This window comes from Tyto alba, unplaced genomic scaffold (assembly GCF_018691265.1).
Source record: "Tyto alba isolate M040663 unplaced genomic scaffold, T.alba_DEE_v4.0 Super-Scaffold_12, whole genome shotgun sequence".
Lineage (NCBI taxonomy): Eukaryota > Metazoa > Chordata > Aves > Strigiformes > Tytonidae > Tyto > Tyto alba.
The window spans coordinates 5016-76233 of NW_024881274.1; the positions used below are offsets into that span (position 1 = coordinate 5016).

The following is a 71218-nucleotide window of genomic DNA, read 5'->3' on the forward strand; positions in this document are numbered from 1 at the left end:
TCTCTTCCACCCAGAATGCCTGTGTTGCCTAGATCTGGGCCGGGCCTTGCAGTTGTTTTTGCCATCCGGGTATAACTGAACTTTCGAGACCCTCCAACAACACATGCGCTTTGGGCTAGGGGCGTGGAAATCTATTTTCCTGCTGCGTATGCGAACCCTGACTCTTGATCCCTACGGACCAGGCGGGTTGACCACTTGCGCTCTCACTTTTGTACCTCCGAAACCACGAGAACAGTGGAGCATGCTTATGTATGGGCAGCAATTTATTATGCAGCCTTAATGTTGGTAGCCCTCGCTTTGTTTGACTTTTTACTACATATCTTTTGCCCTTGTAAATGTTCCTATTTCAAGTGCCCATGTAGTTGCATCTGCTTACTGTAAACCACCATCTCCTTCCCCTCCCCATCCCCAAAGTCCGGGAGCACATCCCTTGGCCCAGCCTGAGACGCATGCTGTTTAAGTAGGTTTGGGTAGAAAAACTGTTGATTGGTAGTGTTATTGTTATTGTTACCTTGTCTATGTTTGGTTGGAATATTAATGCTGTTATGAACAGTGATGTTGTTTTGTTTGATTACCTTTGTTTAGTTTTGGAATAGAAGTTTCTAGGCCCAAATGATGCCTGCGCTTTAGGATAAGGGGGAGTTGAAAGCCATTTTCCCCTCCGCGCATGCTGATCTCAACTCCGGCAGACCAGACCGCGAGAACTGCCAGGGCCTCAGACGCTTTGGGGTATTTTGTTTAAAATGGACCCACTGTTTGGTTTACTTTTAACTCACGTGTTGGCCTCTAGTGTGTTAACTATTCTCTTAATTGTTATTATAATACTTCTTTCTTGCGCCTGCGAATGTCAACCATGTCGACTGCCGTCACGTTCTTCTGGTAATGCGTTGGAGACTTAGAATAGATTTATAAGATGTTTTGGTTTTGTAAAATTAGGTAGTTGTTAAGAATATCGTTAAGGTTGTTGTTATATTGCTCTATTTCTGGCCTTTCTCTCTCTCTCTCTCCTGTTATCTTTCACACCACCACGACAGACAGTAAAGTTGAGCCACAGGGTGGTGTAGGAGACTGTGTAGGACTTTGTCTCAACATTGCTGCTGCACCACTACCACTTCCTGGCCTCCGCATCCTGTTGATGCAACAGAGTACGCCTTGAAGGAGACGGGTAGTCCCCGAAGAAACCACGACGTCTGCCCGAAGAGAAAATAACAAGCACCTGCGCATGAGCCGGGTCGGGAGGAAATCGAGGTGAGGAAGATGTGCAGAGGCTGAAGGCACCGTGGGCTAACCGTCGCCAGTGAGACCACCATGAACACCTGGGCATGCGCGCATGGAGGTCCACAGGGCGGCACATATTACAATGAGCTCCGTGGAAATGGGCGGAATTTCTGGAAAATCGTGGGGACTGAGGCAATAAAAGGACTGCGTACTCTGTACTTGTGTGTGTTGGGTGCGTGCGTCTGTGTGTGCGTGGGGGGTGCGTGCGTGTGTGCTCGTAGGGGCTCCCAAAACATCTCTCTTGTGGACTTCGGCAAAGCTTGGAGCTTGGCCCATCATCAGTTGCACCGAGACTGAGCCAACGGGACATTGCGGGCTCGTGGTGGTGGTGATTAATCTTGCCGCATCTCTACCGCTTTCTAGCTTAGGGATTCTGACTTTCCTCTCCTTTCTCCTTGTCCTATCACTTTTATCAGTCGCTTGTTTAATAAAGATCACAAGGTTGTCCAGAATCTGACCTCGTTTGTGTCTTAATCTCGCTCTTGGGATCGTTTAAGAACCCTCCCTAATATCGGATCGGGACATCCCTGATATCAGATCGGGACAAGGCCACGTTATGAACTGTTAATATCCAGCCCCGGGAAGCCTCACTTAGAATGGGGAAGCAGATAAAGCATTCCAGAAACTGAAAAGGAAGCTCATGGAGGCCCCTGTCTTGGGGCTACCGGATACAACTGAACCATTTTGGCTGTTCTCCCATGAGAAGCAGGGAATAGCCCTGGGAATCCTGGCTCAGAATGTGGGACCATACAGAAGGGCAGTGGCATACTTCTCCAAACAACTTGATGAAGTAAGTAAAGGTTGGACTAGCTGCCTAAGGGCAGTAGCAGCACTAGTGCTAAACATTCAGGAAGCATGCAAATTCACATTAGGCCAAAGGATCACAGTGTTGCTATCCCATACCATATCTACAGTATTAGAGGTGAAAGGGGGGCAAGGGCTCTCACCCCAAAGACTTCTTAAGTACCAGGCCGTTCTAGTGGAACAGGATGAAGTGGAAGTAGTTGTTACTAACATTGTCAACTCAGCATCTTTCCTCAGCAGAAATACGAGGGAACCGGTATCACATGACTGCCTGGAAACGATTGAAGCAGTAGTGGATCCGATCTGAAGGAGGAACCTTTAACAGACGTGGAGGACTTCTGGTACACAGACAGGAGCAGCTTCTTTTGACAAGGCGTCCGCAAAGCATGATATGCTGTAACCACTCCGCAGCCCCTGCCCCAGATACCTTGGCACAAAAAGCAGAATTAATAGCCTTAACCAGAGTGCTGGAACTAGCCAAAGGCAAAAAGATAAACAACTGGACAGACTCTAAATACACCTTTGGGATTGGTCCATGCCCATGGGGACATATGGAAAGAAAGAGGACTCCTGTCCATACAAGGGAAAATTATAAAGCATGCTGAAGAGATTCTTAAGTTCCTGGAAGCCATCTAGCTTCTCGAGAAGGTGGCTATTATGCATTGCAAAGCTCACCAGAAAGGAAACACTGCCCAGGAGTTGGGCAATGCCACGGCGGACCCCGAGGCTAAAAGAGTAACAGAGAAGGGTGATGTAAGGGTACAGCCTTTGGTCCCTGATGGTAAAATACAGATTGATTGTGAACCCAGATATTCAAAAGAAGATCAGAAAATAATTGAGGACTTGGGAGGGAAAGTTGAAACAGGTGGTTGGGCTAAAACTCGGCAAGGAAATTAATCACACCATTCACATTGTTGTAGGCCATTATCTATCAACAATGTAGATGAATCAAGGAGAACAGAGATTGACCTTCAGAAGATTTGGGAACACTCAAAAGTCTTACATCAGGTATCCCTGGATGATACCTCGTATGGGTTTTCTAACCTCTGGGAAAAGCTCACCTCTTGGCTACCTAATGTCGCAAAGCTTAAGCAGCTTTTTGTTGTAGTTATTGTGATTGTTGTATTAGGATTATTAGTCCGTTATGTGTTGCAATGTTTTATGTGGATGGATAAACAACCTGGAAATAACGATGAGGAGTGGAAGAAACACAATTTACAGCAAAACTTTGAAAATGACAAGTATTTTGCTAAAAGGAATGGTGCCATATAGCAAAAGAATTGGCAAGGGTAAAAGAGAAGGGGGGACTTGATATAGAAAATAAGCGCTTAGCAAAATAACTAGCAAGATAATGGGATACTTGGTTGGAAAAGACCTTGAAAGATAATAGGAAACTTCTTTACAAGAGGCCTCCATAGATAACAGGATATCCATCTGTTAATTAAGGCGTCTGCAAAAAGGAGCCATCTGGCTGGAGCCGGTTCTGCAGTTACTGACTGAGGTAACTCAGCATTCTGGGACAAATATTTAGAGTACATGGTGAAGAAGACCACGAGCCTTCCTCCAAAAGATCCCGGCCCATGACCACTGGATGGCAGTATGCATGTGTGTCCTGGTTTGGGCTGGAATAGAGTTCCTGTCTGTTTTAGTAGCTGGAGGAGTGCTGCAGCACAGAGACCCCAGGGGCTCCCCAGGTCCTGGTGCCCTCACCCGTGTGCAGGGGTGGGGGGAGCACAGCTGGAGTGCTGAGCTGGGATTGGCTGATATTCCATGTCATGTGACATTATGCTCACCTTATAAAAGCAGGAATGGGCCAGGAGAGGCTGCTACTTCTGGGAGTGTGGTTGTGGTGCCTTTGTGTTTGGGATCACTGGCTGGGAGCAGGCGGGTGCCGGTCGGCGGGTGGTGAGCAGCTGTATTGTACATTACCCGCTGACACTGCTGTCAGTGTATTATTCTGTTACTATTATTAAACTGTTTTTATCTCAACCCGCGAGTCTCCCTTTGCCCCTCTGATTGCCTCCCCATTCCCAAGTGGGGGGAGGGTGGGCGAGCGACTGTGTGGCATTTAGCTGCAGAGTAGGATCAAACCACAAAAATGTGGCAAGAGGAGGAGACGTAGGATGAGGAGTTCCCAAAAATAATTACAATAATCACACCAATTCTTAGAACTAATTGTAATAACCCAGCCTATACTAATGAATATGCATGTTTTTGTATCATAAATGATGCCTGCTTCATGATATGGTGTACAAGCTTGGAGGAGAGATCGCCCTTGCACCCAGCGCTGCAATAAACATACTTGCTTTATAACTCTTTGTGAGTAGTAAAGATTGTATCCACATGTCAGAAAACAGCATGCGAAAGACATAATAGAACAAAGTACAGCAGGGGAGGTAGAGAATGGAGACAAAGAGAAAGAAATGTCACCCCAAGGGCAGTTCTGTGCTGCAACAAGTCACCCAGAGGGAGTCTGGAAGAGCCCACAGCTTTGTGTTTCAAGGAACAACCAGGAGGATGGATAGATACTCAGCATTGGTGCGGCCTCATCTTCACTACTGTGTGCAGTTCTGTGCCGCACAGTTTGAGAAGGACGTGAAGGTCCTCGAATGCATCCAGAGGAGGGCAACAAAGCTGGTGACAGGGATGGAGGGAATGTGCTATGAGGAGTGACTGAGGAGTTTGGGTTTGGTTTGGAGAGGAGGAGGCTGAGGAGTGACCTCATTGCTCTCTGCAGCTTCCTGAGGGGGGACACAGAGTGGGAGGTGCTGATCTCTTCTCCCTGGTATCCAGTGATAAGATATGTGGGAATGGTTCAACGCTGAGCCAGGGGAGATTTAGACTGGACATGAGGAAGCATTTGTTTTACCGAGTGGGTGACAAACACTGGAACAGGCTTCCCAGAGAGGTGGTCGATGCCCCAGGGTGGTCAGAGTTTAAGAGGCGTTTGGACAATGCCGTTAATACCATGCTGTAACTTGGTCAGCCCTGAATGGGTCAGGCAGTTGGACTAGATGATGGTTGCAGGTCCCTCCCAACAGAAATAGTCTAGTCTATTCTATTCTCTATCAGTGAGGGCAGTGAGATGCTCAGGTGAGAGCAAGGTGGGGAAGAAAGGCTGATGTTGAAAGTCTGCAGGGAAAGAGCTGCAGGTGTGGGACACTGAGGACAGCCTGTGGGAAAGACAACTGAAGGCTCTGGCAAGGATAAGAGCCCCCAAAAGAGCCAAGGTCTTTTCCTCCTTGTCTATGACCTTTGCCTCTGTGACTAAGGCCTACCTGGACAAACATTAACCTTATGGCACCAGGACCTTATCGCCCCTCTGCCCCACCCCAGGGAGACCCATAAGTGTCACCGTAGTCCTGCTCTTGTTACTGCATATTCCCACATGACACTGCCCCAAGAAGGGCCCTGGGCAATGTGTGATGGACAGGATTCCCCTTCCCAGGGGCTGGGGGTCAGGCTTTTGCCCTTTGGCTTAAACACCTGAAGGTTTACTAAGGTACAGTTAAGGTACAGTACTAAGGTACATTAAGGTATAGTAAGCACCAGAAACACCTTAACATTGTGTTTGTTTGCCTCTCATTGACACCTCCAACTTCCTGCTCTAACCAGAACCTGGGGAGGCTTTGGTGCTGATGGCCCTCACTGGGACCCATTCACACTCCTTGAAACCTTAGGGGTTGCCTCTGATGTTGACTTCTTCAACCCTTTGTTTAGGCTCATCTTGGTGTCTGAGGCTCAGGACTCAGCACCAAAGACACCATGGGGCTCATTCAAATGCAAAAAGCCATGTCTCTTCCAATTGTTTTCTGCAGTTATCAAGCCTTGGACAGATAACTAGAGAGGTCTCTGGAGTGTATGTAAAGGGGAACATTTGACTGAGCAGTTAATATAGAAATATTTTTTAGGTTTAAATTTATTGTATTTTTCAGTTTACAGAAGAATTGATTGCAGCCTCTTCTGATCTTGAATCAGAGGGTCTCCTGGTGCTGTCAGGATGGGTAGGGGAGGTCCTTCTGGAGATCAGACACTGCATGGACAGCCTGATTCCTCACCTCCCCAGCCCTGTCACTTCTCTCAGCATCCCCCTGGCACTTGCAGCACTTCTCCTTCCTTCAGACTTCTCCACCCAGGCCCACAGCTGGACATTACAGCTCTGCTGCACCAGCTCCCACTGGCTTTCCTCAGAGACCTGGCTGCAGACGGGCACAGCAGAATTTATCTTCATGGCAAACCAACAGAAGGAAAACATAGTAAAAAGGAAAGGTCTTGGTGGGTTGGAGAGAAGGCAGCCGTGTGCCCTGGCAGCAAGGGAGGCCAGCTGCACCCAGGCCTTTGTGGCCAGCAGGACGGCCAGGAGATCAAGAGAGGGGCTTGTCCAGGTTGCTGTATCCGGATTGCAGATCCCCAGTACAGGAAGGATGTTGGCAAGCTGGAGGGGGTTCAGTGAATGGCCCCCAAGACAGGCCGGGCTGGAACACTTTGCCTGTGAGGAGAGGCTGAGAGAGCTGGGCTTGTGCATCCTGGAGAAGGGAAGGCTGAGGGGCACCTCCCTGCAGCTTCTCCGCACCTATGAGGAGGTCCTCAAGAATACAGAATGGGGTTCTCCACCATGGAGCATGTTAAGAGTCTGAAAGAGGAGGGTTGGGTGAAACAGGGGATGTTCACCCTGGAGATAAGGAGAAGATTTTCCATCAGTCTCAGGGCTAGTCCTGAGCAGGGTGGCCATGAGCCCTGACTGCCCTCCTGTCTGCCATGGCTGCTCAGGTCACAAGAACAGAGGTGCCCCCAGAATCAGAACACAGGTGGGCCTCTTCCACCTGCCTCAGCCCTCCCCTCCTCAAGAGGGTCATCTCTGTTGGGTGGCTTCTCAGATGCACTGGATGACCTCAGAATGCCTGCTGGCCAGCATGTCTCCTGAGGGCCAGTCAGGCTGCTGCAGTGGAAGCCACCTCATCATTATCACCATTCCTGCCATCTGACCTTGGCCTGTCTCTCACCGTCCTCTCTGTCACTAGCTTGTCTCTGATGGGATGAGCGGTTTTGTGATGCACATGTTGTCCCCAAATTGCTGGGGCCAGCTTCTGGCCAGTCAGGCTCCTGTAACAGTCGTGGCCTCACAATCAACACCACCATTGATGTTGCTTTTGCCCATCTCTCCCCATCCACTCCCTTGACTCCTTGTATCTGCTGCAGCCCACGTTCAACAGCCAAACCCAGCCCCTTTCCTGGCCTTTCCCTCTCCCCTGCCCCACAGCTGGACAGAACCATCCTGGGACATGGTGTGTTTTGGTTTTGCATTTATTGTGATATGGTTGTGACTACATGTTCCTCTGTTAGAAACTGAGCAGCTGTTTCAAACTTCTCTATCTCATTTTCTAATATCTTTAGTCCTCTTTCTAAATCTTGCACCTGGCCAGTACCTAACTGCAGTTATTTAATCTGTAACCAGAGTCTGTGTCTGTGGAACATAAGATCATCCTCATTTGTGATTAAGTCTGCTCTCCTATTTTGGGAAATTCCTCCTTCAGTTTCTTCATGTCTTTTTGCATGTTCTTTAGCTTGTCATCAATTCCTCTCAGGAGAAACCTATTTCTGAATGCACCAGATTGGAGCAAGATTCTCTATTGCTGGGGCAATGGGAGAAGCTCGAGGAGCCCCTGGGCCAGGAGTCTTTTCCTGGGAGAGGGGCTGGCACAGAGGGGCTTGCTGGCAGGGGACAATAAGGATGCCTGGGAGACTGGAGCAAGGGACACAGGGAGACACTGGCCTCCGTCTCCTCATGCCATGGCTGGCCCTCAGCCTTGGGGCTGTGGGGGCGGCTGAGACACCTCTCTTTCCTTCATTCATTCCTCACACTTGGATGGGCCTCAGGAAACATCCAGGAGCCTGGAGGATGCACAAACCTCCTGGTCCAAGGGAGTGGGGTTATGTGTGACAGTGTGTGTGTGAAAGACATGAAGAAGTTGTGAGATGTCTGTGTGAAGATTCCTCAGAATCCCCTGAGGGGAAGGATCCCCATTCCCAGGCTATGGGGGTCAGGGCTTGAACAGCCTGCTTGAGGAAACACATCAAGGGCTTTCACAGTCACCTGAACATTTGATTTGCAGCCTGGCAGCAGTGCCTCTGCCTTCCTGCTTTACCACCCCCAGGGACAGGGACCTTGTCTCCTCATTCCCTCCATGGGCTCTTCAGTGATGACCCTCGGTGGCCATCACTGACACCCTCAGAAACTTGGAGGGTTCCTGCTGACTCCTACTTCTCTAGAGGCCAGTTCAATCCCTTTCCAGGATCTGCAGTGCAGCAACTTGGCACCAGAGGGCTCAGTAACATGTAAAACGGCTGCACAAGAGAAGTCTCTGGGTAAAACTGAATTCCTCATTTCCCATCTGGTGAATTTGCGTGGTTTCAGGAGTGTATTCATAGTGTAATCTTTCCGTAGTAAATGTCAAAAGGAAACAATATCTTATTTTTCAATTAGTCCTTACTTTTGTACTTACACACTAAGGGATATCAGCCAACTCCAATTGATAGTGATTTTGACTTTCTCCTGATCAAGTCTGAATATGGAGGGAAGTCAAGACCCTGTATGTCAGACACCCTCTGGACAGGTTCTGTCCCTACCTTCAACCCCGCATTTCTCTCATCACCCCCCTGGGACTTACAGCACCTTTGTTCCAATCTGAGCTTTCTCCACGACAGGCTGTAGCTGCATAATTCATCCCAATGACACCAACTCCCACCTGCCATACTTGGGAATCAAGCTATACACAGACACAGAAGGATGTTTCTTAATTGCCAAAAAAGCAAAACCAAATGAAGGCAGAGTTTAGTAAAACATAAAATACACATCTCTGATGTATATGAAGCCCAACTTCCCTCATCCAAAGTCCAATTTCCATAGCAGAGATGGCCTTATACCAAAGAAAACCACATTTTCTGTCAAGCAGATATCCCAAGAACCTCCAGAGCACTCCCTGACCCAGACTTTGTCCATATTCACTTACAGCTACTCACACCCTCAAGTCATGAGCTCCCTTGATTCACAGAGGGAAGAAAAGAATCAAAAGAAACGAATCACCCCCTTTTGCACAGCCAAATCTGCACTCAGCCCAGTGTATCTGGGTTACAGGTGCATCTTCAGGTAGGGTCTGCAACATCTAGATCCACTCATTTCTCTTTCTCATCCAACATGTGACAGCTTGAGTGCAATTGTCCAGGCTTCCTCTTCTACTCAAGGGAGAGAAATTAGTTCTCTCAACTGCCTGTCCACCAGCTCCCCGTCCACAGTCTCCCATCAGCCCAGGGTCGCATTTCCCTGTCCCATGTCAGGGTTTCATCTACCCTTATGTATCTTGGAGGTGGTGGCCACAGCTTTGTGATCAACTGCATCAATTCTGGAGTGAAGATATTAGGCAAAAGTTTAAACATTTGCAGAAAAGTCCTTGGTGCAATCAGTGTGTAAGAGGAGTTCATTTTCAGAACTTTGACATTTTTCTCTACATTCTCGTAAATATTTTCATAGGCCATGGACAAGGACCAGCAAGCTGATGACACTTTCTCTCCCCTATGTATAGACAGATTGATAAATCTGGTTCTTTTGGACAGGTGACATTTGAGTTTGCTCAAGTAGCCCCTGATTTGATTCCTCTCCACCATTGGCTGTTTTCCTCTAGAGTCCTGCCTTGAGGCACAATGTCTTAGGAGAACTTGGTGAAAGATGAGGCAAAGAGGACATGAAATATCTCAGCTCTCTCACCATCCACGTGTCATAGAAATAGGACTGGGAAGTGCAGTCCTGGATAGATTCAGGTTTATTTTACTGCTGTTTTCTCTGCTAGGGAGGGACATCTTTGGATGTGGAGGTCATCTCCATGAACAACTAGGTTCTGCTGACAGGCCCGGTGTGAAAATTGTTGGTCATTTCCTTGACTGCATCTTCAAGGGGTTGGATAATGTTTGTTGGAGATAAAAAACAACAGTCTGAAAAGGCAAGCACTTGTGTGGAGACCACGGTGTGATGTGCCTTGTGTTCCTGGACTGCTCTCCATCTCCTGGATAGAGAAGGGACAGACCTTGTCACGCTGCAGTGGTGGCAGTCAGTGGCTTGCACAGCAGCCCCAAATCTGTCTGCAGTGCTGTGGGGGGGGTCTGTCACAGCCCCTATCTGGAGGGAGATTACTTGCATGTATAGTACCAGTGCTGTCCCAGCCAACCCCATGGAGCTGAGTGTGAGAGCCTTGGCACCTCATGTAACACTGGAAGCCTCTGTTTGTCATTAAACAGCATAAATGCCCTAAGATTGGTGAAGCAATGTGGAGGTGTTCATGAGACGACTGCTGTGGGGATCAAGTAAATTCAGCTGATGGAAAAGATAGAGAGAAACTGAGGTCTCCCAAATGTACATGACTCCATTTGCTCAGAAGAATACTTGCATAGACTGCCTGGAACATAACAGACAGTGCCAGAGTGACTTGTACTAAATTTGGGCATCTGCTGTCATTCCTGTTGGCCAAAGATGTTCCCCTTCAGACTCCAAGAAGATGACCCCAGATGCTGTCTTGTGTCTCAGCATTGCTCCATTGCAGCTTGCAGTCTTCTGCACATTTCTTGGAACACCTCCTGACCCTCAGAAATCTCTAACTGTGTCTGAACAGCTCACTCCTGATCTCCATCTCTATCATGACCTGAGATCACAAAAGGAGCTCAGCTACAGGTGCCTCCCAATAAGAGCCTGGGTGTCCTATGTAATGACAGGACAGTAAAGACTGATTATAGGAACCAAATCGTAATTTAGAAGCAGAAATGGCAATGCTGGAAATTAGTGCCTATCCCAGCTGAGGGAGGAATTACCAGTGATTGCATCAGGCTGTGTCACAGCAGGTTCCCCTGGAGCCCCAGGGACAGCTAGAGGGAGCCCAGAGGGGCCACAGCAAGTGGCACCTTGTACTGTTGCTGTGGTGCTGAGCTGGGCCGGGCTCCTGGGCCGGAGGGAGCTCCTGGCAAGTGGGCAGCGCTGCAGAGAGACAGCTCTGCCCAGGAGCAGCTCCTCTGCAAAGTGCAGCAGGGCTGAGGGCACTGCTTTCAGGCACCCAGGGCAGAGCAGCGAGGCACACACAGCTTCAAGGCAGCCTGGGCTGGGAGGCTGCTGAGAGCTCCGAGGAGGAGAAAGCGTCAGGGCCCTGGCCACAGTAAGTCTGGGGGTGCAGGGCAATGCAGCTGCAGCTCGGGGAGGGATCTGGGGAAGGCGGCAGAGCCGCCAGGAATCTGCCTCCTGCCTAGAGGAGGAGGAGGAGGAGGAAGAGGAGAAGGTGCTCCTGAGCAGGGCTTCCCTGGTGCCCCCTGCGAGGGCCAGGGCATGAGGGCTGCCTTCTGGCGGGGCTGGCTGCAGGGGTGTGCAGCCGGGTGTGCAGGCAGGGGTGCACAGGGCTGTCCTTGCCAGCAGCATCCCTGCACCCCAGGGGGCTGTGTGCTGGGGCAGGGACTCTGCCGCCTGCCAGGGTCAGCACTCAGCCTGCCCGGGGAGCTCCCCACGGCGCTGTGGGGAGAAGTTGTGGGGGGAAGGAGAGACCCCCACCAGGGCAGGCTCCTTCTGCTCTCCAGAGGCTGCTGCTGAGTGGGTCAGGGATGCTCACAGCTCCAGATCTTCCCCAGCTCATTTCACAGTCAACTTTTCACAAGTACTTTCCTCTCTGGGATTTTCTTGTTGTGTCTGTGCTTTCTGGACTCTCTGCTTCTACTTTTCTGTGGTTTCCACCTTTCTATCAGCTTTGCAGATGAGAGCAGGGGCTGAGATTCTTAAGCTGTCACAGTGACGATTACTGGGAACCTCAGCAAGTGCCTTCACCCCCCACCAGCTAACAAAACATACCATCATCACCTTTCCATTTTCATCAGGGTTTGGGTGAGCTGTTCTTTAAGCCCTGCACACACAGTGAGGCTGCAGGGCAGAGCTGTGTTCACAGGGGCTGGGATGGGGACTGTGAGCACTGGCAGGGAGGAAACATGGGCTTAAACACAGAACTTCCAGCCTGGACAGCTCGAGGTAGTGGAGACGTGGGCAGGGAGGGAGGGAAATGCTAAGGGAAACCCTGCTGCAGGGCAGACTCCTTCCCTGAGCAACACTCCTCTTGTCTCCTCTGCCACCCAGCACAGCCCTTACCCCGTGGCTCCTGGCCGTTAGTCACCTCCTGGCCCAGCAGCCCAGCAGAAGGGATGAAGTGCATCTCTGCTGCCAGGGGCCCAGTTCCCGCTGAGCAGGGCCTGAGGGTGACTGTCCTGCATTGCTGCTGTCTGGGAGGTTCTGTGCAGAGCTGCAGAAGGGAAAGGCTTTCCTGAGAGCCCTTCTGTCCCTCTCCTCGCCTTGCTCAGATGCCCTTGGTGTTGCTGACAGGCTCTCTGGGAAGGGGGGTTTCAGCTGCAGAGTCAGGCACAGAGCTTGGGAGCCCTCCTCTGCAGATGTGCCCCCAGCAATGAGGTGTCCCAGCTTTCCTCTAACCCGTGAAGCTCTGGGCAATGCAGTCTGTGAGGCTGGGCCATGAGCTGGCTCTCCCTTCAGAAGTTGCCATGGTTCGGACCCTTGGCTCTCTCCTTGGGGTGTCCATCCCAGCTGTCTGCTGCTTCCAGGGGACTCTGTGAGCCATGGGTGTCATTGGCTGAAGTGGGGTGCTGAGACTTGGGGAAAGGGTGAGTCATCTGGTGCTCTGCAGTGGATCGCTCTGCTCTCAGCAGTGTCTGGCTGCTTTTCAGGGTAACACGGGAGTGTAATCACCCTTGAACTCAGAAAGGTGCAATTCAGGGAAGCTGGGAACAAGACGAAAGGACAGACCAACTGCCCTCCCTCTGCAGTACGGTACAGCCACAGGACTCACTCTGTTCTCCCTGAGTGCTGCAGGAAACCTGCCAAACCTGCCTTCTGCTTTCCCTGTTCCTTAGCACTGGCAGAGCAGATGCTGACAAGCTCTTCAGAGTTAGGATCAGGATTTTCTGACAAATCACTGAAAGATCTGACTCCCCAGTAGAAAGCAAGCAAAAAACATTCACACCATGGCATGTATGTCCAGCAGTAAACAGAGCTCCAGCTGCAGAGTTGAAGAAAGGTCTCAGGAAGGGAAAACACAGTGCCGTGTAGCAGCAGGGATGTTACTAGGAGAAAGGAGATTGATCTTTCTCAGAGAAGTCTCTCCTGACATGATACTTTTTTTCCTCCTTTAAACAGCCTTCCATGTTCAGAGGAAGCAAATGTCCAACAGCAGCTCCATCACCCAGTTCCTCCTCCTGGCATTTGCAGACAGACGGGAGCTGCAGCTCCTGCACTTCTGGCTCTTCCTGGGCATCTACCTGGCTGCCCTCCTGGGCAACGGCCTCATCATCACCACCATTGCCTGCGACCACCACCTCCACACCCCCATGTACTTCTTCCTCCTCAACCTCTCCCTCCTCGACCTGGGCTCCATCTCCACCACTGTTCCCAAAGCCATGGCCAATGCCCTCTGGGGCACCAGAGACATCTCCTACCTGGGATGTGCTGCACAGGTATTTTTTTTATTTTTCTTTGCTACAGCAGAGTTTTCTCTTCTCACCATCATGGTCTATGACCGCTACGTTGCCATCTGCAAACCCCTGCGCTACGGGACCCTCCTGGGCAGCAGAGCTTGTGTCCACATGGCAGAAGCTGCCTGGGGCACTACGTTGCTTTATTCTCTCCTGCACACAGCCAACACATTTTCCCTACCCCTCTGCGGAGGCAATGCTGTGGACCAGTTCTTCTGTGAAGTTCCCCAGATCCTCAAGCTCTCCTGTTCAAACTCCTACCTCAGGGAAGTTGGACTCCTTGTGGTTAGTATCAGTTTAGCATTTGGGTGTTTTCTTTTAATTGTGCTGTCCTATGTGCAGATCCTCAGGGCTGTCCTGAGGATCTCCTCTGAGCAGGGACAGCACAAAGTCTTTTCCACGTGCCTCCCTCACCTGGCTGTGGTCTCCCTGTTTATCAACACTGCCATGTTTGCCTACCTGAAGCCCCCTTCCAACTCCTCCCCATCCCTAGACCTAGTTGTGTCATTTCTCTACGCAGTGGTTCCTCCAGTTCTAAACCCCCTCATCTACAGCATGAGGAACCAGGAGATCAAGGACGTGCTGAAGAAGCTTATTCAGTCAGCTGACTCTCAGCAGAAATAAGCTGCCCGTGTCTCTTCAGAAGGTATTTCCAATTCATCTCCGAAGCCTTCTGTGCATCGAGCATTTTCTTTGGGACAGTCTTGCTTGTCTATAAATGTCTGCATCCACTCCTCTTCCTCAGAGACATATATCAGCCTCTCTGACCTAGAGGACTTTCTACATGTGTCCAGTAGGACAGTACATCCTGACACCCATGTCACATATCTGTAATAAAAGAGGTTTTTCTCAGTGCTTATGTCTGGATGTTGGGCTCTTTTTCCGTAGCTAAGGTCAGGAACAGGCTGAAGGAATTGTCCCTCTGAGCGTGCTGCTGTGCTGGGGTTCTCCAGGAGTTCAGGGCAGGAGGGCATGGGGGGATGTGTTAGGGAATAGGCCTGTGCTGCCCCTTCACGTGGGGGTCCCCAGTGCAATGGAAATGATGGCTGATCCATGGGGATCTACCTGGGACCATCTCCCCGTGGCTTTCAGCCACCACTGCCCTGCAGAGCATCACCGCCAGCTCAGGGCCATGCCTGAGGTGACATCCCGTGACAAGAGCAGACCTATTTCTGGAGGCACCAGTTTGGGCAGCTTTTCTCTCTCTGGCACAGCAGGAGCTGCCTGGGGAGCCCCTAGTGCAGGAGTCTTGTGCTGGGGAGAGGGACAGGCACAGAGGGGCTGCCAGCACTGGGCAATCAGGATCTCTTGGAGAGAAGAGCAGCAGAGAGAGGGAGACGCTGGCTTGTGTCTGCTCATGCCATGGCTGACCCCAGCCCTGGGGCTGATGGGGAGGCTGAGAGCCCTCTGTGCCCCAGGAGCTGCTGTGACCTTCCGAGGGGCTGGGGCTGTGGGGTGAGTGCCCAGAGCTCTGCAGCACCCTGCGCTGGGCAATGCCATGGGGCCAGCCAAGACTGGGCTGTTGTGCTGGGCTGGGTTGTGCTGGGGAGAGTGTGGTGGAGATGGGGAGTGCTGGGGAGGTGTTGGGCTGGTGTGGAATGTGCTCATGAGAGAAAATGTCATTGCACAGCTTATACTGTGTGAACATGCAGAGAGAGTACTCATGTTAGAAGTTGCAATCACAAAGAGAACGTGTCCACACAAAGCAGGTAAACAGTCACTTCTTTATTCCAGCTCTGGGGAACATGGGGCATAGCTCCACCAAAGACATGTTCACCAAAAGCTACAAAACACAACATTGTTATATAATATTTCATCATTGTCCTTGTTACTGCTTTGATTTGAGCCTGGTCGGCAGCCAACCACCGTGTAGCTGTTCACCCACTCTCCCCACCAGCCTCAGAATGGGGTAGGGAATTGGAATGGTAAAGGGAGACTTGCAGGTTGAGATAGAAAGAGTTTAATAATGCTAATAAAATGAAAACAGTGAAAGAAATAGAAAATATAAACAGGCAATGCACAATGCAATTGCTCATCACCTGCTGACCAATACCCAGCCTGTTCCTGGCTAGTGATCCTGAAATACCAAGTTGCTGCAATCACAATCACGGAAGTGAGAGGGAAAGTGCCCCTTCCTGACCAGCCTTCCTTTATATAGTGTGCATGACGTCCCATGAAATGGAATATTTCACTGGCCAATTTGGGTCTGGTGCTCTGGCCGTGCTCCCTCCCTGCTTCTTGTGCACTTGTGCACGGGCAGGACATGGGGAGTTGGAGAGTCCTTGAAATCTCAGCAGCAGCTGAAAACATCAGTGTGCTATCAGCTTCCTTCTCATATCAAACCCCATGCTGAATATAAAACACAGCACTATTCTAGTTACCAAAAAGGAACATTAACTCTATTCCAGCCCAAACCAGGACAGTTGCATAAGATCAACAATATTAATAAAGTTTAATTTGACCTTAATAATGATTGGTTTTCAGTTACCTCACCTTACCTCTATTCCTATTCTACAGAAATCATTGGTCATCTTTACTGATTGACCGGAATAGAATGAGGGGAGGGTAATGATTAGCATATTTATGTTATTTACTGGAAAACATTATCATAAGCTAATGTCTCTAACACATGCGTGGTTATGTTGGACGGGGCTCCTTTGGTGGTCGTCGATAGTCTTCCTCACTTTGGCTGCTGATTGAACTCCATCCCTGTGCATGCTCATTTCTTCTTTGGCATATCTTCCCAACCAAAACCAGCATCTTCTGGTACTTATTGTTCTGATTCAAGGTCCATAACTAGTAACTATTGTTTTAATTCACATTCCATAACGATTCTCACAGTGATCAAGGCACACACCATACTAGCTACCTATTCCTAAGGGCCTTAACTTGCTTTATGTTCTCATAGCTGCTATAACTCCATTTTAAAATCAAAATCATATTCTAAACTAAAATCAAAATACTAATCTAGATTCAAACTATTTTATTAGGGTAACTGCAACATTTCCCCCCTTTGAAAGGATTGATAATCATACTCAATATTTTCACATATTCAAATTGTGGTCTCACTGAATACCAAATTGTCATATGATGGTGGATCTTTTAATGACTGGTCTCGTTGCCTTGCCGCTGCTTGTAAAATCATCTGATTAAACTCTGCTTTATGGGTCAATTCCTGTTTCACAATTGCATGTCAGACCAAGGCCTTCGAACACCATTGGTCACCTGTGTCAGGCCTGATAACGATTTTTTTTCCTTCATCCATATGTCCACCATCATAGACTATAAAAATTACAGAAAAACAAAATTCAAATATTTAATCATGCTTCAAAAATCAATTGTTAAGTTTTCCAGGTCTCCAGTCACTCTCCAGTTTGTAGATGATGGCTTCTTCATTCTGGTATAATGGATCCAGGCATCTGATTCAGCAACCTTGATTGTGGTGAATGTAGTTAGCAGCACTTGGCAAAGTCCCTTCCACTTCTCTTGTAAGGGCTCCGTTGTCCAGGTCTTTATGTAGACATAGTCCCCAGGTTGGAAGTCTTGTACTGGATTCCACACCACCACACTCCAGAATTTAACTAAAGTTTTTCCAAGGGAAAGCAAGTAATTATACACTTTTTTTTTTTTTTTTTTTTTTTTTTTTGTTACATGCATATTTGGATTGGGTTCCAGCGACTCGTATGGTTTTCCATAAAGTAATTCATAGGGGCTGGCTGACATCTCACTCCTCAGCTGTATTCTAATATGCAGTAATGCCAGTGGGAGTGTTCGAGGCCATATCAAGTTAGCCTCTTGACATCTTTTGCTAATTTGTCTCTTTAAAGTCTAATTCACTCTTTCTACTTTTCCACTGGATTATGGTCTCCAGGGAGCATGCAAACCCCAGGTTATCCCTAGAGCTTTGCTCATGTCCTGAACCACAGTTCCTATAAAATGCAGACTCCTATCTGATGATATTCCAATGGGCACCCCAAATCTTGGGATTATTTCTTATAAAAGCCACTTAACTGTTTCCTTAGCTTGATTTGTGTGACTGGGAAGGGCTTCCGTCCATCCATAAAAAAGTATCAACCCCAACCAGAACATACCGATAAACTTTGCATTAGGGTAATTCTGTAAAATCAATCTGCCAATAGTCACCAGGTTCTACTCCTGTTTTTAATTTACCCATTTGAACCCTTTTTTGTACACCTGGATTATTCCTTAAACATACTTTGCACTTTGCAGCAACTGATTTAGCCATTTCTAACATGCTTACTGTTATTATGTGCCTCTTCAGGAATGTCACCAGGGCTTCTACACCCCAATGGCATTCCTGATGTTTTACCTGTTAGTATTGCCCTCATAATTAATGGGGGCACAACCACCTGACCTTCAGAGGTTGTCCACCATCCCTCTGGATTTTTCTCTGCACTTAGGAATTGAGATAATTTTTCATTTTCTTTTGAATATGTTGGTGGTTCCTTAGGGAGAATTACAGTTCTAGTAGGAATCACTGCCATTTGTAACCCTCATTGTTTAGCTGCATTCTTAGCAGCTGGGTCTGCCAAACTATTTCCTTCTGCTACTTTTGTATTTCCGGAGTGATGCGCTTTACAGTGCATGACTGCTATTTGGAACTGCCAGTAACAATTGTAAGATTTCCTTTTGATGCTTAATATTTGCCCCCTGGGAGGACAATAGTCCTCATTCTTTCCATAGAGCTCCATGGATATGGACTACTCCAAAAGCATATTTTGAATATGTCCAGATGTTCACTTTCTTTCCTTTGTTTAGTTCCAGAGCTCGCATCAAGGCAATCAGTTCTGCCTTCTGTGCTGACATAGTGTTGGGCAGTGCATTTGCCTCTATCACGGTATTTTCAGTTGTTAACGCGTATCCTGCGTAGTGAATTCCATTCTGTACAAAGCTACTGCCATCCCTGAACAGGGTCACTCACATTCAGGGTTTTCAAGAGGGACATCCTTCAGGTCTTCTCAGCTGGAGTACACATGCTCAATAGTCGTTATGCAGTCATGCTCGGGTTGTTCTTCCTTTTGTGAAGCACTTAGGAAAAACTGCAGGGTTTACAAGGTTAATTGTTTTTAGGACCACATCATCTTGTTCTGTAAGGATTACCTGATATTTCATCATTCTGCTGGGGATAACCAATACCCCCCTTTTTGTTCCAGCACTGTAACAGCCATATGTGGAACACAAACCGTAAGGATTCTTCCCAAGGTGAGCTTTCTGGCTTCTTGTATCAGTATTCCTGTTGCCTCTACTGCCCACCGGCAGGAAGGCCATCCTTCACTCACCATGTCCAGTTCTTTAGAAAAGTACCCCACAGGTCTCTTCCAGCTTCCCATCTTCTGGGTCAGGGCTCCCAGGGCAAGGTGCTGTCATTCATGGACAAACTGGAAGTCTTTAGTTAAATCAGGTAATACTAGAGCTGGTGCTGACATTAGAGCTTGTTTAAGTTTTTGAAAGGCCTCTTCTTATTGTCAGCCCCACATGAAAGGAACAGACCTCTGGGCCTCATATAATGGTTTGGCTATCAAGCCAATATTCATAATCCAGAGATGGCACCACCCAGCCATTCTCAAAAATGGTCTTATTTCATGCAGAGTTCAGGGCTAAGGAATGGCACCAATTTTTTCCTTTCGGTTAGTCCCCAACTTCCTCTGTCCCTCTGAAATCTCAAAGCCTAAATATATTACAGTTTGGCTTGCTATTTGGGCTTTCTTCTCAGACACCTTATATCCATTAAGTCCCCAAAATTTTAAGAGTTCAATGGTTACCTGAATATAGGTCGACTTTTCTTCAGTATCTACTAAAATGTCATCCATGTACTGTAAGAGCAAGTGTTCTGCTCACGGGGTCACTGTCTTTTTCCTTTGTCCAGATCTCCAATTCCTTTGCTAGCTGGCTATCGAAGATTATTGGACTGTTCTTAAATCCTTAGGGTAGTCGTGTCCACATCAATTGTATTTTACACCCTGTTTGTGGGCTCTCCCACTCAAAACCAAACAGTTTACAACTTTTCTGTTCCAGGGGTATGCAAAAGAAAGCGTCTTTCAAATCAAGCACTGTAAACCACTGATATGTTTCTTTAAGGGCAGTCAGTAAGGTATACTGGATTTGCCACTACCGGGTGGATGTCTTTCACAATTTGATTTATAGCTCTCAAGTCCTCTATCAATCTATACTCACCCATGGGCTTCTGTACTGGTAAAATAAGGGTATTATATTCTGACTCACACTCTTCTAAAATCTTATATTCAAGAAGTTATCAATCAGCTTCCTAATTCTCTGTTCTTTGATCTTAAAAGGTTCCTGAACCATTTTATCCTTTATCATGAGAGACATCACTGGATTAATCAGCCCACATTCTTTTGACCAACTCCGATGTTGTCTGAGCTGTGTGACCATGCCAGGGGAGGACACGCTCTAGTGGGTGTGTGGGACAGAGCCCAGTCTCCTGGAAGGGAGCCGAGACGTGCAGGTGCAGGAGAGAGGATGACAGTTTGTGCCCATGGGCAGACCGTAAAGGTGTCCCATGGCATTATCACCCACCAGCCTCTCTCATCAGCCATTTCCAGCTCTGGCCAGTTGATCCAGTTTATGGGTGTTTTTGCTCTGTGGCCATCTCCTTCCTCCTGCTGGTCCTGGTGCCTGTGGCGGGGGAAGAGCCAGCCCTGCCCCAGCCTCTCTTCTTGCCCAGACCTTGGCAGACCCCAGAGCAGGGCTGTCTGTGAACCCTTGTGCGGGACACGGTTGGGGCTTGGGAAGGAATGGGAAATGGGTGAGTTGCAAAAGCATGATGGCTGGTAGGGATGGATGATGAGATCTTGGCTAGGGGATCCCGTGGGGGATGTTTCCTCACTCCAAATACACCCTGTCCTGTGCAGTGTCAGTTGAGGGGGGACTGTGGGGGCATGTGTTGAGCAGTGGGGCTGCACTGGTGCAGGGATGGGTCACGGGTGGGAGCCACAGCCCAATGTTCAAGAAGTGGAAGCAAGGACAGGCAATGAAGGATAAATTTAGAAATAAGTCCTGAGCGTGAGGGTATGTTTAGGAAATCCAAAGCTCCCCTGGAGCTGAGGGCGGCTGCAGGCAACATCCAGAGCAAAATGAAGAGCTTCAGTCCCTGCACTTGCAGTAAAAGGCTGAAAAAGGCACATGCCAGTTGCTGATGAATGGGGAGGGGGTTTCATAGCAGCAGAGACAGGTGGGGATGAGCGAGACAACACCTTCCTTGCTTTAGGCTTTACTAACCAGTTCTCCCAAGTCTCTGCTCAGTGACAGGCCTCCCCTTGACAGGCTTCCTCAGCCTGGAGAAGGGATGGCTGAGGGGCACAGCATAGCAAAGGGGGCCTCACCTTCCTCCCCATGAGGCTAGCCAAGCCTTGGAACAAGCAATGGCCACCCTGAGAGGCTGTGAAGTCCTCCATCCCTGCAAGTTTTTGAGACCTGTATTGACCAAGTTCTAGGAAGCCAAGTCTCACCATATACCTGACCCTACTTTGAGCAGAGGGGTTTCCCATACACCTCCCGAGGTCTATGCTGAGCCTCAGTGATCTTATCCTATGATGTCCTGTCTGACATCTGATCAGCTGATGACACAACAGATGTTTATGGGGCCCGGATTCTCCTGTGTTTACGTGACCAGTGAAGGCAAGTCAGGTGAACGTCTCCTCCACTCCACTGACTGCAAGGGGAGCCTGGACCCACTGCCTCAGGCAGCTCTACGTTATCACTGAAGCTCACTGCATCCAACTTTAACACCCTCAAAGGCCATGGTCTGCACCCCGAAGCTCCTACACGTAGGGTTTGGGAATCAGGGAAGCTGAATGACACCTCTGACTTACATACAATCACAGTGTTCATGGACAGCAAGGAGTTTCTGGTGTATTCCCAGTTCATGTGAACTCCAATCGCAAACGGGATTTGTCTCCCTTTGTTTCAGACAACCGCTGTTTAGGTGTCTGTCCACTCTTGCTCATACAGGCTCTTCTTCCAGTTGACAGTGGGACTTCAACCTCCTCCACTGTGATTCACCCTCACAGCACTTTTAAATCACTTGGTTCCTTTGCTGTCTTGGCCTCCGGGAACCTGATCAGCCCTCACACAGCCTGGGTATTGGCTCACTCCTGGGCACTTCTCTCCGGGTGAGCCCCCTCCGAGGTGAAGTCCCAGGTGTGGTTCTGAGGTGACATGCTACTCGGTGCCAGGTCTGCTCCAGAGGAGATAGGGCTGAGCACGGTGTCCCTGAGCATGGCCTGCCCTCCTGCCTGCTGCAGCTGGTTGGGTGGCTGTAACAGAGGGTTCCTCAGAGCCAGCACCCAGACAGGTCCCTGGCACCTGCCCCAGCCCTCCCTTTTCTGGCACAGGCAGTCGATGACTGGCTAGGGCTGGACTCTGACACTCACGCACAATGCAGAACTGAATGAGAATGTGAATGCTGAGGACAGACATGGCTGCAGTGACCATGGCAGGGGAAAAAGACAAGCAGCAGAATCACAGCCTTGCACTGCAGCACAGCACATTCACAGGGTTGAGCATCTGCTTGGTGGGATCCCGGAGAGCCAAGATCCATGGAGCCAAAGATCTTGGATCTTTGTCGACAACAACATCAAAGCCAAGAAACACATCAGTCTGATGTGCTGGGAGCTGAGCAGGGCCTTGTTGGAGCATAGTAGGGTTGGGCAGGGATTTTCTGGCTGAAGAGATCAAACACCAGAAGGCATTGCACAAGGGTGGAAGAGGGAACAGGTTGTCCAAGAGACAGATACAGAGATGGCCTTGGGGCACAGGGGTGGAGGCAGGAATGCCAAAGCTCAGCCAGAGCTGGAATTAGCAAGGAATGGGGATAGCAAGCAGAAGGCTTTCTCTGAATTCACTGGCAGAACAAGGAGTCAGCTTAGGAAAATAGAGTCTCATGGCTCAGTGGGGCAGCATGTGTTGTGGCAAAGACCTAGAAAATGCTGAAGAAATCCTTGTTTTCCCATCTTCTTCTCCCTGTAAGATCTGCCACCATGACCTCCCTGGTCCCAACATCTGTGCTAGCAGGGCTGCCCCCATGGCAGAGGAAGATGTGCCTGGGGAGCACTTACAGTACTTGGGCACACACAGGTTCCATGGGACCAGAGGGAATGTGCCCAAGGGTGCTGGGAGAGCTGGCTGGTGTCATTGCAAGGCTGCTCCTGGTCACTTTTGAAATGTCAGGGTAAACAGGGAGTTCTCTGGTGACTGGGCAAAGGCAGGCAGTGCACCCATTTTCATGCAGGGCAAGAACAAGCATCCATGGAACCACAGGCTGGTCAGACACATCTCAGTCCCTGGGAAGGTGATGGAGCAAATTCATTCAAGTAGTTCCTTTGCCCACATTCATCAGCTGTTGCTCTCTGAGATGCCCTGGGGTAGCTGAAGTACCCATGGGGCACTTGGAAGGGTGACCCAGGACATATGGGATCCCTTCCGGAACATTCTCCAGTCATCAGGAAAAGGATCTCCAGAAACCTCTATTGAGACAACTCCTGTCTCTGCATTGAGTAGAAAGGGAGGTCTAGGAAACTTAATTTGACATAGACATCTGCACGGAGGTGTCTGATGTTGGGGGAGACAAGTTTCCTAATTTTCTTCACTTAAAAAGGAGTCACTCTACAGTTACCCTTGTGGGAAATAAAAAGGGAGTGTTCATGGATGATCCAGAGACCCCTTTGAGTAGACACAGATGTGTTGAGACAAGTGCAAATCTGCCACCCAATCCCAAGGTGTTTCACTGAGGTCTGTCACCCAGCTCCCCTGTATCAGGTGAGAAGACCTGCCACCTTAGTGGGTGACCCTCTATGTGCAGAGAGTGAGTCGTGGCCTGGATGCTTTTGGGTGGGGAGCGGTTTTAGTGTGCTGGGATCTCTGCAAGACAGAAAAATATCTTTATTTTATACTGCAGGCCTGAGTATGACAGAAATATCTAGAAGCTGTCAATAAAATGAATCAAAGAAGAAATTAGAAAACAGTCTCACTCCAAGGGCAGTGCTGCGGTACAACACATCACTCAGAAAGAGTCTGGATCAGCCCAAGGCTTTGTGTTTCAAGCAAGAGCCAGGGAGGATGGCGAGAGATCAGGAAATGAAGGAAGAGGCTCAGGTGGGAGAGAGGTGAGACAGCTGGGAGGATGAGGACAGCCTGCAGGGAAAGAGGCGCAGGGAATGCAACCACATAGGACAGCCTGTGGTGGAGATGACAGAGGGCTGTGGGAAAGCTGAAAACCCCCAAAAAAGTCAACCCCATCAAGATTTTGGCTATGGCTGTTGTCTCTGCCACTGATGCCTGTGAGGAGGCACAGTCCCTTGCAGCACGGGGGCCTCATGGCCCCCTTGTGCATCCTCAGGGCCCTGGGAGGTGCACATCTCCATACCCCCTACCCCAGGAAGAGCCCTGAGGAATGTGGGAGGGACAGGATCTTCCTTCCCAGGGGCTGGGGATCATGGCTTGGCCATTTGGTTAATGGGCACAGGGCCTGGCCCTTTGCCTTAATGCAAGACATTAGGTTTACTCAACATCAGAGACACCTTTCCCTTGCTTTTCCTGACCTGTCATCACTGCCTCCAGATTTCTGCTTTAACGGGACCCTGAGGAGGCTTTGTAAACTGTGTTCCTCAGTGGGACCCATTAAAACCACAAGAAACTTAAGAGTTTCAGTTTGACTTCTTCGGAGGTTTCTTTGGCTTCTCTCTGTGCCTGAGGTTGATGGACTTGGCACCAACCCCTCCTGAGGGGTCATTAAACTGCCTTGTGCTGTTGCTGTGGTGCTGAGCTGGGCCGGGCTCCTGTGCTGGAGGGAGCTCCTGGCAAGTGGGCAGCGCTGCAGAGAGACAGCTCTGCCCAGGAGCAGCTCCTCTGCAAAGCGCAGCAGGGCTGAGGGCACTGCCTGCAGGCACCCAGGGCAGAGCAGCGAGGCACACACAGCTTCAAGGCAGCCTGGGCTGGGAGGCTGCCGAGAGCTCCAAGGAGGAGCAAACGTCAGGGCCCTGGCCACAGTAAGTCTGGGGGTGCAGGGCAATGCAGCTGCAGCTCGGGGAGGGATCTGGGGAAGATGGCAGAGCCGCCAGGAATCTGCCTCCTGCCTAGAGGAGGAGGAGGAGGACGACGACGATGAGGAGGTGCTCCCGAGCAGGGCTTCCCTGGTGCCCCCTGCGAGGGCCAGGGCATGAGGGCTGCCTTCTGGCGGGGCTGGCTGCAGGGGTGTGCAGCTGGGTGTGCAGGCAGGGGTGCCCAGGGCTGTCCTTCCCAGAAGGGTCCCTGCACCCCAGGGGCTGTGTGCGGGGGCAGGGACTCTGCCACCTGCCAATGTCAGCACTCAGCCTGCCCGGGGAGCTCCCCACGGCACTGTGGGGAGAAGCTGTGGGGGGAAGGAGAGACCCCCGCCAGGGAAGGCTCCTTCTGCTCTCCAGAGGCTGCTGCTTCTTGGATCAGGGATGCTCACAGCTCCAGATCAGCACCAAGACACTGAGAGAGGCAGCTTTTTAAAGGGAAATTAAAGGCAGGACCTACCTAAAAGATGGGGACATTTCCAGGGTCTGTGATTTCAGCTTTCTTCTAAGGGAAAGGGGCTGTCAACTTTGAATAAGGCACTGACACTCCAGAACCACTATACTATGTGATCAACAGAACTGCCAGAAACCTCATAAAGTGCCTTCACCCGTTCCTATACCTACAACAGCACCAGTATCTCCTTTGCTTGGAGAATCGATGCTTATCTCATCTACTCCTTAGGACTTGTACACACAGATCTGCCCCTGGGCAGTGTCCTGATGCCAGGAGGGATCTGCAGGGAAGAGCTGAGCACACGGGGGGGGGGGGGGGGGGGGGAGGGGCTGGAAGCACTGACAAGAAAGTGACATCAGGACAGAGAAGTGGCTCTTGGCAGGCACAGCTCCAGGCAGCAGACAGTCAGATAAACCCCCTTCATTCTCCTGACTCTGCACTAGGGAACAGGGACTGTTTTTGTGTGTCAGGGCTGCTCTGTGTTCAGTCTGAGAATGATGTAAAAGATGAGGATTTCTGCACATTCATAGCATGTGCCTTCAGCACCAGCAGAAACCTGAGCTCACCCAAATGGATTGAATGAATTTCCCCTCAAAGAACAAGAAATAAGTTTGAGGGGACTTTTTGGGAAATAGCATAAGATTCAGTAAAAGAAATCTGTCCTAAATTTTCAATGTCTTCTCTTTCAATGCCCTTGCCTGGAGTGAACAAATGTCCAACAGCGGCTCCATCACCAAATTTCTCCTCTTGGCATTCACAGACACACGGGAGCTGCAGCTCTTGCACTTCTGGCTCTTCCTGGGCATCTAACTGGCTGCCCTCCTGGGCAACGGCCTCATCATCACCGCCATCGCCTGTGACCACCACCTCCACACCCCCACGTACTTCTTCCTCCTCAACCTCTCTCTCTTCGACCTGGGCTCCATCTCCACCACTGTTCCCAAAGCCATGGCCAATGCCCTCTGGGGCACCAGAGACATCTCCTACTTGGGATGTGCTTCACAGGTATTTCTGTTTGTCTTTTTCATTTCAGCAGAGTTTTATATTCTTACCGTCATGGCCTATGACCGCTACGTTGCCATATGAAAACCCCTGCACTACGGGACCCTCCGGGGCAGCAGAACTTGTGTCCACATGGCAGCAGCTCCCTGGGGCACTGGGCTGCTCAATTCTCTCCTACACACTGCCACCACATTTTCCCTACCACTCTGCCAAGGTAATGCTGTGGACCAGTTCTTCTGTGAAATCCCCCAGATCCTCAAGCTTTCCTGCTCTTACTCTTACCTCAGGAAGTTGCGATAATTGTGGTTACTGCCTGCTTATTTTTGTATTGTTTTATTTTCATCATGCTGTCCTATGTGCAGATCTTCAGGGCCGTGCTGAGGATCCCCTCTGAGCAGGGACGGCACAAAGCCTTTTCCACGTGCCTCCCTCATGTGTCAGTCATCTCCCTTTATTTCAGCACTGCCATGTTTGCCTACCTGAAGCCCTCCTCCATTTTCTCCTCATCCCTGGTCCTGGTGGTGTCATTTCTGTACTCAGTGGTGCCTCCAGCAGTGAACCCCCTCATCTACAGCATGAGGAACGAGGACATCAAGGATGCCCTGAGGAAAGTATATGAATACATATTATTCCAGCATTAATAATTTGACCACCATCGTCATATAATTCCCAGGAATTCAGTAAAATCTCATCCTATCTTTTGTTCTTCTAAATCATTATTTTCTATTTGTTTGTTAAACATAATATTAACTGTAATTATGTTTTACTCACACAACTTCTTCTTAGGCTTAGAACTGTTTTTTTTTTCTATTAAACCTAATGTACATACGGAAGCAGACTCTTTGCATAGCCAGAACACAATCATATGCCTCCCCTCTCATGTCTCAGCTCTCCTCTGGAGCTTGGGGCCCAGCCCCAGCAGGCAGAAGGGCTTCAGGAGCCCAGGGCCCAGCTGCCCCATGGAGGAGCAGCCCCAGTGGCCCTCGGGGCTGTCCCTTGCTGCCTCAGTGGGCACTGCCTCTCTGCTGCCTGGCAGTTGGGCTGCTGCTTCCCTGGATCCACGGCCAAGGACAGCAGCAGCACGTGGTCTTTGCAGTGCTGGGGTCTCCTCACTTCTACACCATCCCGCTGTGCCCTGGCAGTTGTGTCACCACCAAGCTCCTGTGTAGCTTTTGACAGTCCCCATGTGTCCACAGTGGCATCCCTGTGGCTGCAGGCAGGAGCAGGCCATGGGAAGCACGGTGTCAGAGCTGACCTCCATGCCAGTACCCCCATAACCAAAGGGGCTCCTCAGGGCAGGGCCAGAAGGCTGGAATCCTCTTCCAAATCTGGTGTTGGGAATACACCCAAGGAGCTGCTCCTTCAAAAGGACTTCTCCTCTTCTGAGGTGCTTGATGACTTCCGGGAGATAAACTCAGTGTCCCAAGGTTACCTGTTAGGGACCAAGTGGTGGACAAAACCTCCCTCCTTGATTACATATGTCCATGCATACAGGAACTGGTCTTTGATTTTTTGACAACAACCTTCCTGTTGCTATCCCAGCTACAAGGGCTAATGGCTGATGCCATCCTGGAGAGGTACTAGGAGTTTCCAGGAAAGCTTAAGTGATCTCCAGGAACGATGTGTGAGTGTGCATGGGCAGTGAGTGGTACCTTCTCCAGTGAGTAACCATCCAAGGAGGAGTCTCCTGGAGGAAAATGTGAACCTGTGGACACCATGGGCTAACAAGGGCCTTGCAATTCCAGGAGAATTTGTGAGGAGCCGGGAGGCAAAGGGACACCAGACTGGAGAGTGGTTCAAGATACCCTCTTGGAAATCCCTTGGGCTGGATTGAGTGCAGCCCTCCCTTGACTTTTGTGCCATTGGGCACATGTCATGGTCCTGCCCAGTCCCGTCCTTGGCCCTTGAGCCATCAAGGGAAGATGGAAAGGGCCTCAGCAGGAGTGAATAGTGTCTGTCTGGGTCTGTTTTGCACTGCCAACTGCACAGCCAGTGGAGGGTCACCCGGTGTCCCCAGGGCACCATAGTCCTCTTGCTCTGCAGAGCAGCACCGCCATCTTGGGGCCCTGCAGGGAGCACAGGGAGGGAGCCAGGAATGGCTGGGCAGGACAGCATGGACATGGTCATGTGGAGGAAGGCTCTGTCCCAATCCGATATCGGGGATGTCCCGATTTGATATCAGGGAGGGTTCTTAAACGATCCCAAGAGCGAGATTAAGACACAAACGAGGTCAGATGCCGGGCAACCTTGTGATCTTTATTAAACAAACGGCTGGTAAGAGCGATAGGACAGGGAGAAAGAGGAAGAGGAAGTCAGAATCCCTAAACTAGAAAACGGTAGAGATGCGGCAAGATTAATCACCACCACCACGAGCCCGCGATGTCCCGTTGGCTCAGTCTCGGTGCAATCGATGATGGTCCAAGCTCCAAGCTCCGCCGAAGTCCACAAGAGAGACGTTTTGGGAGCCCACACATGCACACACATACACACGCGCACACAAAACGCCCGCACGCAAAACGCCCGCACACAAAAAACGCCCCTCAGTACAGAGTACGCAGTCCTTTTATCGCCTTAGTCCCCACGATTTCCTGGAAAAGTCTGCCCATTTCCACAGAGCTCGTTGTAATATGTGCCGCCCCGTGGACCTCCATGCGCGCATGCCCAGGTGGTCATGGTGGTCTCGCTGGCGAGGGTCGGCCCACGGTGCCTTCAGCCTCTGCACATCTTCCTCGCCTCAATTTCCTCCCGACCCGGCTCACGCGCAGGTACAGTCTGGCTGGTACTGCCAGGGATGTTGTTATTTGCGCTTCGGGCAGACGTCGTGGTTTCTTCGGGGACTACCCGTCTCCTTCAAGGCGTACTCTGTTGCATCAACAGGATGCGGAGGCCAGGAAGTGGTAGTGGTGCAGCAGCGATGTTGAGACAAACAAAGTCCTACACAGTCTCCTACAGGCTCTCTAGGGAGCTGGGATGGCTCTGGAGAAGAGCAAGGGAGCATTTCTTTGCCTGCAGGGAGGCATCCATGAAAAAAAGAAACCTTTTTAAGCATGTACCTTCTTGCAGCAGGATGATCTGACACTTCCTGTCACTGTTCCTGGACATTTGTGCTGGCCTGGGAGCAGAGAAGCTGGCTCTGAGAGGACAGAGTCAGTCTGTGGGGCCATATCCTGGACCTGAGACCAGGGGTTCTGCACTTTCAATGACCTCCATTGCCTTGTGCCATGATAAGTCTCCATCCCTGGGGTTGATGGGGAGGCTGAGAGCCCTCTCTGCTCCCCAGCAGCTGCTCTGCCCTTCAGAGGGGCTGGGGCTGTGGGGTGAGTTCCCAGAGCTCTACAGCACCCTGCATCCCAGACTGGGCTTCTCTGTGGGGCTGAGCTGGGGAGCAGGCAGGGGAGATGGGGAGAGCTGGGGAGGGGCTGGTCTGCACTGTAAATTTGCCTAGGAGAGGAGAACAACAATGTTCAGTGAGCTGTGTGACCACGCAGCGTGAGGACACAATCCAGTGGGTGTGTGGGACAGAGCCCAGTCTCCTGGAAGGGAGCTGAGACCTGCAGGTGCAAGAGAGAGGAGGCTGGTCTGTGCCCTTGGTGGCACAGACAGACAGACAAGGTGTCTCGGGGCAGTTATCACCCCCCAGCCTCTCCCATCAGCCATTTCCAGCTCTGGCCAGTTGATCCAGTTTATGGGTGTTTTTGCTCTGTGGCCATCTCCTTCCTCCTGCTGGTCCTGGTGCCTGTGGCGGGGGAAGAGCCAGCCCTGCCCCAGCCTCTCTTCTTGCCCAGACCTTGGCAGACCCCAGAGCAGGGCTGTCTGTGAACCCTTGTGCGGGACACGGTTGGGGCTTGGGAAGGAATGGGAAATGGGTGAGTTGCAAAAGCATGATGGCTGGTAGGGATGGATGATGAGATCTTGGCTAGGGGATCCCGTGGGGGATGTTTCCTCACTCCAAATACACCCTGTCCTGTGCAGTGTCAGTTGAGGGGGGACTGTGGGGGCATGTGTTGAGCAGTGGGGCTGCACTGGTGCAGGGATGGGTCACGGGTGGGAGCCACAGCCCAATGTTCAAGAAGTGGAAGCAAGGACAGGCAATGAAGGATGAATTTAGAAATAAGTCCTGAGTGTGAGGGTATGTGTTTAGGAAATCCAAAGCTCCCCTGGAGCTGAGGGCGGCTGCAGGCAACATCCAGAGCAAAATGAAGAGCTTCAGTCCCTGCGTTTGCAGTAAAAGACTGAACAAGGCACATGCCAGTTGCTGATGAATGGGGAGGGGGTTTCATAGCAGCAGAGACAGGTGGGGATGAGCGAGTCAACACCTTCCTTGCTTTAGGCTTTACTAACCAGTTCTCCCAAGCGTCTGTTCAGTGACAGGGTTCCTCTTGACAGGCTTCCTCAGCCTGGAGAAGGGATAGCTGAGGGGCACAGCATAGCAAGGGGGGCTTCACCTTCCTCCCCATGAGGCTAGCCAAGCCTTGGAACAAGCACTGGCCACCCTGAGAGGCTGTGAAGTCCTCCATCCTTACAGGTTTTCTAGACCCGGATGGACCAAGGTCTAGGAAGCCAAGTCTCACCATATACCTGACCCTGCTTTGAGCAGAGGGGTTTCCCATTGCTGTGGTTTGGGCCTGATCGGCAACCAACCACCGCAGCTAATCACCCTCCCTTCCCTCTCCCCACCTGGGAATGGGGGAGAGTATTAGAGGGATGAAGGGAGACTCGCTGGCTGAGATAAGAACAGTTTAATAATGGCAATAAAATGAGAACAATAACGATGATAGGGGGAAAACAAAAAAGAAATATATAAACAGGCAATGTACAGCGTAATTGCTCACCACCCGCTAACCAATATCCATCCCATTCCCGGCCATCGACCCCGAGATACCAAGATCCCACAATCGCAATCCCGGAAGCGAGAGCCCTCCTTCCCAACCACCCCTCATTATATAGTGAGCATGAAGTTCCATGATATGGAATATTTCACTGGCCAGTTAGGGTCAGGTGCTCCGGCTGTGCTCCCTCCCTGCTCCCTGTGCCCTTGCGCACGGGCAGGACATGGAGAGTGGGAGAGTCCTTGAAGTCTCAGCAGCAGCTGAAAACATCAGTGTGCTATCAGCATTCTTCTCATACCAAACCCAAAGCTAAATCCAAAACACAGCACTCATCTAGTCCCTGAAAAGGAATATTAACTCTATTTCAGCCCAAACTAAGACACCCATACACCTCCCGAGGTCTATGCTGAGCCTCAGTGATCTTATCCTATGATGTCCTGTCTGATACCTGATCAGCTGATGACACAACAGATGTTTATGGGGCCCGGATTCTCCTGTGTTTACGTGACCAGTGAAGGCAAGTCAGGTGAACGTCTCCTCCACTCCACTGACTGCAAGGGGAGCCTGGACCCACTGCCTCAGGCAGCTCTACGTTACCACTGAAGCTCCCTGCATCCAGCTTTAACACCCTCAAAGGCCATGGTCTGCACCCCGAAGCTCCTACACGTAGGGTTTGGGAATCAAGGAAGCTGAATGACACCTCTGACTTGCATACAATCCCAGTGTTCGTGGACAGCAAGGAGTTTCTGGTGTATTCCCAGTTCATGTGAACTCCAATCGCAAATGGGATTTGTCTCCCTTTGTTTCAGACAACCGCTGTTTGGGTGTCTGTCCACTCTTGCTCATACAGGCTCTTCTTCCAGTTGACAGTGGGACTTCAACCTCCTCCACTGTGATTCACCCTCACAGCACTTTTAAATCACTTGGTTCCTTTGCTGTCTTGGCCTCCGGGAACCTGATCAGCCCTCACACAGCCTGGGTATTGGCTCACTCCTGGGCACTTCTCTCCGGGTGAGCCCCCTCCGAGGTGAAGTCCCAGGTGTGGTTCTGAGGTGACATGCTGCTCGGTGCCAGGTCTGCTCCAGAGGAGATAGGGCTGAGCACGGTGTCCCTGAGCATGGCCTGCCCTCCTGCCTGCTGCAGCTGGTTGGGTGGCTGTAACAGAGGGTTCCTCAGAGCCAGCACCCAGACAGGTCCCTGGCACCTGCCCCAGCCCTCCCTTTTCTGGCACAGGCAGTCGATGACTGGCTAGGGCTGGACTCTGACACTCACGCACAATGCAGAACTGGATGAGGACGTGAATGCTGAGGACAGACATGGCTGCAGTGACCATGGCAGGGGAAAAAGACAAACAGCAGAATCACAGCCTTGCTCTGCAGCACAGCACATTCACAGGGTTGAGCATCTGCTTGGTGGGATCCCGGAGAGCCAAGATTCATGGAGCCAAAGATCTTGGAACTTTGTGGACAACAACATCAAAGCCAACAAACACATCAGTCTGATGTGCTGGGATTTGAGCGGAGCCTAGCTGGAGCATAGTAGGGTTGGGCAGGGATTTTCTGGCTGAAGAGATCAAACACCAGAAGGCATTGCACAAGGGTGGAAGAGGGAACAGGTTGTCCAAGAGACAGATACAGAGATGGCCTTGGGGTACAGGGGTGGAGGCAGGAATGCCAAAGCTCAGCCAGAGCTGGAATTAGCAAGGAATGGGGATAGCAAGCAGAAGGCTTTCTCTGAATTCACTGGCAGAACAAGGAGTCAGCTTAGGAAAATAGAGTCTCATGGCTCAGTGGGGCAGCATGTGTTGTGGCAAAGACCTAGAAAATGCTGAAGAAATCCTTGTTTTCCCATCTTCTTCTCCCTGTAAGATCTGCCACCATGACCTCCCTGGTCCCAACATCTGTGCTAGCAGGGCTGCCCCCATGGCAGAGGAAGATGTGCCTGGGGAGCACTTACAGTACTTGGGCACACACAGGTTCCATGGGACCAGAGGGAATGTGCCCAAGGGTGCTGGGAGAGCTGGCTGGTGTCATTGCAAGGCTGCTCCTGGTCACTTTTGAAATGTCAGGGTAAACAGGGAGTTCTCTGGTGACTGGGCAAAGGCAGGCAGTGCACCCATTTTCATGCAGGGCAAGAACAAGCATCCATGGAACCACAGGCTGGTCAGACACATCTCAGTCCCTGGGAAGGTGATGGAGCAAATTCATTCAAGTAGTTCCTTTGCCCACATTCATCAGCTGTTGCTCTCTGAGATGCCCTGGGGTAGCTGAAGTACCCATGGGGCACTTGGAAGGGTGACCCAGGACATATGGGATCCCTTCCGGAACATTCTCCGGTCATCAGGAAAAGGATCTCCAGAAACCTCTATTGAGACAACTCCTGTCTCTGCATTGAGTAGAAAGGGAGGTCTAGGAAACTTAATTTGACATAGACATCTGCACGGAGGTGTCTGATGTTGGGGGAGACAAGTTTCCTAATTTTCTTCACTTAAAAAGGAGTCACTCTACAGTTACCCTTGTGGGAAATAAAAAGGGAGTGTTCATGGATGATCCAGAGACCCCTTTGAGTAGACACAGATGTGTTGAGACAAGTGCAAATCTGCCACCCAATCCCAAGGTGTTTCACTGAGGTCTGTCACCCAGCTCCCCTGTATCAGGTGAGAAGACCTGCCACCTTAGTGGGTGACCCTCTATGTGCAGAGAGTGAGTCGTGGCCTGGATGCTTTTGGGTGGGGAGCGGTTTTAGTGTGCTGGGATCTCTGCAAGACAGAAAAATATCTTTCTTTTATACTGCAGGCCTGTGTATGACAGAAATATTTAGAAGCTGTCAATAAAATGAATCAAAGAGGGAATTAGGAAATATGGAAAGCAAAGGATATGTTTTAATAAAATTTCAAATGTTTAAATTCTCTGTGCTCGTTTCCTCCAAGTTTGTCTTTGTTTAGCTCCTTTCTTGTTTAACAGCAGCCAGTCCCAGGGAAATACATCAGATACATTGGGGTGTCTGCAAGGGACACTCGATGTTCATGGTCAGACAGATGAACTCCACAGAAGTGGGAAGAGCTGCCTGACACTTTTAAAAAAAAAAAAAAAAAAAAAAACAAAACAAAAAAAAAAAAAAAAAAACAAACAAAAAAAAAAAAAAAAAACAAAAAAAAACCCCACCTGAGCACTTTCTCATCCTCTGAGATGATATAAAAATTTAATAAAGTGGTGATGTTTTTCCACCATGACTTCATGGGAAATTCTAGGAAGTGTATTAATTGCAGGAAAAGAAGACATATGCTCCTTCCCCTGTGCTACCATTGCCAGGACTCTGTCCAGGATACTGTGCCTTTAACCTCCCTAATTTTACCCCCTGTCCAGCTCTAAAGCCATCTTCTCAGCACACTCACTGGATTATATGGTTTCCAATGTTCTCTAGTTTTCCTTTCCTGTTATTCCTTGCTCACCCAGATATCTTTCAACACCCCAGGTTGAAGCTCTGAGCTTCAGGGACTTAGAAGCCTGCCCTTGTCTTTCATAAGTCTCATTCTCTCTTAAGCCACCTCCTTCATTGTTGTTGGAACTCTCATTTCCCTTGGATCTGTCTGAGACATTGCTCATGAGGTTACCTCCTGTGGATGGTGAAGCTCATTGAAGGCAGCTTCACCTTAACATCACTTGAGGAGTGTGGGTTATTGTTTCTTAAAATTTACCACGTTTTCCTTCTGTTGGTTTGTAATGAAGAGAAATTCTGCTGTGCATGTGTGCAGCCAGGTCTCTGAGGAAAGCCAGTGGGAGCTGGTGCAGCGGAGCTGTAATGTCCAGCTGCGGGCCTGGGTGCAGAAGTCTGAAGGAAGGAGAAGTGCTGCAAGTGCCAGGGGGACGATGAGAGAAGTGGCAGGGCTGGGGAGGTGAGGAATCAGGCTGTCCATGCAGTGTCTGACCTTCAGGAGGAGCTGGCCCTACCCATCCTGACAGCACTAGGAGACCCTCTGCATCAAGATCAGAGGAGGATACAATCACTTATTCTGTAAACTGAAAAAGTAATATAGTAAACTTAAAACTAAAAAATACTTCTGTATTAAATGCTCAGTCAAATGTTCCCCTTTACATACACTCCAGAGACCTCTTCTGTCCAAGGCTTGATAACTGAAGAAAACAATTGAAAGACATTTTGCATTTGAATGAGCCCCATGGTGTCTTCAGTGCTGAGACCATGAGCTTCAGATGCTGAGAGGAGCTTGAAGAAACATCCAAAGAAGTAAACATCAGAGGCAACCCCTAAGGTTTCAAGGAGTGTTAATGGGTCCCAGTGAGGGCCATCAGCACCAAAACCTCCCCAGGGGCTGGTTAGAGCAGGAAGTTGGAGGTGTCAATGAGAGGCAAACAAACACAATGTTAAGGTGGTTCTGGTGCTTAGTAAACCTTCAGGTGTTTAAGCCAAAGTGACAAAGCCTGACCCCCAGCCCCTGGGAAGGGAGATCCTGTCCCTCACACATTGGCCAGAGTTCTTCTTGGGGCAGTGTCATGTGGGAATGTGCGATGACAAGGGCAGGACTATGGTATGACACCTGTGGGTGTCTCCTGGGTGGGTCAAGGAGGCCATGAGATCCTGGTACGCTAAGATTAATGTTTGTCCAGGTAGGCCTTAGTTATGGAGGCAACAGCCATAGGCAAGGGGGAAAAGACTTTGGCTCTGCTGGGGGCTCTTAGCCTTGCCAGAGCCTTCAGTTGTCTTTCCCACAGGCTGTCCTCAGTGTCCCACACCTGCAGCTCTTTCTCTGCAGACTCTCAACATCAGCCTTTCTTCCCCACCTCGCTCTCACCTGAGCATTTCACTGCCCTCACTGGTAGAGAATAGAATAGACGAGACTATTTCTGTTGGGAGGGACCTGCAACGATCATCTAGTCCAACTGCCTGACCCATTCAGGGCTGACCAAGTTACAGCATGGTATTAACGGCATTGTCCAAATGCCTCTTAAACACTGACCACCCTGGGACATCAACCACCTCTCTGGGAAGCCTGTTCCAGTGTTTGTCCACTCACTCGGTAAAACAAATGCTTCCTCATGTCCAGTCTAAATCTCCCCTGGCTCAGCGTTGAACCGTTCCCACGTGTCCTATCACTGGATACCAGGGAGAAGAGATCAGCACCTCCCGCTCCATGTCCCCCCCTCAGGAAGCTGCAGAGAGCAATGAGGTCACTCAGCCTCCTCCTCTCCAAACCAGACAAACCCAAACACCTCAGTCACTCCTCATAACACATTCCTTCTAGCCCTGTCACCAGCTTTGTTGCCCTCCTCTGGATGCATTCGAGGACCTTCACGTCCTTCTCAAACTGTGCAGCACAGAACTGCACACAGTATCGAAGGTGAGGCCGCACCAATGCTGAGTATCTATCCATCCTCCTGGTTGTTCCTTGAAACACAAAGCTGTGGGCTCTTCCAGACTCCCTCTGGGTGACTTGTTGCAGCACAGCACTGCCCTTCAGGTGACTTTTCTTTTTCTTTGTCCTCATTCTCTACCACCCAAGCTGCACTTTTTTCTCTTATGTCTTTCTCATGCTGTTTTCTGACATGCGGATACAAACTTTACAACTCACAGAGTTATAAAGCAGGTATGTTTATTGCAGTGCTGGGGGCAAGGGTGATCTCCCCTCCAAGCTTATACACCGTATCATGAAGCAGGCATCATTTATGATACAAAAACATGCATATTCGTTAGTATAGGCTGGGTTATTACAATTATTTCTAAGAATAGGTGTGATTATTGTAATTATTTCCGGGAATTCATTATCCTAAGTCTCCTCCTCTTGCCACATGCCTACTCCCATCCGGTGGTCGTGGGCTGGGGTCTTTTGGAGGAAGTCTTGTGGTCTTCTTCACCATGTACTCTAAATATTTGTCCCAGAATGCTGAGTTACCTCAGCCAGTAACTGCAGAACCGGCTCCAGCCAGATGACTCCTTTTTGCAGACGCCTTAATTAACAGATGGATATCCTGTTATCTATGGAGGCCTCTTGTAAAGAAGTTTCCTGTTATCTTTCAAGATCTTTTGCAACCAAGTATCCCGTTAACTTGTTAGTTATTTTGCTAAGCGTTTATTTTTTATATCAAGTCCCCCCTTCTCTTTTACCTGTGCAAATTCTTTTGCTATATGACAGCATTCCTTTTAGCAAAATACTTGCCATTTTCAATGTTTTGCTGTAATTTGTGTTTCTTCCACTCCTCATCGTTATTTCCAGTTTGTTTATCCATCCACATAAAACATTGCAACACACAACAGACTAATAATCTTAATACAACAATCATGATAACTACAACAAAAAGCTGCTTAAGCTTTGCGACATTAGGTATCCAAGAGGTGAGCTTTTCCCAGAGGTTAGAAAACCCATACGAGGTATCATCCAGGGATACCTGATGTAAGACTTTTGAGTGTTCCCAAATCTTCTGAAGGTCAATCTCTGTTCTCCTTGATTCATCTACATAAATGCAACAGCTTGTATTGATCAAGGTGCACACCCTTCCCATGTGAGCTGTGATTATATCTAGAGCCATTCTGTTTTGAAAGTGTACTCCCTTCAAGGATTTTACCTCCTGGTCTAAATGTACAAGGGCATCACTAGTTGCGTTTGCTATTATTTCCATTTTTGCCAAAATATTTACTATGGCTTTTTCAATCTCACTAACTCCCAACCAGGGTAAGAACCACTGTGTGAAGCTATGAAACCCTAACGGTTTTTCTATAAGCATGTTATAAGCTCCCCATCTTACCCTTTTCCATGGTGACCTCAAAACACCATTTGGGGCATGGGACTGGTTAAATATTTTGTCCTGGGGTATCCTTCTTTCATATTTTCCTTTTCTAGAGCCAAAACCATTGGGTCTTGTGGGCTCTTTAATCCACAATCAGTTTGATACTCGGAGTGATTTCAGAGTGTCTGCATACAAGACCTCATCCCACTTTCCTTCTCTCCTCAAAAACAACATCAGTTGCAACAAAGTATTATAATTCAAGATTCCGTTAAAGGGCCATTCCCCCCCATCATCTAATTTATACAGGGGCCACCACTGGATACAATATTTAGTTAAGGTCCTTTTATTCACACTTCCACCTTGTGTGCCTCCGATTTCCTTCCAATGGGCTAAGATGCAGCCCAGAGGGCTCTTTTTCACTATACCCCCACTCTGTTTCCCTCCCATATTGTTAGCCTGGAGGGCTTATCCACATTCTGCTTCTATTGCCTCTGTAAGTTTCCTAGGTTCCCATGATACGTTTTTTTAAGCTGACCCAAGCGCTCAATTCTGTCCCAGTCAGACCACTTCCCTTGACATTTACTACACCAGAAATCGTCTCCAAATTCCACCCAGACGTCTTGTCCACAACCAAAGCATTCCAAAACAAAGACTGGATTACAAGAAAAATCCTCGGGTCTGTGTATGGGGCACCAAAAGTTAACCACAGGCTCAAACAATACTGTTTTAAAATCTGACATACACTTCGTTTGCTTCGCTTGCCTCCGGCCGCTCTCCTCGTGGAGGACATGGAACAAGTGAGTGCAGAACTCTGCACTCACTTCGTAGCTGTGCTGCGTGTCACTTCTCTCATGCAGGCATACAGGCACACAGACACGCAGTTACACACAGGGCCCCTGTCCTGGTTGGGGATGGAATAGCGTTCCTGTTGGTTTGGTAGCTGGAGGAGAGGGAGGAGAGCTGAAGCACACTGAGATTCCAGAGGCTCTCCAGGTCCGAGAGCCCTTGCCTGTGTGCGGGGGTGGGGGGAGCACAGCTGGAGAGCTGGGCCCGGATTGGCCGATATTCCATGTCATGTGATGTCACCCTCACTATATAAAAGCAGGAGTGGGCCGGGAGGGGCTCTCACTTCTGGGAGCGTTGCCAAGGTGCCTTTCTGTTCAGGATCACTGGCTGGGAGCAGGCGGGTGTCGGTCGGTGGGTGGTGAGCAGCTGTATTGTACATTTCCCATTCATTATGTCACCATATTATTCTATTACTGTTATTAAACTGTTTTTATCTCAACCCATGAGCCTCCCTTTGCCCCTCCGATTCCCTCCCTATTCCCAAGTAGGGGGAGGGTGGGTGAGCAGCTGCGTGGCGTTTAGCTGCTGACCAGGTTTAAACCACGACAACTGTCACACAGGTTATCCATGAATGTGATACACGTGCTGCAATCAGGCAAGCCAAGAGGTTAAAACCTCTTTGGTATCAAGGGCTATGGTTAAAATATAGATATGGGGAGGCCTGGCAGAGTGATTACATTGCGCTTCCACAATGCTTGGCTTGACAAATTTTATGCGCTCACAATGGTGAAAGCAACTACTGGGTGGGTGGAAGCATAGGCCATGCCCCATGCCACTGCCCAGAACACTATTCTGGGCCTTGAAAAACAAGTCTTGTGGCAACATGGTACCCCAGAAAGAATTGAGTCAGATAATGGCACTCATTTTCGAAATAATCTCATAAACACCTGGGCAAAAGAACATGGTATTGAGGGGGTATATCACATCCCCTACCATGCACCAGCCTCGGGGAAAATTGAGCAGTACAATGGGCTACTAAATACCATGCTGAGAGCAATGGGAGGAGGAACTTTTAAACACTGGGACAGACATTTAGCAAAGGCCACCTGGTTGGTCAGTACTAGAGGATCTACCAACCAGGATGGCTCTACCCAGTCAAACATTCTACATACTGCAGATGGAGGTAGAGTCCCGGTAGCGCACCTTAAGAACATGCTGGGGAAGACTATTTGGGTTATTCCTACTTCAGGTAAAAGTAAGCCCATATGTGGAATTTCCTTTGCCCAAGGACCTGGGTGCCCTTGGTGGGCAATGCAGAAAGACGAGGAAGTCCGATGTGTGCCTCAAGGGGACTTAATGTTAGGTGAAAATAGCCAATAAACTGTATTACATTAATCACCAAACAACCCTATAAATGCATTGCTATGGTTGACACGTATTATGTTAATGGCATCATATTCATGAAGGAAAACATGAACTTGGATAAAGTCAAGATTGGTTTCAGCAACTGATACCCAGCGACTGCTGCAGACTGAATACAGACAGCGTCAGATACATCAACCACCAGCTCCAAGTGCAACAGAGACTGCATGCCATCCTCCTGCCAGGCCCAAGGACACCTCTGCCCTACCAACTGAGCATCCCTCCTCCTGCATTAAGAGGCTGTTGTGACAGATGGAACCTGAAGCTATGGACCAAATGAACTCACGATACATTCTGCAGTATATAGACTGCAAGGACCGAGTGTACCCAGGTCCTTGGGCAAAGGTAATTCCACGTATGGGCTTACCATGGCCCATGGGCTAAGGGAATTATATCTGTGTGCACATGCCTAAGACCAGGGAAGAGGACAGTAATTAATTAGACTGTATTAGGAAATATGGAACCCGAGGATAATGCAAAGCATATGGAACAAGGGGTGGACACAGTCCTGGTTCAGACTGGAATAGAGTTCATGTTCCTTTTTGGTAGCTGTAGGAGTGCTGATGCACACGGAGATTTCAGGGACTCTCCAGCTCCCCGTGTCCTGCCTGTGCACAGGCTCACAAGAAGCAGAGAGGGAACACAGCTGGAGCACCGGGCCTGGACTGGCCAATATTCCATGACATGTGACGTTACGTTCACCATATAAAGGAGGGGTGGGCAGGAAGGGGCACGCTCTCACTTTTGGTATTGTGGTCGAGGCATCTTTGTGTTTCAGGATCGCTGGCTGGGAGCCGGCTGGGTGTCAGTCGGCAGGCGGTGAGCAATTGCACTGTACATTACCCGTTCATACTGCCACCATATTATTTTATTACCATTATTCAGCTGTTTCTATCTCAACCCACGAGTCTCCCTTTGCCCCTCTGATTCCTTCCCCATTCCCAGGTGGGAGCTGTGTGGTGTTTGGCTGCTGACCAGGCTCAAACCATGAGTTACACCCACTGACATACACACCAACATGACATGCACACACACCCGTCTTGCCTGTTGCTGACCTCACCAAAGAACAGTTGGAAGAGCAACTGACATCATCTACGTGGACTTGTGCAAAGCACTTGACACGGTCTCACATGACATCCTTGTCTGTAAGTTGGAGAGACAGTGATTTAGTGGATAGAACACTTGGTGGATAAAGAATTGGTTGGATGGTCACACTCAAAGAGCTGAGGCCTTAGGCTCAACATCCAATTAGAGAACAGAGATGAGTGTCATTCCTCAGGGTTTGGAGTTGGGGCTGGTATTGACTGACATCTTTGTCGCTGTCATGGACAGTGGGATCGAGTGCATCCTCAGCAAGTTCACAGATGACACCAAACTGTGTGGTGTGGTGACATGCTGGAGGGGGAACCTGGACAGACTGGAGAAGTGGAGGTTCCCCAGAAACCTGGACAGACTGGAGAAGTGGGCCCATACAAACCTCATTAAGTTCGACAAGTCCAAGCTCAAGGTCCTACCCATGGCTTGGGACAACCTCACATACAAATAGATGCTGGGCAAGGAGTGGATTGAGAGCAGCCCTGCGGAGAAGGACTTGGGGGTGGTAGTTCATGGAAAACTAGCTGTGAACCAACAATGTGCACTCGTAGGCCAGAAAACCAACCGTGTCCTGGGCTGCATCAAGAGAAGTGTGGCCAGCCGGTCAAGGTGGGGATTCTCCCATTCTGCTCTGCTCTCATGAGACCGGCCCTGTAGTCTGGTTTCCAGATCTTGTGATCCAAACATAAAAAGGACATGGATATGCTCAAGCAGGTCCAGAAGAGGCCGTGAAGATGACGGGAGGGTGGGAGCACCTCCCTTGTGAGGACAGGCTGAGAGAGTTTGTTTTGTTCAGACTGAAGAAGAGAAGGCTCCAAGTGAGAAATTCTAGTGGCCTTCCAGGACTTAAACAGGGCTATAGGAAAGATGGGGAGGGACTCTTTATCAGGGGTTGCAGGGATAGGACAAAGGGTAATGGGTTTAAACTGAAAGAGGGTAGATTTAGATTAGATAAAAGGAGGAAATTCTTTACTATGAGGATGGTGAAACACTGGAAGGGGTTGCCCCGAGAAGTGGTGAATTGCCCCTCCCTGGAACTTCTCTAGGCAACATGTTACAGTATCTTAGCATCCTCATTGTAAAACATTTCTTCCTTATTTCAAATCTAAATCTACCCTCTTTCACTTTAACACCATTGCCGCTTATCCTTCTAATACAGATCCTGGTGAAAAGTATCACTCCATCTTTCTTGACCTGTAACCACTATGTTTTCATCTCCAAACACCTTTGAGAGTGCCCAAACATCACCCCAAGATGGGGTTTAGAGGACTCAAGCACATGTCCAATGTGCTTAGGTATAAACATTCTGGGCTAAGTGTTGTGGAGACTTGGGACAGTCTGGGAGTAGCCCAAGAAACCTTGAAGGGTGGTTTGAGAGACGGTGGACTTTTTCTTCATAGTGGAAAACAGCATGAGAAAGAAATAACGTCATACTGTGCAGATGGGAAAGTCCAGACTGGACAACAGGATAAATGCTGTGGTGCAACACATGACCTAGGAGGAGTACGGATCAGAACAAGGCTTTGTTTTTCAAGGAAGAGCCAGGGAGGATGGTGAAATGTCAGGAAAGAAAGGAAGGTGCTCAGGGGGAGTGAGGTGAGACAGGTGGGATGAGGACAGCCTGCAGGGAAAGAGGTGCTGGGGAGGCAACCACATAGGACAGCCTGTGGCAGAGATGACAGAGGGCTGTGGGAAAGCTGAAAACCCCCCAAAAAGTCAACCCCATCACGATTTTGTCTATGGCTGTTGTCCCTGCCACTGATGCCTCTGAGGAGGCACAGTCCCTTGCAACATGGGGGCCTCATGGCCTCCTTGTGCATCCTCAGGAGCCTGGGAGGTGCACATCTCCATAGCCCCTACCCCAGGAAGAGCCCTGAGGAATGTGGGAGGGACAGGATCTCCCTTCCCAGGGGCTGGGGATCGTGGCTTGGCCATTTTGTTATTGGACTTAGGACTTGGAACTTTGGCTTATGCAACACATGCAGGTTTACTCAGCATCAGATCCACCTTTCCCTTTTTGTTTCTGACTAGTCATCACTACTTTCAGATTTCTGCTCTAACAGGACCCTGGGGAGGCTTTGTCAACAGTGTCCCTCAGTGGAAACAATTAAAGCCAGAAGAAACTTTGGAGTTTGAATATAACTTTGAATTCTTCAGAGGTTTCTTCAGCTTCTTTGTCTTTGATGTTCATGGAGTTGGCACCAAACCCTCCTGAGGGGTCATTAAACTGCCTTGGGCTGATGCTGTGGTGCTGAGCTGGGCCGGGCTCCTGGGCTGGAGGGAGCTCCTGGCAAGTGGGCAGCGCTGCAGAGAGACAACTCTGCCCAGGAGCAGCTCCTCTGCAAAGTGCAGCAGGGCTGAGGGTACTGCCTGCAGGCACCCAGGGCAGAGCAGCGAGGCACACACAGCTTCAAGGCAGCCTGGGCTGGGAGGCTGCCGAGAGCTCCAAGGAGGAGAAAGCATCAGGGCCCTGGCCACAGTAAGTCTGGGGGTGCAGGGCAATGCAGCTGCAGCTCAGGGAGGGATCTGGGGAAGGTGGCAGAGCCGCCAGGAATCTGCCTCCTGCCTAGAGGAGGAGGAGGAGGAGGAGGAGGAGGAGGAGGAGGAGGAGGAGGAGGAGGAGGAGGAGGAGGAAGAGGTGGAGGAGGAGGAGGAGGACAAGGAGGACGAGGAAGAGGAGGAGGAGGAGGAGGAGGAGGAGGAGGAGGAGGAGGAGGAGGAGGAGGAGGAGGAGGAGGAGGAGGAGGAGGAGGAGGAGGTGGAGGAGGAGGAGGAGGACAAGGAGGACGAGGAAGAGGAGGAGGAAGAGGAGGAGGAGGAGGAGGAGGAAAAGGAGGAGGAAGAGGAAGAGGAAAAGGAGGAGGAAGAGGAGGAGGAAAAGGAGGAGGAAGAGGAGGAGGAAGAGGAGGAGGAAGAGGAGGAGGAAGAGGAGGAGGTGCTCCCGAGCAGGGCTTCCCTGGTGCCCCCTACGAGGGCCAGGGCATGAGGGCTGCCTTCTGGCAGGGCCAGCTGCAGGGGTGTGCAGCCGGGTGTGCAGGCAGGGGTGCCCAGGGCTGTCCTTCCCAGCAGGGTCCCTGCACCCCAGGGGCTGTGTGCTGGGGCAGGGACTCTGCCGCCTGCCAGGGTCAACATTCAGCCTGCTCGGGGAGCTCCCCACAGCGTTGTGGGGAGAAGCTGTGGGGGGAAGGAGAGACCCCGTCCAGGGCAGGCTCCTTCTGCTCTCCAGAGGCTGCTGCTGCATGGATCAGGGATGCTCACAGCTCCAGATCACTCAGAGGGCTTTTGCAGAGGTTCTTTCTGCAGAAGGATATCAAGGCTGCTTTTACTTGAAATGGAAGGACCTTTTCTTTGAGATTTCTTTTCTTGGTTGGCCAGGTGGGCATTGCTAGATTTTTTTCTCCACTCTAGTGGAATAACTCAGATCTCAGTTGTCTTTAGCACTCTCGGTCGCGCCTGAGCCCCTGCACCTAGACAGATGTCCCTGAGCAGTGTCCTGCTGCCAGGAGGGTTTCGCAGGGCAGAGCTGAGCACACAGCAGGTGGGATGGGGGCTGGCAGCACTGACAGGGAGAAGATAAGGGGACAGAGAAACATCTCCATGGAGGGACAGCTCCAGGCACCAGAGATATGGGCATGAAGGGAGAGGGAGTTGCTGCCAGGAACGCTGTGGGAGGGGGGATTCTGGCACCTCCCTGCCATTCCCTGTAGTGCAGATGCCTTCCATGGAGAAACCCCCTGATCTCCTCCCTGTCCAACACAGTCTCTTACCTCAATGTCATGTGGCACCTTTCCAGCGGCCTCACCCTTGAAGTTGAGAAACTACCCAGTACCCAACTGCCTGTCCCTTTCTGCCTCCAAGAACATGAGCAGTGTGGTATTTCTCCATTTTCCCCCTCCTGTATCTGCTCCCTTTACTGTCATCCCTGGACTTGCTGGGATGGGGGGTGATGGGATTAAGCTGCAGTTTTGAGCCCAACCCTGTGGGACCTGGCGTGCACATGTGTTCTTGGGGGTAAAGTCTCCTCATAATCTGTGGGCTCAGGGCAAAACAAAGGACACAATTCTCTCTTCAGGACACCTCCATTTTAGACACTCAACTCTTGCTCTGAGGGGCTCATGCTGGGCTGCAGGTTTCTCTCCAGGTGGGCACTGCTTTCGTGGGGCACCTCTGTGTTATCCAGCAGCCCCAGGGAGGAAACACCTCAGTGCTAAGGCCATGGAAATGCTGCTGGGCGTCTGCACACAGGCAGCTGCAATGAGCCCTCTGTGTCCCTGGCTGGGAGGGGAGATCTGAGATCCTCCTCAGGTGTGATGAGAGGGGATGAGGGCTTTGGAGAGCTGTACTTGGAGACTGGATTCCTCTAGTCCCAGCAGTGTCCAGTTTCCATCATCCAGCTCAAAGCGGTGCCAGCACAGGGCAGATGAGACCAGGGCTGATGGATAGAGCAACTCTCCTCACTCTGAATTTCAGGACAGCCCCTTAATTTCTCAAGACACACAAAGTTTCAGTAGGAGTTCAGCAGAAATGCCATCAATTTCTGCCTTAAAAGCACTCCTCATGTGTAGTGATGCAACGAAAACAGTTTAAAAAAAAACATTATCCCCACAGCTATGCCTTGCAGTAAGGTGAATTGTTAGCAAAAATGCTGAACATGAGTGGATTTAATCCGTGATCACCCATGTTCCGATTTCTCTATGGCTGTCTGTCAGGACCGACTCCTCCAGAGCTCACAGCAGAGCCGAAGGACTTGGTTAAAAGGGAGAGGCAGTCACTGAGAGATATGAAGTAGGTTTTATCTCAGACAAGTCTACACTAACATTTCAATGTCTTCTTCTCTGTGGACAGTGCCCAATGACCAGTGGAAGCAATTTTTAAACAGCAGCTCCATCACTGAGTTCCTCCTCCTGGCATTCGCAGACAGACGGGAGCTGCAGCTCTTGCACTTCTGGCTCTTTCTGGGCATCTACCTGGCTGCCCTCCTGGGCAACGGCCTCATCATCACCGCCATCGCCTGCGACCACCACCTCCACACCCCCATGTACTTCTTCCTCCTCAACCTCTCCCTCCTTGACCTGGGCTCCATCTCCACCACTCTCCCCAAAGCCATGGCCAACACCCTCTGGGACACCAGGGACATCTCCTACTTGGGGTGTGCTGCACAGCTCTTTTTCTTTCTCTTCTTGCTGTCAGCAGAAGTTTCTCTTCTCACTGTCATGTCCTATGATCGCTATGTTGCCATCTGCAAACCCCTGCAATACGGGACCCTCCTGGGCAGCAGAGCTTGTGTCCACATGGCAGCAGCTGCCTGGGGCACTGGGGTTCTCTATTCTCTCCTGCACACGGCCAACACATTTTCCCTACCACTCTGCCAGGGGAATGCTGTGGACCAGTTCTTCTGTGAAATCCCCCAGATTCTCAAGCTCTCCTGCTCAAATTCCTATCTCAGGGAAGTTGGGATTATTGTGGCTAGTGCCTCTTTAGGATTTGGGTGTTTTGTTTTCATTCTTTTTTCCTATGTGCAGATCTTCAGGGCCGTGCTGAGGATCCCCTCTGAGCAGGGACGGCACAAAGCCTTTTCCACGTGCCTCCCTCACCTGGCCGTGCTCTCCCTCTTTCTCATCACTGTCATGTTTGCCCACTTGAAGCCCCCCTCCATCTCTTCCCCATCTCTGGACCTGGTGGTGTCATTTCTGTACTCAGTGGTGCCTCCAGCAGTGAACCCCCTCATCTACAGCATGAGGAACCAGGAGATCAAAGATGCCCTGAGGAAACTGATAACAGGATGATTTTCAGAAACAGTAAAATACCTGTATTCTGTAAATAACGTAAAAGGTAACTCATTACACAGTAGGCCACAGTCTGTAGGTTTTGCTGGGGTTTTGGGGGATGATTTTTTTTGTTTTGTTTTGTTTTACTTTACATAAAATTCTCCACAAAGAAGTGTGATTAATTGTAGGTTTTATAATTTGGCATCTATCAAGATTTGTGTGACTGAGAGACTTTGTAAATGAGGACCCATGCTCTCTTTGTGTTTAAAAAAAATAAAGGATAATGCAGCAATATATTTCTCTGAGATCCTTCCTCCAAGTTGTTCTCTGGATCTACTGGGTCAGTGCTTGTGTGCAGAGGTGGAGGGGAAAAGTGTCTTGGCAGAGCAGTGCTTCCAGGAAGGAAATGCGCTTGATCTTTCCTAACCTGCTGGTTTTAAACTTCCCCTTTTTGCTCCTGAGCCCTTCTATTGGTCTATGATCTGAGTGCTTTTGTGCCCTGGTCACTGTCCCACGATGTGACAGTTCTGTGACCTCAGGCAGGGACAGGCAGTGGGCACTTCTGTGACAGAGCTGGCCTTCATGACAGCATTTCCATCAGACAAGGGGATCTCCTCAGGGCAGTGCAGGAGGGCTTAGGTCTTCTTCCAGAGTTGCTCTCAAGAGCATACCCAGGAAATTGCCTGGGAGAGAAACCACCAGTGAAGAGTGGAAATGTGTGAGTGTGCAGAGTGTGGGCACACAGCAGCGTCCTCACACATCCAGGCTCCTGAGAGAGACATGAAGGCCCATCAGAGCAGGGGCTGGGCTGTGCCCATGTGCTCTGGGCACGCCGGGGAAGCTGCCCCAGGGCACTCACCACAGACCAGGACATAGCAACCACCATTTCCAGCATGGTCCTCTCACTCCAGCTCAGAGAGGTTGTTTATCTTTCTTCAGAGGGACAGAAACGGATTAGGTCAGAAGTCCAAATTTGCATTGTGTCTGTCTGCTCCACCACCCTTCCTTGGCTGTCTGGCCCCTGACTTCAAACTCACAGAATGAAAGGAGCTCTCCTAGGGAGCATCTCACCTGGGCACTCAGAAGGGGTTCTGCAAACATTAGTGACGTTGCCCTTCAGAAGAAGGCATTTCTCACCTTTCAGAAGGCACAGAGCACAACTAGGGAGTGTGAATGCACTCAGAAGCACACATACCTTGATCTTTCACCTCTCTCAACTTCCTTTACAACTCATTGAAGCAACTAAGAAGGAAGCACACGTTCTTCCTCATAGGTACCACCTCTGCTCACAGCAGTGTCAGTGCTGGTTTTGGCACCTTTTGCAGGTGCTGAGTGTTTCCCGCTGGTGGCCACATCCTAAGGTCAGTACTGGGCTGTGTGCCACCCAATTCTCTCTGCAAGATTCCCAAACTGGCAGGTCTGTGCTTAGAAGGCAGCTGCACCCTGGCTAGGGGTATTGATGTCATGTACGGTCATCATCTCATTCCTGTCACAGATACAGTGCTGTGGCCCCAGTGGAGTGGGCCACCTCTTCTGTGATTTCACTGGAGCTCTCCTGCAGTGACACCATGACATTCCTACTGTTTGCTGTCACAGCCTTCTTCTGAGATCCAGTCCTCACCTTCCTCTCCACACAGGCATCCTGTCCGTGCCTCAGAGCTGCCAGCCTGGGGCAGCTCTCCAATCCAGCGTGGGCAGACAGAAGGTCTTCTCCACCTGCTCCTCTCACTAAACTAGTGTCAATGTTTGCTATGACACCCTCATCTTTGTCTGTGTGATGCTGACAGCAGCCCTCCTCAGATGTATGACAAAACCCTTTTTCTACACGATCCTCATGCCCCTGCTCAGTAACCTCATCTACACCCTGTGGAACAGAAATTTGGTGGGGGATAAGGAAGGCACTGAGAAAAATTCTCAGGCAAGCTGTGAGTTGCACAGAGATTTGTGGGCCTGCCAAAAGAAATTCTTTCTGGTTCTCTTGTGAGCAGGACGAGAGGAGAAGGGCAAGCATGTGCTCATTCCTGTGGAAATGTGCAATATTTAGAAGGATTTCAGTGTGGGAGGGGCAGAGAGGTGTTGGTGGGGCTGGCCACTGTTGTCACGAACCTTTCTCAAACATCTTGGAAAATCCAGAAGAATCAGGGAAGTTCAATGCTCCTCTGAAATGGCAAATATCAAACTTCTCTTCAAGAAGGGCAGGAAAGAAGTTTGCAAGAATTACAGGCTGGCCACTTTCACCTCAGTCCCTGGGAAGTTGCTGGGGCAAATCCTCCTGCAGACATATCCAGGCCCTTGAAAGAAAGGAAAAAGATTACTGAAGGTATATGGGAGGGGAGAGTAGGCAATGTTGTGTACCTGGACTTTAACAGGGCCTTAGACATGGTCTCCCATGGTCTCCTTACAGCCAGATTGGTTCTATCTGGGCTGAAGAAGTGGACGATGAGGTGGGTGGGAGTTTTGTTGGATGACCAGGCCCAGGTGTCATTGGTAGTACAGAGTCCTCCTGGCAACTAGTCAATAATGACATTCCTCGGTGACCAGCAACTTGGGCCAACACTGTTGAACGTCTTTATTATTTCCCTGTATGATGCCCCTTGACTCAGCACTGGTGCAGCTACATATGGACTAGTGTGTCTGGGGGTGGGGCTCCCTGTTCTGGAGGAATGGAGGGGAAAATGGAAAAGGTCCTAAGGAGATCTGTGAGGATGGAATTTGGTGCCTGTGTGGAGAGTCTGAGGGACGTGGGGCTGCTTAGCCTGGTAAAGTGGAGGCTCAGGTCACTGTAGCAGATGTCTGCAGCTTGAAGGATGGTTTCAGAGATGATGGAGCTTTTCTTGGTTGTGGGAAGAGAAGAAAAGCTCCACAAAGTGTAGCTTGGAAACTTCAGTCTAGATGTGAAGGAAGGAAATCTCACTACAAGGGTTGCATTGTGGCATAGGAGGTGCCCAGAAGGACTCTCAAAAAGCCCACAGCATTGTTTTTCAAGGAGCAGCCAGCAAGGATGGAGAGACTTCAGTGACGATACAGAAATGCTGGGGTGACAGCTCGGTGGGAAAGCAAGATGGGTGTCAAAATCCTGAAGAGGAAAAGGTGCATAAAGGGGACAGTAGAAGGAGACCTGCAGTAGTGGTGGCCAAGGGCTCTGGAATGGCTGAAAGGCCACACAAGAACAAGCTCTTTGTCCCCTTGACAATGGCAGTCACCTCTGTTGCTGAGGCCTACCAGGATAAACCTTATTTTCAGGTTCTGAAATTTGTTTTGACCTCTCCTCTTCTTGGGGAAGCTGGGAGGTGTTGAGCAGTTTCCCTACACGTGGCATTGCTCATCCTCACACCCCACTGCCAACCAGGAAGAGCCGTGAGCCACACGTGAGGGACAGGACCTACCTTTGCAGGGCCTGGGGGTCAGGGCTTGGTCTTTCTCCTTCATTAAACAAACAAGTGGGTTTTGTAGCCTTACAGCCACCTGCACAGTGCCTTTGCCTACCTGCAAACACAGCCTCCAATTAACTGCTCTAGCGAGTCCATGGGGAGGCTTTGTCAGTAATGGCCCTCAGTGGGGCCAATCAATACTTCAAGGTACTTTGGGTTTTCTTCTGACTTTGACTTCTTGAGTATTTTGCTCAGTCTCCTCTCGGTATCTGAGGCTCATAGACTCAGGGCCAAATACATCGTGGGGCTCATTAAAATACAGAATGTCCTAACAAACCTTGTCTTTTCCTGTTATTTACTTGAAGTCTTCAAGACTTGTACAGCTAATTGAATTATTTTTGGAATGTAGTTAAGGAGGAACATTTCAAAATGTATCTAATAAAAATAATTCATAATTTTAATGAGCATTTTATATTAATTTCAGTTTAGAGAAGAGGTGATAACAACATTCTGTGTCTGATATTGATGCAGAGTGTCTCCTCGGGAGGTCTGGACAGTCCCTTGGGGTCCAACACAGTATGGACAACCTTCCTCCTCAATGCCCAGTCTCACCATTTCTCACATTGGCCCCCTGGGACTTGCATCACTTCTCCTTACATCAGCCTTCTCCACTGATCTCTGCAGCTGGATGTTACAGGTCCTTTGCACCAGCTCCCACTGCTGTCCTTAGAGAACTGGCTGCACACAGGCACAGAAGGGTTTTAGTTTCTTGGAAACAAAGAAATCTAAAGTATGAGAAAGTTTCATCAACAGTAAAAGCACCCCACAAACATATGCCAAGTACAAGATTTCACTAATGAGGTTGCCTTTTGTAAGGTCTAATGTTAGGAGAAATACTTTAAGGAGGTAAATAGAAAAAGATAAACACAATTAAAGTGCTGACTAAGGAAACAATGAGGCTATTGAAAGTTTTTACTCCCTGGAGTTCAAAACAGCAGCATAGGTGAGAGTTATCTGAAGGAATGAAGAATAAAGGGAAGAAGAATTCTGGAGAATAATGGAAAGGGCCTTTGCTTCGGCAGTCTGCATCTGAAAAGTTGATGTGAGAAATGTTCATTGTATCCTGGCCAGGTGCAAATTCATGAAAGATTAGAGAAATTAAGTACGTGGTAAACCAGGCAGGATAGTGGCAATGAAGATAGACTAGAATATGGATATTTCTTTGGCATATGCCTTTTAAGAGGTCATGGGATTGGTAGAGGCTTCTTGTGGGAGAGGACAAGCCAATGTTGCAGCCATCTTTGAAAGAGCCCCCAAGGGCCACCCAGGGAATCACAGGCTGTACAAGCTCTCTTTGGTGAGGAGTGTGCCGTCAGTTAGAGTCCTCTTGGGTGACGTTCCTGGGCACCTGAAAGAGAAGAAAATGTCCAAATGCAGTTGGCAGAGACTGTCCAAGGGTAAATCATGCCCCGCCAACCTGATTTCCCGCAGGATGAAGTAACTGATTTTGTGCATGACATAAGAACAGTGGATGTCAGGTACCTCCAATGCAGCAAGACATTGGCCATGATCTCCCTCAATATTCTCATACCCACGTTGGGTCATTACAGTCTGGGTGGGTCGACAGACAGGGAGGTGAAACACCAGTTGGAGGCTCAGGCTCAGAGAGCTGTGGTGAAGGGGTCATACCCTACCTGGAGGTCAGTGGGAGATACTGGGGCATTGTGGGGCAGCACAGGGAACTCTCCTGGGATCTGGGCATTTTAATAGCTCTATCTGTGACCCAGAGGAGGCAATTCTGACAGTGTTTGTCAATGACACTAAATTAAGAAGACCATTCCTGTGCCCTAGGGATGCCATTCCAATGAAACCTGTCAGATGAGAGGACTGTCCTGTCAGGAACTTCACAGGACAGAAGAAGGACAATGTCCAGGTCTTGCCCCTGGGAGAGAATGACACCCTGCAGTGACAGGAGAAGGGGACTGCCTGGCTGGGGAGCAGCTCTGCGGATAAGGCCTTGGTCATGCTGGGGGTCAGGGAGCAAAACATGATCCAGCAGCAATCAGCACAATCCAGCATGACCTGGTTGCAAAGGAAGCCAGCAGTGTCCTGGAGTGTTTAAAGAGCAGTGAGGGTAGTGATTTACCCACCACTCATCACTCATTTGAACACCTCTACACTATCGTATCAATTTTGGGGCCCCCAGTGCAAGCGTGTTTGGTCTGGCTGGGATAGGGTTAACTTTCATTGTTGAAACCATTATGGTTGCGGAGTGGCAGAGGAATAAAATGCCGAGACAGACTCAATGTGAGTGATAAAGCATAGTACAATTTTTTGGTCCAGGGTACATATATTTATACAGACAACGATAATTATTATGCCTACTAGTCACTAGCTGATTGGCTTAAGCTCTAAAGGCTTTATTCGCATGGTCCACCTACTTGCGGTTAGCTAGCAGCACAAGCTTCTCATAACACTAAGTTTCTCATGCCACTATTTCTAATTTCTCTTAACCTGTTTTTGACACAACACGGTACACAAGGCCGAAGCGTCCTTGACATTCTTCATGTATCAGCAGCTGAGAGCAGCTGCAGGTAAACCCTAGTGAGGCCCAGCATCAGCGAGGCCCAGCATCAGCCCCTAGAACAGGCTCTGATCGTACAACTGCTCGGTGGGCTCATGACCCTTGTCTCTGAGCCATTCTCCAACAAGTCAGAATATAATACCCCTATTTTACCAGTCCGAAAGCTCACAGGTGAGTATAGATTAGTACAGGACTTGAGAGCTATAGATCAAATTGTAAAGGTCATTCACCTGGTAGTACCCATATACCTTATTGACAGCCCTTAAAGAAAAATATCGGTGTTTTACAGTGCTTGATTTGAAAGATGCTTTCTTTTGCATACCCCCTGGAACAGGAAAGTCGTAAGCTGTTGGCTTTTGAGTGGGAAAACCCCAAAACAGGGCGTAAAGTACAGTTAACCTGGACATGACTACCCCAAGGATTTAAGAACAGCCCAACAATCTTCGGTAGTCAACTTGTCAAAGAACTAGAGATATGGACAAATGAAAAGACAGTGACTCCGCGACCAGAACATCTACTCTTGCAATATGTGGATGACATCTTAATAGCTACAGAAGAAAAGACAGCCTGTATACAGGTAACCATTGAACTTTTAAATTTTTTTTTGGACTTAATGGGTATAAGGTGTCTAAGAAGAAAGCCCAAATAGCAAGCCAAACTGTGATATATTTGGGCTTTGAAATTTCAAAGGGGCAAAGAAGATTGGGGACTGATCGAAAGGAAGCAATCTGTGCTATTCCGGAACCTTGGACTGTACATGAAGTAAGAGCTTTCTTGGGAATGTCCAGGTGGTGTCGTCTTTGGATTATGGATTATGGTCTCTTGGCCAAATCAATATACCAGGCTCAAAAATTCACACCTTTCGTATGGGGTCAACAACAACAGGAGGCCTTTCAAAAGCTAGCTTTAATGACAGCACCAGCACTAGGATTACCTGATATAACTAAATATTTCCAGTTTTTTGTCCATGAAAGGCAGCACCTTGCCCTGGGAGTCCTAACTCGGAGGATGGGAAGCTGGAAGAGACCTGTGGGGTACTTTTCTAAATAACTGGACACGGTGAGCAAAGGATGGCCTTCCTGCTTGCAGGCAGTAGCAGCAACAGTAATATTTATACAAGAAACCAGAAAGCTCACCTTGGGAAGAACCATCACAGTCTGTGTTCCGCATATGGTTGCTACACTGCTGGAACAAAAAGGGGGGTGTTGGCTGTCCCCTAGCCGAATGATGAAATAACAGGTAATCCTTACAGAGCAAGATGATGTGATTCTGAAAACAGCTAATCTTGTAAATCATGCAGTATTTCTGAGTGCTTCACAGGAGGAAGAACAACCTGAACATGATTGTATAACAACTACTGAACATACATACTCTAGTCAAGAAGATTTGAAGGATGTCCCTCTCGAAGATCCTGAATGGGAGCTGATTACAGATGGCAGTAGCTTTGTACAGAATGGAACTCGCTACGCAGGATATGCGGTAACAAACGAAAGTACTGTGGTAGAGGCAAATGCACTGCCCAACACTACATCAGCACAGAAAGCAGAATTAATTGCCTTAACACGAGCATTGGAATTAAGTAAGGGAAAGAAAGTGAACATCTGGACAGATTCAAAATATGCTTTTGGAGTGGTTCATGTCCATGGAGCATTACGGAAAGGACCAGGACTATTGTACTCCCAGGGGGCAAATGATAAGCATCAGAAGGAAATTTCACAGGTGTTATTGGCGGTTCAGGAACCGGCCCAAATAGTGATCATGCACTGTAAAGCACATCAATCTGGAAATACAAAAATAGCAGGAGGGAATAGGTTAGCTGGTCAAGCTGCCAAGGAAGCAGCTCAACAGCGAGTGTTACAAATGGCAATAATTCCTAATAGAACTGTAACTCTCCCAAAGGAACCACCAGAATACTCGAAGGAAGATGAGAAATTAGCTCAATTTTTAAATGCAAAGAAAAATTTAGAAGGATGGTGGACAACCTCTGAAGGCCAGGTGGTTGTGCCCCCATTAATTATGAGGGAAATACTACAAGTAAAACATCAGGAATGCCATTGGGGTGTAGAGGCCCTGGTGAGATTCCTGAAGAGGCACATAGTATCGGTAAGGATGTTAGAGATGGCTAAATCAGTTGCTGCAAAATGCAATGTATGTTTAAAGAATAATCCAGTGGTACAGAAAAGAGTCCAAATGGGCAAATTGAAAGTAGGAGTGGAACCTGGTGACTATTGGCAAATTGATTTTACCGAATTACCCAAATGTAAAGGATATCGGTATGATCTGGTTGGGGTTGATACCTTTTCTGGATGGCCAGAAGCCCTTCCCTGTTGCACAAATCAAGCTAAAGAAACAATCAAATGGCTTTTACAAAAGATAATTCCAAGATTTGGGCTGCCTATTGGAATATCATCAGATAGAGGTCCGCATTTTGTAGCCACCGTGGTGCAGGACACAAGCAAAGCCCTAGGGATATCCTGGGATTTGCACGTTTCCTGGAGACCACAGTCCAGTGGAAAAGTAGAAAAGATGAATCGGACTTTAAAAAGACAAATTAGTAAGATATGTCAAGAAACTAAATTGAAGTGGCCTCAGGCACTCCCATTAGCATTGTTGCACATTAGGGTAAATCCCCGAAGTGGGATGTTAGTCAGCCCCTATGAATTAATGTATAGAAAACCCATACGAGACACCTGAACCTAATCCAAATATGCATATAACAGCAAAACAAGATGTATAAAATTATTTGCTTTCTCTTGGAAAAACTTTAGCTAAACTCCGGAGTGCAGTAGTGTGGAATCGACCCCTGGCTCTGGAAAATCCAGTACACGACTTTCAACCTGGAGACTATGTCTACATACAGACCTGGACAACGGAACCCTTACAAGAGAAGTGGAAGGGACCCTATCAAGTCCTCCTAACCACATTCACCGCAATTAAGATTGCTGAATCAGATGCTTAGATTCATTACACCAGAGTGAAGAAAGCACCATCTACAAAGTGGAGAGTGATTGGAAACCCAGAGACATTAAAATTGACTTTGAAGCATGAATAATTGTCTGAACCTTGTCTTTCTGTTAGTCTTACAGTCTATGATGGTGGAAACGTAGACAAAGGAAAAATCATTGTCAGGCCAAGCACAGGTGACTAATGATACTCAGACTCAAATCCATAACGTGAATGACTGGTGGGTAGGAGTAGACGGAAAATTACAGGTAAGAGATGAAATTTTAATAAGAAAAGAACGGGATGCAGAAGAGGAAAGGGACATGGAACAAGTAATATCGGTACCAGGTAAAACTCAGGAGAAGAATTTGATGATAGGTTTGATTAAGGAATTTGCAAATTTACAAAATGTATCACAAATTACTGCCTGTCTACCAATACCATGAGCAGTTGGAGAATCTATCCCATGGGAAATTTTGACACTGAACATGACTACTGTAGAAAAAAGGAATGAGACTACCCATTGCAGGCAGAGGCCTGTAGTTGGATGGCAGGAGAAGGTAGACACCATTAAGAAACAGTGGAAATCCCTAGGGAGCAAAGCATATTGTGCAAAACTGTTGAATTATCACTATATTCCTATAGGAAGGTTTAAAAGTGTTGGGTGGTGCAGCTATGATGAGCCTGTAAAACGAAATGTATCAAAAATGACCATGAAATGGGAATGTGAACAGGCAAAACAACTATAAAAGAAAGAACAGGAATGGGATTCTATTTGGTCTATGAGTATACTCCTACAGTTTCAATATATGGCAAAGGCCTCATGGTGTTTTGCATGGGAGGGATTAGAATTCACAGTAGATCCAACTGTACTGGATAGAAGCACCACGACCAGAGAAAAAGAGGAAGTAGTCCCTTGGTGGCAGTGTGAGCAGATATACAATTGTAGTATGGTAAGCCAAGCGATCCAGTGTATACCTCTGTTGTGGTTTGGGCCTGATCAGCAACCAACCACCGCAGCTAATCACCCTCCCTTCCCCCTCCCCACCTGGGAATGGGGGAGGGGATTAGAGGGATGAAGGGAGACTCGCAGGCTGAGATAAGAACAGTTTAATAATGGCAATAAAATGAGAACAATAACAATGATAGGGGGAAAACAAAAAGAAATATATAAACAGGCAATGTACAGCGTAATTGCTCACCACCCGCTAACCAATATCCATCCCATTCCCGGCCAGCGACCCCAAGATACCAAGATCCCACAATCGCAATCCCGGAAGCGAGAGAGCTCCTTCCCAACCACCCCTTCTTTATATAGTGAGCATGATGTTCCATGATATGGAATATTTCACTGGCCAGTTAGGGTCAGGTGCTGTGGTCGTGCTCCCTCCCTGCTCCCTGTGCCCTTGCGCACGGGCAGGACATGGAGAGTCGGAGAGTCCTTGAAGTCTCGGTAACAGCTGAAAACATCAGTGTGCTATCAGCATTTTTCCCATACCAAACCCAAAGCTAAATCCAAAACACAGCACTCATCTAGTCCCTGAAAATGAATATTAACTCTATTTCAGTCCAAACTAAGACAACCTCCTTTGGCAGCAGCTTTAAAATTCGGTTGTTTATGTCGGGGATTGAAAAATGACTTAAATGTGACAAGACTTTGGAAAGTGAGCTGCCAAAGTTACATGATCCCAAGTCCCTGACATTTAGTCTGGGCAATGAATGACGGTACCTGGGCATTTCATCTACCAATCGATGGGAAAGTTAAACAAAATACTTAGGACTGCTTACATTATGCCCAATTTGAAGAAATCTCCCTTTAGAGGAAGTCAGGAAAATTTGAATTTGGCACGAGTGAAAAGATCAGAGCTGGATGAAGATAATGCTTGGAATGATCCAGGGATGGGAGTAAGAATTGGTTGGGCGCTGGAATCCCTCCCTGCTGTAACAGGACCCTGAGGAGGCTTTGTCAACAGTGTCTCTCAGTGGAAACAATTAAAATCACAAGAAACTTTGGAGTTTGAATATAACTTTGATTTCTTCAGAGGTTTCTTCAGCTTCTCTGTGCCTGTTTTCCATGGAGTTGGCACCAAACCCTCCTGAGGGGTCATTAAACTGCCTTGGGCTGTTGCTGTGGTGCTGAGCTGGGCCGGGCTCCTGGGCTGGAGGGAGCTCCTGGCAAGTGGGCAGCGCTGCAGAGAGACAGCTCTGCCCAGGAGCAGCTCCTCTGCAAAGTGCAGCAGGGCTGAGGGCACTGCCTGCAGGCACCCAGGGCAGAGCAGCGAGGCACACACAGCTTCAAGGCAGCCTGGGCTGGGAGGCTGCCGAGAGCTCCAAGGAGGAGCAAGCGTCAGGGCCCTGGCCACAGTAAGTCTGGGGGTGCAGGGCAATGCAGCTGCAGCTCGGGGAGGGATCTGGGGAAGGTGGCAGAGCCGCCAGGAATCTGCCTCCTGCCTAGAGGAGGAAGAGGAGGAGGAGGAGGAGGAGGAAGAGGAGGAGGAGGAGGAGGAGGAGGAGGAGGAGGAGGAGGAGGAGGAGGAGGAGGAGGAGGAGGAGGAGGAGGAGGAGGAGGAGGAGGAGGAGGAGGAGGAGGAGGAGGTGCTCCCGAGCAGGGCTTTCCTGGTGCCCCCTGCGAAGGGCAGGGCATGAGGGCTGCCTTCTGGCGGGGCTGGCTGCAGGGGTGTGCAGCCGGGTGTGCAGGCAGGGGTGCCCAGGGCTGTCCTTCCCAGCAGGGTCCCTGCACCCCAGGGGCTGTGTGCTGGGGCAGGGACTCTGCCACCTGCCAGGGTCAGCACTCAGCCTGGCCGAGGAGCTCCCCACGGCACTGTGGGGAGAAGCTGTGGGGGGAAGGAGAGACCCCCACCAGGGCAGGCTCCTTCTGCTCTCCAGAGGCTGCTGCGTGGATCAGGGATGCTCACAGCTCCTGATTACCCCCTGGACACTGCTAGAGGAATCTTTTCAAGGAGCACATCAACTCTGGGGCTACCTGGAAGGAAATATGCTTTCCAGGGACTCTGCTTTCTGTTCCTTGTTGTGTTTGTGAGGCTGTGAATAACGTCGGAGCTGATAGGTTTGCAAACAGACCCAGACTCCCAGAGCATTACAGTGAGATGTGATTAGTTCTGTGAGGAAACTCTGTTCAAACTCTTTCACCTGTTACTTTGCCTACTGGAACCCCATAACTGCTGTGGTGTCCTCGGGGTTTATCACATCTGCTCCCTAGGACTTGCAGACACAGAGCTGCCCCTGGGCAGTGTCCTGCTGCCAGGAGGGGTCCACAGGGCAGAGCTCAGCACAGGGCAGGTGGGATGGGGGCTGGCAGCACTGACAGGGAGGAGATAAGGGGACAGAGAATCAGCTCCAGGCAGGGACAGCTCCAGGCACCAGAAGCTTTGGCAGGGAGGGACAGAAACAGGCTGACAGCAATGGCTCAGGGGTGGTATTTGGGCACTGCCCTATTAGCCTTTCAGTGAAGGAGATTTTCCCTAAGAAGCCCCCCTGGTCTCCTTCCCCAGCCAGCACAGCCTCTGCCCTCCAGGCCCTGAGCTCCAGGGCAGGAGCTGCCTCCTCTGCAGCCATTGCTGCAGCAGAGGAGACTCCCCTGAGTGCCCGTCTGTCCCTCCCTGGCCTTGCCTCCCTTGGCAGAAGCACTGGGGCATTTCTCCTTGTTTCTCCACCAGCCCCTGCTGCTGCTGCTCTGGTTTGCAGGCTCTCTGGGGATGGGGATTTCATCTGCAGCTCAGCCACTGGCACTGCAGGTCCTGCCATGCAGATGTGTCCATGGGAGCAAAGTGCCCCAGCCCTCTTCTAGCCTGGGGCTCTCTGGGAAAGGCTCTCCATGGGCTGCGGAGAAAGATGATGATTTTGCTAGACAGCCCATCTGCAGGCAATCTAAAAGCTCAGAGATCTTTCCTAGAAGGGGAGTTTTAAAGTGGATTCCTCTGCTCTCAGCAGCATGGATTTTCCTTTCAAGGGCAAAGCTGGGTGTGATCCTCCTCCAGATTAAAGAGGTGAAAGCCCATGGCAGGTGTTGGAGAATGGATCAGAGACAAGGGTCCTGAGCCCACCGGGCAATTGTACAATCAGAGCCTGTTCTAAGGGCTGATGCTGCCTCGCTGATGCTGGGCCCCACTAGGGTTTGCCTGCAGCTGCTTGCAGCTGCTGATACATGAAGAATGTCAAGGACGTTTCAGCCTTGTGTATCATGGTGTATCGAAAACAGGTTAAGGGGAATTAGGAATAGTAAGTAACATGAGAAACTTAGTGTTATGAGAAGCTTGTGCTGTTAGCTAACTGCAAGTAGGTGGACCGTGCAAATACGACCTTTAGAGCTTAAGCCAATCAGCTAGTGACTAGTAGGCATAGTAATTGTCTGTTTGCAAGGATGGCTGCAAGGCCACAGAGATATCACTGGTGAGAAACATCTCTCCAAGGGCTGCAAGACACTTGGGAAGAACATCCCGGCATATGTGCAGGAATGAGGAGGAACCACGACTTCGTGTCATTGTTATGGAAACCGCAGCCCCAAATCGAGAAAGGAAGGGCTGTTGAGACAAGCCCTGTGTGATTGTCTACTGAAAAAGCACCAAGAGACTTAAACCACTGGACACCATGGATCCATGGTGGTGACTACACTTGTAGCCCTATTCCCACTGCTTGCTTGATTTCTGTCTTTTCCATCTAGTCTAGCCTATTGATACTTTTTCCTTTTTTTTTTTTTTTTTTTTTTTTTTCTAATATTGATAATAAAAGCTGTTTCTAGTGTTAGGCATTTGACCTTGTCTGCATCTTAATCTTGTTCTTGGGATCATATTGAAACCTCCCCCAACATTGATCAGGAAAGAAGGCCTGGGCACTAGGAGGGATGGCATACAAGCCAGTGGTGCATGCTCACCATGAACAAGGCCAGCTGAGCTTGCTTTAGGAAGAATGTGGCAACCCAGAAAACTTGCGTTAGCTTCCCCTTCAACTCAGCACTGGTGTGGCTCTACACACACAGGTGTGTGCCTCTGTGCAGCTCCTTATTTTGTAGGTGTTGGGAGGAGGTGGAGAGTGCTGAGGGGAGGTCTGCAATGAGGGGGTTTGGGGCTTCAAGCACCTGACCTGTGTGTGGAGGCTGAGGGACATGGGCATCTTTGGCCCAAGGCATGGAGGTTCCAGGCAGTAAAGGATTAACCTGAGCATGCTTGAGGGGAGGTGTCAGAGGTGATGGAGCTTTTCTTCCAAGTGGAAAACAGCAGGAGAAAGACATCATAGAACAAAGTGCAGCTTGGGAGGTAGAGAATGGAGACAAAGAGAAAGAAAAGTCACCTGAAGGGCAGTGCTGTGCTGCAACAAGTCACCCAGAGGGAGTCTGGAAGAGCCCACAGCTTTGTGTTTCAAGGAACAACCAGGAGGATGGATAGATACTCAGCATTGGTGCGGCCTCACCTTCGATACTGTGTGCAGTTCTGTGCTGCACAGTTTGAGAAGGACGTGAAGGTCCTCGAATGCATCCAGAGGAGGGCAACAAAGCTGGTGACAGGGCTAGAAGGAATGTGTTATGAGGAGTGACTGAGGTGTTTGGGTTTGTCTGGTTTGGAGAGGAGGAGGCTGAGTGACCTCATTGCTCTCTGCAGCTTCCTGAGGGGGGGACATGGAGCGGGAGGTGCTGATCTCTTCTCCCTGGTATCCAGTGATAGGACACGTGGGAACGGTTCAACGCTGAGCCAGGGGAGATTTAGACTGGACATGAGGAAGCATTTGTTTTACCGAGTGAGTGGACAAACACTGGAACAGGCTTCCCAGAGAGGTGGTTGATGTCCCAGGGTGGTCAGTGTTTAAGAGGCATTTGGACAATGCCGTTAATACCATGCTGTAACTTGGTCAGCCCTGAATGGGTCAGGCAGTTGGACTAGATGATCGTTGCAGGTCCCTCCCAACAGAAATAGTCTCGTCTATTCTATTCTCTACCAGTGAGGGCAGTGAAATGCTCAGGTGAGAGCGAGGTGGGGAAGAAAGGCTGATGTTGAGAGTCTGCAGAGAAAGAGCTGCAGGTGTGGGACACTGAGGACAGCCTGTGGGAAAGACAACTGAAGGCTCTGGCAAGGCTAAGAGCCCCCAGCAGAGCCAAAGTCTTTTCCCCCTTGCCTATGGCTGTTGCCTCCATAACTAAGGCCTACCTGGACAAACATTAATCTTAGCGTACCAGGATCTCATGGCCTCCTTGACCCACCCAGGAGACACCCACAGGTGTCATACCATAGTCCTGCCCTTGTCATCGCACATTCCCACATGACACTGCCCCAAGAAGAACTCTGGCCAATGTGTGAGGGACAGGATCTCCCTTCCCAGGGGCTGGGGGTCAGGCTTTGTCACTTTGGCTTAAACACCTGAAGGTTTACTAAGCACCAGAACCACCTTAACATTGTGTTTGTTTGCCTCTCATTGACACCTCCAACTTCCTGCTCTAACCAGCCCCTGGGGAGGTTTTGGTGCTGATGGCCCTCACTGGGACCCATTAACACTCCTTGAAACCTTAGGGGTTGCCTCTGATGTTTACTTCTTTGGATGTTTCTTCAAGCTCCTCTCAGCATCTGAAGCTCATGGTCTCAGCACTGAAGACACCATGGGGCTCATTCAAATGCAAAATGTCTTTCAATTGTTTTCTTCAGTTATCAAGCCTTGGACAGAAGAGGTCTCTGGAGTGTATGTAAAGGGGAACATTTGACTGAGCATTTAATACAGAAGTATTTTTTAGTTTTAAGTTTACTATATTACTTTTTCAGTTTACAGAATAAGTGATTGTATCCTCCTCTGATCTTGATGCAGAGGGTCTCCTAGTGCTGTCAGGATGGGTAGGGCCAGCTCCTCCTGAAGGTCAGACACTGCATGGACAGCCTGATTCCTCACCTCCCCAGCCCTGCCACTTCTCTCATCGTCCCCCTGGCACTTGCAGCACTTCTCCTTCCTTCAGACTTCTGCACCCAGGCCCGCAGCTGGACATTACAGCTCCGCTGCACCAGCTCCCACTGGCTTTCCTCAGAGACCTGGCTGCACACATGCACAGCAGAATTTCTCTTCATTACAAACCAACAGAAGGAAAACGTGGTAAATTTTAAGAAACAATAACCCACACTCCTCAAGTGATGTTAAGGTGAAGCTGCCTTCAATGAGCTTCACCATCCACAGGAGGTAACCTCATGAGCAATGTCTCAGACAGATCCAAGGGAAATGAGAGTTCCAACAACAATGAAGGAGGTGGCTTAAGAGAGAATGAGACTTATGAAAGACAAGGGCAGGCTTCTAAGTCCCTGAAGCTCAGAGCTTCAACCTGGGGTGTTGAAAGATATCTGGGTGAGCAAGGAATAACAGGAAAGGAAAACTAGAGAACATTGGAAACCATATAATCCAGTGAGTGTGCTGAGAAGATGGCTTTAGAGCTGGACAGGGGGTAAAATTAGGGAGGTTAAAGGCACAGTATCCTGGACAGAGTCCTGGCAATGGTAGCACAGGGGAAGGAGCATATGTCTTCTTTTCCTGCAATTAATACACTTCCTAGAATTTCCCATGAAGTCATGGTGGAAAAACATCACCACTTTATTAAATTTTTATATCATCTCAGAGGATGAGAAAGTGCTCAGGTGGGTTTTTTTTTTGTTTTTTTTTTTTTTTTTGTTTTTTTTTTTTTTTTTTTTTAAAGTGTCAGGCAGCTCTTCCCACTTCTGTGGAGTTCATCTGTCTGACCATGAACATCGAGTGTCCCTTGCAGACACCCCAATGTATCTGATGTATTTCCCTGGGACTGGCTGCTGTTAAACAAGAAAGGAGCTAAACAAAGACAAACTTGGAGGAAACGAGCACAGAGAATTTAAACATTTGAAATTTTATTAAAACATATCCTTTGCTTTCCATATTTCCTAATTCCCTCTTTGATTCATTTTATTGACAGCTTCTAAATATTTCTGTCATACACAGGCCTGCAGTATAAAAGAAAGATATTTTTCTGTCTTGCAGAGATCCCAGCACACTAAAACCGCTCCCCACCCAAAAGCATCCAGGCCACGACTCACTCTCTGCACATAGAGGGTCACCCACTAAGGTGGCAGGTCTTCTCACCTGATACAGGGGAGCTGGGTGACAGACCTCAGTGAAACACCTTGGGATTGGGTGGCAGATTTGCACTTGTCTCAACACATCTGTGTCTACTCAAAGGGGTCTCTGGATCATCCATGAACACTCCCTTTTTATTTCCCACAAGGGTAACTGTAGAGTGACTCCTTTTTAAGTGAAGAAAATTAGGAAACTTGTCTCCCCCAACATCAGACACCTCCGTGCAGATGTCTATGTCAAATTAAGTTTCCTAGACCTCCCTTTCTACTCAATGCAGAGACAGGAGTTGTCTCAATAGAGGTTTCTGGAGATCCTTTTCCTGATGACCGGAGAATGTTCCGGAAGGGATCCCATATGTCCTGGGTCACCCTTTCAAGTGCCCCATGGGTACTTCAGCTACCCCAGGGCATCTCAGAGAGCAACAGCTGATGAATGTGGGCAAAGGAACTACTTGAATGAATTTGCTCCATCACCTTCCCAGGGACTGAGATGTGTCTGACCAGCCTGTGGTTCCATGGATGCTTGTTCTTGCCCTGCATGAAAATGGGTGCACTGCCTGCCTTTGCCCAGTCACCAGAGAACTCCCTGTTTACCCTGACATTTCAAAAGTGACCAGGAGCAGCCTTGCAATGACACCAGCCAGCTCTCCCAGCACCCTTGGGCACATTCCCTCTGGTCCCATGGAACCTGTGTGTGCCCAAGTACTGTAAGTGCTCCCCAGGCACATCTTCCTCTGCCATGGGGGCAGCCCTGCTAGCACAGATGTTGGGACCAGGGAGGTCATGGTGGCAGATCTTACAGGGAGAAGATGGGAAAACAAGGATTTCTTCAGCATTTTCTAGGTCTTTGCCACAACACATGCTGCCCCACTGAGCCATGAGACTCTATTTTCCTAAGCTGACTCCTTGTTCTGCCAGTGAATTCAGAGAAAGCCTTCTGCTTGCTATCCCCATTCCTTGCTAATTCCAGCTCTGGCTGAGCTTTGGCATTCCTGCCTCCACCCCTGTGCCCCAAGGCCATCTCTGTATCTGTCTCTTGGACAACCTGTTCCCTCTTCCACCCTTGTGCAATGCCTTCTGGTGTTTGATCTCTTCAGCCAGAAAATCCCTGCCCAACCCTACTATGCTCCAACAAGGCCCTGCTCAGCTCCCAGCACATCAGACTGATGTGTTTCTTGGCTTTGATGTTGTTGTCGACAAAGATCCAAGATCTTTGGCTCCATGGATCTTGGCTCTCCGGGATCCCACCAAGCAGATGCTCAACCCTGTGAATGTGCTGTGCTGCAGTGCAAGGCTGTGATTCTGCTGCTTGTCTTTTTCCCCTGCCATGGTCACTGCAGCCATGTCTGTCCTCAGCATTCACATTCTCATTCAGTTCTGCATTGTGCGTGAGTGTCAGAGTCCAGCCCTAGCCAGTCATCGACTGCCTGTGCCAGAAAAGGGAGGGCTGGGGCAGGTGCCAGGGACCTGTCTGGGTGCTGGCTCTGAGGAACCCTCTGTTACAGCCACCCAACCAGCTGCAGCAGGCAGGAGGGCAGGCCATGCTCAGGGACACCGTGCTCAGCCCTATCTCCTCTGGAGCAGACCTGGCACCGAGCAGCATGTCACCTCAGAACCACACCTGGGACTTCACCTCGGAGGGGGCTCACCCGGAGAGAAGTGCCCAGGAGTGAGCCAATACCCAGGCTGTGTGAGGGCTGATCAGGTTCCCGGAGGCCAAGACAGCAAAGGAACCAAGTGATTTAAAAGTGCTGTGAGGGTGAATCACAGTGGAGGAGGTTGAAGTCCCACTGTCAACTGGAAGAAGAGCCTGTATGAGCAAGAGTGGACAGACACCCAAACAGCGGTTGTCTGAAACAAAGGGAGACAAATCCCATTTGCGATTGGAGTTCACATGAACTGGGAATACACCAGAAACTCCTTGCTGTCCACGAACACTGGGATTGTATGCAAGTCAGAGGTGTCATTCAGCTTCCTTGATTCCCAAACCCTACGTGTAGGAGCTTCGGGGTGCAGACCATGGCCTTTGAGGGTGTTAAAGCTGGATGCAGGGAGCTTCAGTGGTAACGTAGAGCTGCCTGAGGCAGTGGGTCCAGGCTCCCCTTGCAGTCAGTGGAGTGGAGGAGACGTTCACCTGACTTGCCTTCACTGGTCACGTAAACACAGGAGAATCCGGGCCCCATAAACATCTGTTGTGTCATCAGCTGATCAGGTATCAGACAGGACATCATAGGATAAGATCACTGAGGCTCAGCATAGACCTCGGGAGGTGTATGGGTGTCTTAGTTTGGGCTGAAATAGAGTTAATATTCCTTTTCAGGGACTAGATGAGTGCTGTGTTTTGGATTTAGCTTTGGGTTTGGTATGAGAAGAATGCTGATAGCACACTGATGTTTTCAGCTGCTGCTGAGACTTCAAGGACTCTCCCACTCTCCATGTCCTGCCCGTGCGCAAGGGCACAGGGAGCAGGGAGGGAGCACAGCTGGAGCACCTGACCCTAACTGGCCAGTGAAATATTCCATATCATGGAACTTCATGCTCACTATATAATGAGGGGTGGTTGGGAAGGAGGGCTCTCGCTTCCGGGATTGCGATTGTGGGATCTTGGTATCTCGGGGTCGATGGCCGGGAATGGGATGGATATTGGTTAGCGGGTGGTGAGCAATTACGCTGTACATTGCCTGTTTATATATTTCTTTTTTGTTTTCCCCCTATCATCGTTATTGTTCTCATTTTATTGCCATTATTAAACTGTTCTTATCTCAGCCAGCGAGTCTCCCTTCATCCCTCTAATACTCTCCCCCATTCCCAGGTGGGGAGAGGGAAGGGAGGGTGATTAGCTGCGGTGGTTGGTTGCCGATCAGGCCCAAACCACAGCAATGGGAAACCCCTCTGCTCAAAGCAGGGTCAGGTATATGGTGAGACTTGGCTTCCTAGACCTTGGTCCATCCGGGTCTAGAAAACCTGTAAGGATGGAGGACTTCACAGCCTCTCAGGGTGGCCAGTGCTTGTTCCAAGGCTTGGCTAGCCTCATGGGGAGGAAGGTGAAGCCCCCCTTGCTATGCTGTGCCCCTCAGCTATCCCTTCTCCAGGCTGAGGAAGCCTGTCAAGAGGAACCCTGTCACTGAACAGACGCTTGGGAGAACTGGTTAGTAAAGCCTAAAGCAAGGAAGGTGTTGACTCGCTCATCCCCACCTGTCTCTGCTGCTATGAAACCCCCTCCCCATTCATCAGCAACTGGCATGTGCCTTGTTCAGTCTTTTACTGCAAACGCAGGGACTGAAGCTCTTCATTTTGCTCTGGATGTTGCCTGCAGCCGCCCTCAGCTCCAGGGGAGCTTTGGATTTCCTAAACACATACCCTCACACTCAGGACTTATTTCTAAATTCATCCTTCATTGCCTGTCCTTGCTTCCACTTCTTGAACATTGGGCTGTGGCTCCCACCCGTGACCCATCCCTGCACCAGTGCAGCCCCACTGCTCAACACATGCCCCCACAGTCCCCCCTCAACTGACACTGCACAGGACAGGGTGTATTTGGAGTGAGGAAACATCCCCCACGGGATCCCCTAGCCAAGATCTCATCATCCATCCCTACCAGCCATCATGCTTTTGCAACTCACCCATTTCCCATTCCTTCCCAAGCCCCAACCGTGTCCCGCACAAGGGTTCACAGACAGCCCTGCTCTGGGGTCTGCCAAGGTCTGGGCAAGAAGAGAGGCTGGGGCAGGGCTGGCTCTTCCCCCGCCACAGGCACCAGGACCAGCAGGAGGAAGGAGATGGCCACAGAGCAAAAACACCCATAAACTGGATCAACTGGCCAGAGCTGGAAATGGCTGATGGGAGAGGCTGGGGGGTGATAACTGCCCCGAGACACCTTGTCTGTCTGTCTGTGCCACCAAGGGCACAGACCAGCCTCCTCTCTCTTGCACCTGCAGGTCTCAGCTCCCTTCCAGGAGACTGGGCTCTGTCCCACACACCCACTGGATTGTGTCCTCACGCTGCGTGGTCACACAGCTCACTGAACATTGTTGTTCTCCTCTCCTAGGCAAATTTACAGTGCAGACCAGCCCCTCCCCAGCTCTCCCCATCTCCCCTGCCTGCTCCCCAGCTCAGCCCCACAGAGAAGCCCAGTCTGGGATGCAGGGTGCTGTAGAGCTCTGGGAACTCACCCCACAGCCCCAGCCCCTCTGAAGGGCAGAGCAGCTGCTGGGGAGCAGAGAGGGCTCTCAGCCTCCCCATCAACCCCAGGGATGGAGACTTATCATGGCACAAGGCAATGGAGGTCATTGAAAGTGCAGAACCCCTGGTCTCAGGTCCAGGATATGGCCCCACAGACTGACTCTGTCCTCTCAGAGCCAGCTTCTCTGCTCCCAGGCCAGCACAAATGTCCAGGAACAGTGACAGGAAGTGTCAGATCATCCTGCTGCAAGAAGGTACATGCTTAAAAAGGTTTCTTTTTTTCATGGATGCCTCCCTGCAGGCAAAGAAATGCTCCCTTGCTCTTCTCCAGAGCCATCCCAGCTCCCTAGAGAGCCTGTAGGAGACTGTGTAGGACTTTGTTTGTCTCAACATCGCTGCTGCACCACTACCACTTCCTGGCCTCCGCATCCTGTTGATGCAACAGAGTACGCCTTGAAGGAGACGGGTAGTCCCCGAAGAAACCACGACGTCTGCCCGAAGCGCAAATAACAACATCCCTGGCAGTACCAGCCAGACTGTACCTGCGCGTGAGCCGGGTCGGGAGGAAATTGAGGCGAGGAAGATGTGCAGAGGCTGAAGGCACCGTGGGCCGACCCTCGACCAGCGAGACCACCATGACCACCTGGGCATGCGCGCATGGAGGTCCACGGGGCGGCACATATTACAACGAGCTCTGTGGAAATGGGCAGACTTTTCCAGGAAATCGTGGGGACTAAGGCGATAAAAGGACTGCGTACTCTGTACTGAGGGGCGTTTTTTGTGTGCGGGCGTTTTGCGTGCGGGCGTTTTGTGTGCGCGTGTGTATGTGTGTGCATGTGTGGGCTCCCAAAACGTCTCTCTTGTGGACTTCGGCGGAGCTTGGAGCTTGGACCATCATCGATTGCACCGAGACTGAGCCAACGGGACATCGCGGGCTCGTGGTGGTGGTGATTAATCTTGCCGCATCTCTACCGTTTTCTAGTTTAGGGATTCTGACTTCCTCTTCCTCTTTCTCCCTGTCCTATCGCTCTTACCAGCCGTTTGTTTAATAAAGATCACAAGGTTGCCCGGCATCTGACCTCGTTTGTGTCTTAATCTCGCTCTTGGGATCGTTTAAGAACCCTCCCTGATATCAAATCGGGACATCCCCGATATCGGATTGGGACAGAGCCTTCCTCCACATGACCATGTCCATGCTGTCCTGCCCAGCCATTCCTGGCTCCCTCCCTGTGCTCCCTGCAGGGCCCCAAGATGGCGGTGCTGCTCTGCAGAGCAAGAGGACTATGGTGCCCTGGGGACACCGGGTGACCCTCCACTGGCTGTGCAGTTGGCAGTGCAAAACAGACCCAGACAGACACTATTCACTCCTGCTGAGGCCCTTTCCATCTTCCCTTGATGGCTCAAGGGCCAAGGACGGGACTGGGCAGGACCATGACATGTGCCCAATGGCACAAAAGTCAAGGGAGGGCTGCACTCAATCCAGCCCAAGGGATTTCCAAGAGGGTATCTTGAACCACTCTCCAGTCTGGTGTCCCTTTGCCTCCCGGCTCCTCACAAATTCTCCTGGAATTGCAAGGCCCTTGTTAGCCCATGGTGTCCACAGGTTCACATTTTCCTCCAGGAGACTCCTCCTTGGATGGTTACTCACTGGAGAAGGTACCACTCACTGCCCATGCACACTCACACATCGTTCCTGGAGATCACTTAAGCTTTCCTGGAAACTCCTAGTACCTCTCCAGGATGGCATCAGCCATTAGCCCTTGTAGCTGGGATAGCAACAGGAAGGTTGTTGTCAAAAAATCAAAGACCAGTTCCTGTATGCATGGACATATGTAATCAAGGAGGGAGGTTTTGTCCACCACTTGGTCCCTAACAGGTAACCTTGGGACACTGAGTTTATCTCCCGGAAGTCATCAAGCACCTCAGAAGAGGAGAAGTCCTTTTGAAGGAGCAGCTCCTTGGGTGTATTCCCAACACCAGATTTGGAAGAGGATTCCAGCCTTCTGGCCCTGCCCTGAGGAGCCCCTTTGGTTATGGGGGTACTGGCATGGAGGTCAGCTCTGACACCGTGCTTCCCATGGCCTGCTCCTGCCTGCAGCCACAGGGATGCCACTGTGGACACATGGGGACTGTCAAAAGCTACACAGGAGCTTGGTGGTGACACAACTGCCAGGGCACAGCGGGATGGTGTAGAAGTGAGGAGACCCCAGCACTGCAAAGACCACGTGCTGCTGCTGTCCTTGGCCGTGGATCCAGGGAAGCAGCAGCCCAACTGCCAGGCAGCAGAGAGGCAGTGCCCACTGAGGCAGCAAGGGACAGCCCCGAGGGCCACTGGGGCTGCTCCTCCATGGGGCAGCTGGGCCCTGGGCTCCTGAAGCCCTTCTGCCTGCTGGGGCTGGGCCCCAAGCTCCAGAGGAGAGCTGAGACATGAGAGGGGAGGCATATGATTGTGTTCTGGCTATGCAAAGAGTCTGCTTCCGTATGTACATTAGGTTTAATAGAAAAAAAAAACAGTTCTAAGCCTAAGAAGAAGTTGTGTGAGTAAAACATAATTACAGTTAATATTATGTTTAACAAACAAATAGAAAATAATGATTTAGAAGAACAAAAGATAGGATGAGATTTTACTGAATTCCTGGGAATTATATGACGATGGTGGTCAAATTATTAATGCTGGAATAATATGTATTCATATACTTTCCTCAGGGCATCCTTGATGTCCTCGTTCCTCATGCTGTAGATGAGGGGGTTCACTGCTGGAGGCACCACTGAGTACAGAAATGACACCACCAGGACCAGGGATGAGGAGAAAATGGAGGAGGGCTTCAGGTAGGCAAACATGGCAGTGCTGAAATAAAGGGAGATGACTGACACATGAGGGAGGCACGTGGAAAAGGCTTTGTGCCGTCCCTGCTCAGAGGGGATCCTCAGCACGGCCCTGAAGATCTGCACATAGGACAGCATGATGAAAATAAAACAATACAAAAATAAGCAGGCAGTAACCACAATTATCGCAACTTCCTGAGGTAAGAGTAAGAGCAGGAAAGCTTGAGGATCTGGGGGATTTCACAGAAGAACTGGTCCACAGCATTACCTTGGCAGAGTGGTAGGGAAAATGTGGTGGCAGTGTGTAGGAGAGAATTGAGCAGCCCAGTGCCCCAGGGAGCTGCTGCCATGTGGACACAAGTTCTGCTGCCCCGGAGGGTCCCGTAGTGCAGGGGTTTTCATATGGCAAC

At 49.8% G+C, this 71218-nt stretch overlaps 2 protein-coding genes across 2 annotated transcripts; both read left to right on the forward strand.

The window, feature by feature from the left end:
- Nucleotides 1-13326: 13326 nt before the first annotated feature.
- LOC104368912 (olfactory receptor 14J1-like) lies at nucleotides 13327-14262 on the forward strand. The gene has a single exon (XM_033007031.2). The coding sequence runs from the start codon at nucleotides 13327-13329 to the stop codon at nucleotides 14260-14262; it is 936 nt and encodes a 311-aa protein (XP_032862922.2).
- Nucleotides 14263-23736: 9474 nt separating this feature from the next.
- Nucleotides 23737-46833, forward strand: LOC122152777 (olfactory receptor 14A16-like). The gene is made up of 2 exons (XM_042787086.1): nucleotides 23737-23783; nucleotides 45849-46833. The coding sequence occupies exons 1-2, from the start codon at nucleotides 23737-23739 to the stop codon at nucleotides 46831-46833; spliced, it is 1032 nt and encodes a 343-aa protein (XP_042643020.1).
- Nucleotides 46834-71218: the final 24385 nt, after the last annotated feature.

Excerpts from the sequence above, each read along its gene's own strand:
- LOC104368912 (XM_033007031.2), top strand. The coding sequence starts at position 13,327 with ATGTCCAACAGCAGCTCCATCACCCAGTTCCTCCTCCTGGCATTTGCA.
- LOC122152777 (XM_042787086.1), top strand. The coding sequence starts at position 23,737 with ATGGCGAGAGATCAGGAAATGAAGGAAGAGGCTCAGGTGGGAGAGAG. Across the intron at positions 23,784-45,848 it reads GAGGCTCAGGTGGGAGAGAG|ACAAGTCTACACTAACATTT; the intron begins GTGAGACAGCTG and ends GTTTTATCTCAG.